We start from the raw sequence: 71,930 nt of genomic DNA, 5'->3' as shown, positions 1-71,930 counted from the left end.
ATTAAATGCCCAGACAAGCTACCGTAAGCATTTTGAATAAGGAGTATACTTTGCCTTAATGTAGGCTATCCATTTATGAATACATGTATAACATGCACGTAGAAAGTACTACATAGGCCTACTTTTAATGGCAACTAATTCTGTGGTTTCAGGTGTCTCTATATGGTTTAAATTAAAGGCCTATAGTTGCCTCTTACGCTTCCCGCAGTGGGCCTTTTTCTCCTCTCAGACTTCAATCTAAAATTTGTTTAGCTACTCCGTCTGTCATGAAAAACGAAACTTGTCAATAACATTCAGCTTTCAGTAAATAGGCTATGGGGCTAATTCTCTTTTGCAGAAAAAAACCAACGGGGAGGGGAAATACTACGAGGGATTTGGCATGAAAGAGGAACAGGAAAACTGAGGGAAAGCTGACCTAAGGCAAGCGCTTTAGTGCACATTTTATTTCACTGTTATACTTGTATTAGGCTACTTGATTATATATTGTGTATTGTTGATGTTCTATTTGTACTTTAGTCCTGTCCTTATTCACTGCTCTGCTGAGGTATCTTGTAGTAAGCATTGATGTTGGGCTATCCTGTGCACATGATGAATACATTTTGAATTTGATTTATTTTGAACAAAACATGGGCCTACACTTTGAATACATTTATGAAATATAAATTGTATAAACTACTACAGTTTTAAGTTGTGTCCTATAGGTTAATGTTGTCTCTTTCCCTCAGGTCTGCGGCATCTCAGGGCTCCTGTTCTGCTCCGGTGACTCCAAGTCCTGGTAGAGACTTTACAGTAGGTGGCAGTTTAACACCACCATGGACACATCTTACTGGTTTATAACACCACCATGGACACATCTTACTGGTTTATAACACCACCATGGACACATGTTACTGGTTTATAACACCACCATGGACACATCTTACTGGTTTATAACACCACCATGGACACATCTTACTGGTTTATAACACCACCATGGACACATCTTACTGGTTTAACACCACTATGGACACATCTTACTGGTTTAAAGCACCACAATGGACACATCTTACTGGTTTAAAGCACCACCATGGACACATCTTACTGGTTTATAACACCACCATGGACACATCTTACTAGTTTATAACACCACCATGGACACATCTTACTGGTTTAAAGCACCACCATGGACACATCTTACTGGTTTAAAGCACCACAATGGACACATTTTACTGGTATTGTAACGGTCCACTGAAATGTTCGTCCATAGCCTGCTGTCTTGACTATTTGTCAATAGAATGCAGTGAGAGCAGAAAATGGAAATACATTTAATCTATAGCTTCAAATAATGTTTTGAAAAAATAATGTTTGTCTCAGGAAATGTAATTCTTTGAGCATAACTGGTCATAATCTTATGATATTTGCTGGTTTTGTAAAGGTAGACTAGGATGGGCTGTTGTCTTAATATTATTATCATTTATTTTGTACAATACTTTTCTCAGTACTTAGACACCACATTCTATGCATTCCAAGAATAGCTAAGTAAAAAGTAAAACAAAAGCACAGACAGTAAAAACATCACATTTAAAAAGATGATAAAAAAGATCAGTAAGAGCTGAGAACATGTCAACAAATCACCCTGAGATAGTAATTGAACCTGTGTTCTGTTTCCAGGTCTTGAAATAATGACATGTGGTGGACATGAAGAGGACATCACCAGGTAGGAACATGGGTTTACATTAATTCATGTTGGATAGAAGCTTTGGCCCTAAAGCTGAGATTTGAGCTCACAAAGGAGGGCATGAAGAGCATCACCAGGTAGGAAAATGGGTTTACATTATTTCATGCTGGATGGAAGCTTTGGCCCTAAAGCTGAGATTTGAGCTCCAGAGATCATCACCGCACGCAAATATACCTCCAGCTTGCATAACCTGCACAGTAGATAGTAGGCATTTTTATTTACTGAAGACACGTTAGGTTGGCATTTATATCCACAGCAGACATGTTAGGTTGGCATTTAGATCCACAGCAGACATGTTAGGTTGGCATTTAGATCCAGTAGACATGTTAGGTTGGCATTTAGATCCAGTAGACATGTTAGGTTGGCATTTAGATCCACAGCAGACATGTTAGGTTGGCATTTAGATCCAGTAGACATGTTAGGTTGGCATTTGTATTTGTAATTACGGATCTGAACCGTAGGGTTCTGGATCTGGATCGCAAGGTGGGCAATCTTGCTGCTCCCCGAATTGGCGAATGACAGGAGACCCCAAATTTTCGAGAGGTTTGATTCTATGGAATGCTGTTTTTCCTCGCAGTGAACCCATTCACCTGATTATGGCTCAAAAGCTCCCCCATGCCCTGAAGCCTCCATGCAGCGTGCCAACCCCCCCCCCCCCCCCCCCCTCTGGTGAACTTTGTGCCGCCTTCTGGGGCAGTGCTCAAGGCCGTTGTCCATGGCGACACTGATTGCTGCTCTACGAAGACGGGTCGGACTGACCGGGTCGGACTGACCGAGTCGGACTGACCCAGAACATCCTACCTCCCCCCACCCATACCTACCAGTCCGACCCGGACTGACCGGGTCGGACTGACCCAGAACATCCTCCCTCCCCCCACCCATACCTACCCCCCCCACTCCCTCCCCCCGCCCATGCCACCCCGCCACCTTTTGGTAGGCATTTATATAAGACCCTTTTTGGTAGGCATTTATATAAGACCCGTTTTGGTAGGCATTTATATTTATATAAGACCATTTTGGTAAGCATTCATATAAGACTCGTTTTGGTAGACATTTATATCTATAGAAGATCCGTTTTGGTAGGCATTTATATTTACTGAAGACACGTTCGGTAGGCATTTATATTTACTGCAGACACGTTCGGAAGACATTTCAGCAGAACTTTCAGGCAACAGAACTTTATCGTCTTCGTCAATGTTGTTTTGTCTTTATTTTTCACATTTTGGATATTTCGCCCATCGGTCCGCATCCCTGGGGAAGACATGAAGACACCAAGATTTGATGTATTCGATTTCTGTCTCTGTCTGTCTGTCTCTGTATGTGTCTGTCTGTCTCTGTCTGTCTGTCTTTGTATGTGTCTGTCTGTATGTCTCTGTGTCTCTGTATGTATCTGTCTGTATGTCTGTCTGTATTTGTGTGTGTGTATGTGTTTCTGTCTGTATGTGTCTGTATGTCTCTGTGTGTCTGTATGTCACAACAGCAACGATGGCATAGGTGGCGATGGCGATGGCGTATGCAGACACACACACACACACACACACACACCTGCAAGCACAACTGTGTTTGCAATTATATTCACACACACACCTGCGAGCGCGACTTTGTTTGCAACGGTGTACACACACACACACCTAGAAAAGATAGGATGCATTTTTACATTTCAACCATTCAGCAGACTTTCAGTCTGTCTGTCTGTCTGTCTGTCTGTCTCTCTCTCTCTCACACACCTGCGAGCGCAACTGTGTTTGCAACGGTGTACACACCCCTAGAATAGATAGAATGCATTTGTACATTTCAACCATTTAGCAGACACACACACACACCTGCGAGCACAACTGTATTTGCAACCATATTCCCACACACACCTGCGAGCGCAACTGTGTTTGCAACCATGTTCACACACACACACCTACAAACACACTATCGTACACACACAGACACGCCTAGAATAGATAGGATGCATTTTTACATTTCAACCATTTAGCAGACACACACACACCTGCAAACACAACTGTGTTTCCAACAATGTTCACACACACACACACACCTACAAACAGACATCTCTGTGATGTCTACTACCACCACATCCTCCGTGATGTCTCTACCACCACCACCTCTGTGATGTCTCTGCCACCACCACCTCTGTGATGTCTCTACCACCACCACCACCTCTGTGATGTCTCTACCACCACCACCACCTCTGTGATGTCTCTACCACCACCACCTCCTCTGTGATGTCTCTACCACCACCACCTCTGTGATGTCTCTACCACCACCACCTCCTCTGTGATGTCTCTACCACCACCACCTCCTCTGTGATGTCTCTACCACCACCACCTCTGTGATGTCTCTACCACCACCACCTCCTCTGTGATGTCTCTACCACCACCACCTCTGTGATGTCTCTACCACCACCACCTCCTCTGTGATGTCTCTACCACCACCACCTCCTCTCTGTGATGTCTCTACCACCACCATCTCTGTGATGTCTCTACCACCACCACCTCTGTGATTGAAGCTAGATTTAGGCCGCTTCCAGACCTACATTTCGTTACGATTTAGGGCGTAGTTAGTTACAATAATGTTACAATGTTGCAATTAACCTCGTCGTTTGTGTTCGCACTGCAATCGAGACTGAATCGCTCTCAACAGGCGCGCGGCGCGAGGCAACGCACTTTCAAAACAGTTTTGTGATTGGTCCGAATTTAGCGGGACATTTGGATTTCTCTCTTCGCCCGTCGCCAGTCTCTTTAATCCCGTAAACGTATCCTAATCGAAAATGCAACATAATCAGCGACGACTGTGGGTTATTGCATTTACTGCTGTTCTCTGGTTCATGTTCTTATACTAGTGCTCAGTATAGAGTATTTTAAATGAACATTCGTAATGTATGTCTCTGATGTTCATGGTCAATTAAATCAGCCTATTTTGTGAAACAAATAATGTTCCCCTAATGGGTTAACCGAGCATTCTCGCACCTAACGTGCAAGCACCTAGCTTCGAACTATTCATAGCAATATGCGCGGGGCAAAAATAATCTATTGCCTCTAAAATCACCACGAACAGAACGGCGGAGGTACGGGTAAGCAGGGCTCATGTTGGTGTCCTCAAAGGTAAGAGTTGGTTTTCTTTAACTCAGCTGATGCATTACCTTGCTGTTGTTGTTTACCGAATGCTCCATCTGACTGTCACACTGTGATTTTACTTGTGTAAACAGTTAATGAGTAACGTTAGCCGGTTTGGTGCGTGTGTGACGGGGTGTATCTTTTCATGAATCACTCTCAGCTGGATGGCTCACGTTCATTTATTCTGCAGAACAACAGTGCATCAATTTCTGGACACGGGACTTGCAGGGTCATCGAGCTACATTCGTCTCAGTGGTTAAGAATGCACTGAGGGAGATCACGTTACGTCCCGTGCAATTGCACTGTCCAGCTGTATTTACACAGCATCCGGGTCACGGACACAGCATCCACGGACACAGCATCCGGGTCACGGACACAGCGTCCGGGTCACGGACACACCCCGGATATACCACGTCATTAAACCCCTAGAAGGCGCAGTTTATATATTTTATTTTTTATTTTATTTTTTTTCCAGATTTTATCCCTTTTTCACCCAATTTGGTAGCCAATTTAACCCAACTTAGCATCCAATTATCCCCTGCCTATTGCATAGGATCCGCCGCACGACCCCGTGGCCGGCAGTCCCAGAGGAGGGCGCCAGGCAGACTAGGCTGACTGGCTCCTCGAGCCCAGTACCGTTATTCCGGCACCCAGGGGGCGGTGTTGCGCGACGGATCCTAGTCCAGAAATACTCCTATACCCCCCTCGGAAGCGGCCGGCCAATATGCCGCTTCCCGTGTGCCTCGGCCATATCTGGATCTGGCGAGCCGGGATACGAACCCCGGCCCCGGTGGGCAGCATGCACTAGCGGCCAGTGCGTAGACCGCTACACCACCGCGGGGCACTTATTTTAGCTATAATTGAACTTGCCCTTTCTACTCCGTTACATACACCCCCCTTAAATTATACTAAAATGGGGCAACAGCATGAAAACCGGAGGGCAGTAAAAAAAAAAAACAGGAGCGAAAAAACAAACAAATGACAAAACAAAAAACAACGTGGATCTCGAGCACTGATGTACCAAAACTCAACATTATAAATTCTTCAATAAGAAGTGTGTAAGAACAGATCGGTACCAAAACCCGTACTTATTACAGAGGAGAAAGAGATGCCATCTACATCCCACAGTTGTACATAACTTTTACAAGAGGATCTCATGACTCTAGGTCACGACTCAGACCGGAAGCAAAATAAATAAAGAAAAAAACTGGATGCACTACGCCCCTACATAGACGCCGCAATGAAACTAAATGCAGAACTTATGAAAGGCTCAGTACTCCCTTTAAGCATCTGCCCTGACATCTCACAAATAAGCCTATTTGGGTTCCTAACACTCCTCCCACATCTCGTGACAACTGATGGAACTTGAGCACTCTGTGAACGTGTGCAAACTACCTGCTCCGGCTCAACCTCAACTAGAATTGGAAGGTCACCATGGGCATCACATCTAGCTTCAGGTGAGTGTACTGTGTCACATACTGTGTCAGGGGGATAATCAGTGTGGCAGTCAGGTACAGAGTCATCAGGAACACTATCCAGCAACTCATCTGGTCGGTCTTCCTTCGAGGCACTCGGCACGGGCATAGTCCCTCCGTTGACTTCTTCCTCATGGATGCTCTCTGCCCCCGCGTGCTCAGGCGACTCCAAGACCCAGTCCCTGGTGCGCAACCGAGAGGCCTCTTCAACATCAGAGGTGACAGAGCCCTGAACACTGGCACAGGAAGCTATAGACTGCGACTCCTCTAGGGATGCCGGGTTCCCATCTTGTTCCGGAACTGTCAAGAAGTCAACCGGAAGCAGCATGTTCCTGTGTACAACCTTCTCTCTATTCGTGACAACATCTCTGATCCTGTACACGTTGATGTCCGATCTTACAGACACCACATCGAAAGGAGTTGATTCCCACCGGTCTGCGATCTTCCTCTTCCCTCTCTCACCTCGATTGGCAAGTAGCACTTTGTCACCAACACCCAACGGCAGTCCTCTGACCTTCCGGTTGTACAGTTTGGCGTGACGATCTTGTTCCCTGATGGCATTCCTTTGAGCGATCTGTGCTGCTTCAGAAAGATCTCTCCTCAGATGTTGCACAAACTCATGACGACTGACAACGGCATCATCCTCCAGCACATGATGAAACATGACATCCACGGGCAGCCGTGGGACCCGTCCGAACATCAGGTAGAATGGCGCGAAGCCCGTGGTCTCATGCACAGTGGAGTTGTAGCAGAAGGTCAGTGTCTGGAGCATCTGTGGCCACCTGGACTTGCTCAGTGGAGGGAGAGCCCTTATCATGCCCCCGAGGGTCCTGTTGAACCTCTCTGTGACGCCGTTGCCCATGGGGTGGTATGGAGTCGTATGGGACTTATGCACACCTGCCATCTCTAGTAGATCTTTTAGAAGCCGACTCTCAAAGTTAGCTCCCTGATCCGAATGGATTCTTTTGGGGAACCCATATATGCAAAAAAACTTGTCCCATAGACAGCGGGCAACTTGTTTCGCAGTCTGGTTCCGACAGGGGAAGGCAAGAGCTACTTTAGAAAAATGGTCCGTAACAACAAGAACATCAATGGTCTTCTTGTCGCTCTGCTCTGCGGTCCAAAAATCGATGCACACTAAGTCCATAGGAGCTGAAGTGCGGATGCTCTCAAGAGGTGCTCGGGCGTGTGGTTCAGGAGTCTTCCCCAAAATACATCTCTGACAGTGCTTCACGTGATTCTCAACATCCCTCTGCATGCCTGTCCAGAAGAATCGTTCACTGGCCAGAGAGGATGATCTTGAGCGACCCTGGTGGCCAGCAGCATCGTGGACTCCATGCAAGACTTGTCGCTTCAGAGCTTCTGGAGTGACGAACTGAAAGATCCTCTTGTCCCTGATGCGGTCTCTCTTCACACGGTAGAGGAGTCCACTACGCACTCTTAACTTCTTCCAGTGTTTCAACAGCCTGAGCACACAGCTAGACTCAGCTGTTCTCTCGTGTGCATTTGGTTTCCTATGTCGCTGCATATAAAAGAGAACCCTGCTCACTACAGCATCTTGTTGCTGGAGATTGTGTAATTGACTCTGTGGGATGGCGATGGAAGGGTCTTCCTCGGGCAATTGCAAATACTCCGGATTAATGTAGGGCAGCTGAGAAACACCCCCAGTACGATGGACGTCCATGACAGCAGACACCTCCTCAGCACTAATGGCACCTCCAGAAGACTCAGGACTCAGGACCTCATCTGTGTCGACATTAGTGTGCTGAACACCTTGACAGTTGGTAGTCAGCCGGAAAGCGTCCTGCACCGTACCAGCCACTACTCCATTCACCTGATCCAGCAAGGACAGGTAAGGCTCCCTCACCAGACGATGGCTCACACAGGACTTAACAAATGGCTCACGGCTCAGCGCATCAGCGACTATGTTCCTAGGCCCTGGGATATAATTCAGATCGAAATCATATGCAGCAAGTTTGGCCACCCACCTCTGTTCGCATGCATCTAACTTGGGCTTCGTTAGGATGTAGGTCAAGGGGTTGTTATCCGACCACGCTGTGAAATGCACTCCCTTCAGCCAGTGGGAAAACTTCTCGCATACAGCCCACTTCAATGCCAGGAACTCAAGTCGGTGAGCTGGATAGTTCAACTGAGCATGTGACAGCGTCCTACTAGCGAAGGCAACTGGTCTTGCAACTTTATCACCAGGCTGGAGCTGAGAGATGACGGCACCAATCCCATCGAATGAAGCATCCACTGCTAGGATAAATGGCTTTGCAAAATCAGGATGGGCCAGGGTTACAGAATGCAGGAGATCGCGCTTCAATGTCTCGAAAGCATCCCTACACTCGGGCGTCCAGTCAGCTGGTTTGAGATTTACAAGATTGTGACATTTCTTCACTGGTTTTCTCCCTCTGCGTGCCTTTTCTCCAGCGTTCTGTCCAGAGAGAAGCTTGAATAGGGGTCTGGCCTTAGAGGAACAATCTTCAATGAAGTGCTGATAGTAAAGCATCATGCCCAAGAAGGACCTAATCTTCTTCTGTGAAGGAGACACCCCATCACTGTCCATCAGATCGGATACCTGTACTTGGCTAATGGCTTCAACCTTTCCAGGGTCCGTCTGCACTCCTGACTCATTGATGATATGGCCGAGAAACCGTACTGATTTCCGCAGAAGATAGCACTTCTTTGGAGCCAATTTGAGATTATTGTACTTCAAACGAGAGAAAACCATCTCTAGACGCTCGAGTGCCAGCTGTTCTGTAGGAGCGAAAACCATAACATCGTCTAGGTAGCACAATAGACTGGTGAAATTCTGATCCCCAAAGATCGAGAGCATCATCCGCATGAACGTAGCCGGGCTGTTGGACAACCCTTGAGGCATCCGGTTATATTCATGCAGGCCAAAGGGAGAGGAGAACGCAGTGTATTTCTTGTGGTCCTCATGTAAAGGCACGTTGTAGAAACCAGAGGTAAGGTCCATTGTGGAGAAGTAGGCATTACCACCTAGTGCAGCCAGCGCGTCAGCCTGATGAGGCAGCGGATGTGCGTCTTTCGTTGTCCTCGCATTAAGCCATCTGAAGTCCGTACAGATGCGCAATCCTCCATCCTTCTTCCACACAAGAACCAAGGGCGAGGCATATTCGCTGTTGGACTTACGAATTATGCCCTTCTCCTCCATGTCGTTGATGGCAGACCTCAGCTTCTCGTAGTGGTTCGGTGGCACTCTGCGGTAGGGCAGGCGAAATGGCCTCTCGTCCACCAGATGTATCTTGTGCACGAAGTCAGACGCCTCACCACAGTCCAACTTGTGGCGTGAAAAGATTGACTCGTATTTCACAACAAGCTGACAAAGCTTCTCTCTCCACAGGTCAGAGACTTCACACGCGTCCAAGTCTAGGTCGCGTAGACCAAGTTCCTCCAGTGCCTTTCTGATGTCTTCTTTGGGCCTTGCTACAGACTCACTAGTCACGGATTGTGGGGAAGACTGAATGTGGTCGGGCGGGGACAGATCTTCAGCGGCAATGCAGGGAAACACGTCCGCCAATTTGGTGTTTCGCTTCAGCACTACCGGCTCACTGGTGGGATTCACAACCTTCATTGGCAGCCATCGGTCGCCCCACATCGGCGTAACAACTCTGCCAACCAGAACTTTATTCGGTCTGCATCTGGACTGAGTTGGTTCCACAACCACCGTACTGCCCTCTGATATAGGTGCCGACACAGGGAGTCTGCCCCATACAAGATGCTCACTATTTGGCTGTAGCACCACACACTGTTGTAGCTTCAGTGTGCCAACCTTCTCAGGCACTGTCTCACCCCTCCATCTCTCTGTATTGGAAAGGAGAGAGAAGAAGTGATGACAGTCCCCATCACTGCCACCACCATGTTCAGATATCAGCCGCCAATAGCTGTCAGTCTTCCTCATCAACTCTAGGATTTTCTTGATGGCATTACTGCCTAGTATCATGTCATCGGTCTGTCCAGGCACCACAAGCATTGGGATGACCATCTTGCAGTCATACACCACCACATCGACATTGTATATTGCCTTAGGTACAACTCGGTGACCACCACATCCTATGATAATGACATCATCAGCGGGGCATCCTCTCAGATCAGGGTTACGCTGCAAGAGACGCGCCTCCGCAGCCTCGCTAAGCGTGCATGCCATAGAACCACTGTCTATCATCGCTCTAAGAGAGACATCTGCAGCGGAGACAGTGGTGTAGAATAAACTATCAGACCTTTGGACTCGGTGTAGACCTTGAAATACTACTGTTTTGTTCGAAGGCGCTCTGGAGATGAATGACTTGTATGTTGACTCACAATCAGCCATTTCATCATTGGGAGAGATATCAACAGGATCTGCACAGTCCTCCCTTGAATGCAGATCTATAAGTTTCCCTGCTGCGCCGACTGGGCACGCCCCTGCATCGGACACTTGGATCTGGGGTGTCCAGGCGAATGGCACTGGAAGCAGAGCCTCTGGTCACGGCAGTGAGTCCAAGCAGAGTGTCTAGCGTCGCCACACACAGCACACGGCAGGTTATTCAGACCCTCAATCCTGGGGGGGCTGGGTCTATACTGCTTGTTTGACATGTCCTTAGCAGGAGCAGACTTCTCCACTAGGACTTTCTCTAGCATTGAGATGATACGTTCAAAGGCCTCTGCCCCCTTGTCTGGGCGAGTATCCTGCTTTTCAGGTGAACACATATCAGTGCCTGACATCTCAACTCTGTTCACTAGCACACCCTCACTGGGCCTTTTACTCACGGCTGCGGCAACACCGTTCGAGCACACCTGAGTGTGGAACTCGTCAAGTACATCTTGGACCTCTACAGCAGTCCACTTATCGATCGTCTTTGATCTGAAAGTCATGGCAAGCTCTTTGGATGGACAGTTCCTGATGAACATACGTGTCACCTCCAGGAGAGGGCACTCAAGTGTTTTACCTTGTTCTTTGAGGCGATCAGTGGCAACATCTGCAGCTTGATTGAGGCGTAGCCAGTAGTCATACGCTTCCTCACCACTCTTCGGCAGCGTGGTGTAGAAGTCGGCTAGGGGGATAGGTGAACAGGGAACAGCAGCAAAATGCTTACGTAGAAGACCATAGATGGCCTCTGGGTTTTCAGCGACATTAATGCCACTGCTCCTCGTCCCATACTTCACTACATCCTTAGCCCTGCCCCTGAGATGGGTGAATATTTCTTCCGCCTGCTGATCTGCTCTGATGTTCGCCTTTTTCACATAACTCCTCATTATGTCTTCCCACTCACGCACATTCACTGCGTCCTTATCATCCCCTCTGAACGTTGGAGGCTCCTTCACCCTCCTGTGAGGTACCAACTGGACTTGGGACAGGTCTAGACTCTGGGTGGATGTATCAGTGGGCGTGGTCTGTGCATGCGCAGTGCTAAGAGGAGGTAGCGTTGAGTCAAGGCGTGCAAGTATGCTATCTGCCAGCTGTAGACCAACATCTCTAATTATGTCACTCATCTGGCTCACTACATTAGGTAACTGGAAAGCAGAGATTGGGGATGGGGCATCACTGACCCGTGTGCTCGGTGCATGATCAATGTCGTGGCTCTGAGAAGGAACTGTGTCCCCACTAACTGAAAGGGCCCCAGCAGCATCCTGACTACCCACAACATGAACATCACCCCCCTGAACAGGACTATCATAACTCAACACTGGAATCCCCCTACCTCCACTGAGGAGGATCGCTCTACCCCTCCCAATGCTACTGCTTAGTGGCGTACTGAAACATCCTGGTCTGTGGCTCATGTTGAATTACAATTCAAGAAAACAGTACTATACAGACTAATCAGATAAAAGACCAGTAAAGAAAAATGTCACCAAAACAGCAATAAAACTAAAATAAATCACAGATCACATTCATTAATTCAACAATCCATTTGTGCATAACATCACCGAATGAACTGAGTGAAACCATACGCCGCCCACCAGACAGCACGCAGGAGCGGTCCAGCAGAGTGATCCAGCAGAGTGTTCCCGGGTTAAGGTGAAGAGTTTACTTCAGGTCCACAGGTCACGGCACCAATGTGACGGGGTGTATCTTTTCATGAATCACTCTCAGCTGGATGGCTCACGTTCATTTATTCTGCAGAACAACAGTGCATCAATTTCTGGACACGGGACTTGCAGGGTCATCGAGCTACATTCGTCTCAGTGGTTAAGAATGCACTGAGGGAGATCACGTTACGTCCCGTGCAATTGCACTGTCCAGCTGTATTTACACAGCATCCGGGTCACGGACACAGCATCCGGGTCACGGACACAGCATCCGGGTCACGGACACAGCGTCCGGGTCACGGACACACCCCGGATATACCACGTCATTAAACCCCTAGAAGGCGCAGTTTATACCTATTTTAGCTATAATTGAACTTGCCCTTTCTACTCCGTTACACGTGTACTCTCATGTAGGCCTACTTCGTATTGATCTTTCTGTGTGTGTGTGTGTGTGTGTGTGTGTGTGTGTGTGTGTGTGTGTGTGTGTGTGTGTGTGTGTGTGTGCGCGTTCCGCATGTTCCGCTGCAGCTGTAGGATATATTGGTATTTGATCACCTTCTATATAAAATCACCTGCTCGGCTTTAATGACTTAACCGCTATTTAAGCGACTATTTAATGACTTAACCACTACCCCATGATGATGATGATGATGCTCTACTACTACCCCATGATGATGATGCTCTACTACTACCCCATGATGATGATGCTCTACTACTACCCAATGATGATGATGATGCTCTACTACTACCCCATGATGATGATGATGATGATGATGATGATGATGCCCTACTACTACCCCATGATGATGATGATGATGATGATGCTCTACCACTACCCCATGATGATGATGATGATGCCCTACTACTACCCCATGATGATGATGATGCTCTACTACTACCCAATGATGATGATGATGCTCTACCACTACCCCATGATGATGATGATGATGATGATGCTCTACTACTACCCCATGATGATGATGATGATGATGATGATGATGATGATGATGCTCTACTACTACCCCATGATGATGATGATGCCCTACCACTACCCCATGAGGATGATGATGCCCTACTACTACCCAATGATGATGATGATGCTCTACTACTACCCCATGATGATGATGATGCTCTACTACTACCCAATGATGATGATGATGCCCTATCACTACCCCATGATGAAGATTCTCCCATGTCATCCTTCTCTTTCGTACTGTTCACTGGCTCCTGGTACCAGCTCGCCTCAAATTCAAGACCCTGGTGCTCACCTACCGGGTGGCAAAGGGAACCGCCCATGCCTACCTGCAAGCAATGGTCACCCCTCAAACATTAGCCCATTCACTACGCTCTTTCACCTCTACTGGCCGACTGTCTCCACTATCTCTACGTGGATGCAGCAGTTGCACTACTCGGTCACGTCTCTTCACTATACTGGCTCCCCGCTGGTGGAAAGAGCTTCCTGCTGCTATCAGGACTGCAGAGTTTTTTTTGCCTCATCAGAACAGAATTCTCTGATCCCTGACAATGTTTATAAAATCAAATAGGTAATACATGACAATGAGGCCTTGTCCACGCCAAAACGTTTTTTTGATAAACGTTTTTCGTATATAAAAATATTACCGTCCACACGAGCATGTTTATAAAAAATATCTGTATCCACATACATACGCATGAATGCAATATAAACGCTGTCATTGAGCATTCCACACCAGTAGTCAGCAATATAATTTTAGCCCCGCTGGCCAATCAGACGGTCAGTGTGCAAGGTCTCTGTGCGTAACGTCTTTTCCGGATGAAGGATTAAAAAATACGCATACGAAGAAAACGCATCAGTGTGCAAACCTTTACTTGTTCAAGCAAGTCCCGCACTGGCATGTTCAAGCAAGTCCCGCGCTGTTGAATGTCCCACTTTCATCGAACATCAGAACGAACGTTGTTTACTTTAGAGGCGAGTTCTCTCTTGATGTGTTTACTTTAGAGGCGAGTTCTCTCTTGATGTGTTTACTTAATAGGCGAGTTCTCTCTTGATGTGTTTACTTTAGAGGCGAGTTCTCTCTTGATGTGTTTACTTTAGAGGCGAGTTCTCTCTTGATGTGTTTACTTTAGAGGCGAGTTCTCTTGACTTTGTCACCATCGCACTCGAAAGTTTTCTCAATATCGGAATCTGGGAACATGTTTTTAAAAAGCTCACCTATGCCATCGTTGCTGTTGTAGGATTGGTATTTAGTAGGGATGGGACGAAATATCGTATGGCGATATATCGCGATACAAAAACGTGACGATACCCGCGACAGTGTTGCAAAAAAATGTATCGCGAAATAAACTGTTTTATTTTCCATTAGTTACAGTTCTTGGGGAGGCGGGCGTTAAACGCACCCAACCCGAATCTGGCGAGTGGCAAGCCCATGGGCTCGTTTATAACGTTAGTCGTGAGTCCGCCAGTAGTCTCGCATAACCAGACCTATCTCCACACATCGCTTTGCACTATGCCAGTGCTGGAGAATAATACAACATATTGCGCAAGTGTGTGCGCGCAACGCGAGAGAGTTTACTATTGTGTGACTATAATTCCATAGTGTAAATAGTGTCAAAGAACTAGCTAGCTAGCTCAGAGGTGATGAGATGAGCTAGTCTGCTGCACACTTGCCAGCTAAAGAGCTAACTGGATGCACTTTATTATTTTACTTAAAGTAGATACAACAAGATTAGAATTGGGCTTTATGGTAATACCATAATGGCATATTTACAGTACATGGACAGTGGATTGAAGCATTGGAAATGTCTGATTTTTAAAAAAATGTACAAGTACATGTACGGCTTAATGTACAAGTACACCCCCTGGACACTGGTATGTCGAAGGGTCTTCACCCCCCCCCCCCCCCCGCAACAAACCTAGGGGAAACGCTGATCTTGTTGTATTTATGATATCGTATCGTGACTGTATTGTATCGTGAACCCCTGTATAGAGAGGTGCATCGTATTGTGAGTTGAGTGTATCGTCCCATCCCTAGTATTTAGCTACAGTATTTAGCGTCCGCAGCACCTCCACTGTAATGCTAGTGTTTATTGCCTAACATTTTGGTTATCAAATTTAGAACTTTTTAAGACCCTGCGGGAACCCTGTTTATTACGTCATTCTACTTTTTATTATTAATTACCTTATTTATTTTAATTTATTATATTATTGTTGATCTTGTATTCTGCTGAAATGCCAATGTCGAGGAACCTGAGCCTAAGAATTGTACTCTTGTGTACCCGTACATTGGATGTAATAAAAGCAATTCTGATTCTGATTCTGATGTGGGTAAATAGTAGTGTCATTAAGTCAGATGAGCACAGTAGCCTATGGGATCAGAGCAGAGTCTTTCGTAGTGTTACGGTACTACTGGTGTAAGGGAGTGTAAGGCAATAAAACCTTTTTAGCATGACAATTGTAATTCCGATGTTTTTTCAATACCACTTGCTAGCATAGTACAATGTCGACATTTAGGGAAGTTCCACTTCTTTTCTCCCATTCTCGTCCTCTGTGTTGATCGGAGATGCCTCCAAAGGCATCGGAAAACATAAAGTGAAGAAGAAGAATCTGTTCCCGGATTGTCCTCGTAAATGTGGACGCACCTTGGGATTTTCATCCCGCCTGCCATGCTTGCCTCAGCATTCAACATCCAAGGGATGCACTCTCATTGTCTGCATTTCGAGGTCAGGAATTTGCAGATCAGGTACATTTGCATGTTATTTTATCAGGTTTTCTGTATTATATGGGCTTTGGCAGTCACGGTGTTTTACAAATGTCCCATAGAGAGAGTCAACTAAAAGAGAACTTTGGGTTACGGTTTGTAACCCTGGTTCTCTGAAGGAGATGAGGCGTGAATGTATAGGGTTTCAGCAAATAGACAATAATACCAGCTCTAGCATGACAATGTTATTTCAATGTTTATTCAATTACATAAATTGTTACAAAACATAAAATAAAACATGCTGGAAATCTGCGCTAGTTTCCGAATAACCTGTCTGGGACTTCCTGGAACAACGCAAACAGTGCTAAATTAGTTTATCAGCTGCTCTCTTTTAGTTCACCCTCACTGGCTGTTCCTCAGTCGCACTCCCACACGGTAGGGCTTTGGAGCCTGTGTTATCCCGAAGATGAGATTATGGTCAGGAACGCGTCCGTCCTCAGGCACGACAAAATGACATTTCCGAAGCAACGTCACGAGAATCAGGAAGAGCTCCATACGTGCTAACCCCTCCCCCAGACACACACGAGAACCTGAGGAACACACACACACACACACACACACACACACACACACACGCACACACACACACACACACACACACACACACACACACACACACACACACACACACACACACACACACACACACACACACACACGCACACACGCACACACCATCACTATCCTCTGACACAGTGAGTAATTTACAGTAGTCTGTCTGGAGGTCTGGTGACAGAGAGGGAGTGGAGAGACAGTCTACAGATACACTGTTGGAGTTACTGTAACAGGGAGAGACAATTCTATATGGACACACTGATGTTCACTCTCTTTGCACCAACCATCTTCTGTTATATTCCAAATGATTGGGTTTCTTAATAGGACTGGTTGTTAAAATCCCTAAATATTCTGTATGAATATGGTTGGTTATTGAAGTGTAGTGAGTTGCAAACCTAACTAAGTCATTGGTAGATATTCCTATAAGGTTTGCATGAAAAATAAGTGTGTGTGAAGAAAGACCGCATTTTTCTGTTAATTAATCTCTCTCTCTGTGTGTGTGTGTGTGTGTATGTCTCTCTCTCTCTCTCTCTCTCTCTCTCTCTCTCGCTCGCACACACACACACACACACACACACACACACACACACACACACACACACACACACACACACACACACACACGCACACACACACACGTGTTTATTTTCTACCTACCAATTGAGAACGGCAGAAAGGCTTCTGGCCTCACAAACTCTCCATCCTTGTTGAGGAAGTTATCAGGGTTGAACTCGTGAGGGGACTTCCACTGGCCTTCTTCATGTAGCACAGAGGACAGGTTAGGAATCACCATCGTGCCCTGGAATAGTCAGAACAAAATTGTGAGGGAGTGAGAAGAAATACATGAAGAACAACTGACAGTAAAGGCAAAGGCAAAAGGCAAATGTATTTATATAGCACATATTCATACAATTAAATGCAAACTCATAGTGCTTTATATAACAACTGGTAACAATTCATTTAAATTTAATAACAATTAACAGATCAAATAGGTAATAATTTAAAATACAATAAATTAAAAACCGAACAAAAGAAGTGCAGTAAAATAACAATTTAAAAGGTTCAAGTTTAAAATCAATAAATACAAATAAATCAGTCAGTTAAAAACCTAGCCTAAACTGTCAGTATTTAAAATACAGTCAATTAAAAGCTGAACGGAGCATAACAGTCTCCATCTTATTTTTTAAAATGTAGATGGGGCTGAGCTAATGTTTTGTAAGTAAGTAAGTAACATTTATTTACAGCACACATTTTTCAACGACAAACACCCGCCCAAAGTGCTTAACAGATAAAAAGATCACTGGTAAAAGAGAAAAGCAAGATAAAATACAGATAGAATACAGATAAAATAGATAACTAGACTAGACTAGACACTAAAAACAAAGTGCAAAGCAAATAAAAGGGTTAAAAAGTGCAGTGTCGGGAGGCTCACCTCAGGTCAAAGGCCAGGGAGAAAAGATGTGTTTTAACTAGTTTCTTAAAAGCCTCGATGCTCTGGCTGGATCTGATGTGGAGGGGGAGACTATTTCAGAGCCTTCCAGTCCTTTGAGTTTGCACGCTCCTGAGAGCCAAGCATTTAGGGCTTTAAGTTGAAGTTACCTCTTGCCACCGAGGGGACGGGTCCGCTCATGAAGGTTTAAATCTGAAGCTTGCCAAGTCTATTGAACAGTTCTATAAAATCACGTCTCAGGTCTATTGAGCCACGTTTGTCATTTGTACCAACAGTGTTGAGGTGCTTTTTTCTGAGACAGTTATATTAGGAAGACAGTGGATATGTAATTCTTTAAATGGTAAATGGACTGACTTATATAGCGCCTTATTCCAAATCGCTTTACAATGGCCTCTCATTCACCCATTCACACATTCACACGCCCGCTCATTGGGAGCAATTTGGGGTTCAGTGTCTTGCCCAAGGACACTTCGACATGTGGCCAGTCGCGGCTCGAACCGCCGATCTGCCAACCTTGCGATCATTAGATGCCGGCTCTACCTCCTGCGCCACAGCCGGCCCAAAAATCTGTAGGTTTCTGATCACCGAGTCTCCAATCAACAAAGTATCTTTTGGAGGTGAAGGTGGGGGGGTTTCAGTCGCAGCATATCACACAGAGAAAGAGAAGAAGTAGTGGGTGTTGAGCTCATGTCTGCGGGCCGTGAAGGTGGGGGGGTCTGTTTCGGCTGCTGCATAGGAGAGATAGTGTGTGTCCTTGAGCTGTCTACGGGCCGGGGCCTCGCGGTCTTTGGTCTGGCTGTGAGCTCAGTATCTTAAGGCTTTGAAGCCATGCCAGATCGCTGCTGTACAGGCCTACCTGTTGCTAAATCTAATTAATATGTTTTTGTAGCTCTCAGGCTATGCTTCTAAAGTTGCAGAACTTTTCTAGGGGGGGGGGGGGTCATCTGTCCAATGAATTTTGCAGCTGACAGGTGCCTCGTTAATCTTGGGAAGTCTACGTCGTAATCCCAAACTTGCATGGGTGGAGACCATTAGCATAGCGATCCTCGAGGGCACAGAGCCTCGTCAGGAGTATTTTCCAATAAATCGACTCCCCGGGCAAGATCTACACAACGTACAGATGGTAGGCATAGTGATAGAAATAGCAGAGAAAGAATAAAAAGATAAAAAATAGTACTAAGCTTGAGAATTAAAGAAAGAAAGCAGTGTGAGGGGGAGCAAGCAAAAAGCATGTCTACCATCCTTCAACACCAAGGGCCGGTTGCATAAAGATAGACCCAGTCTTAGACTAATGCGGGGTACACACATAAGGAGTTTTTGGCCGGTTTTGGCACGATTTTCGGATGTCTGAAAACGACAGAAAACGCCCGGTTATCAGATGGATCTTAAGCGGGGTACACACATACGGATTTTCTGCGATTTCAGCGATTTTCGGATGTCTGAAAACAACAGAAAACGCCCGGTTATCAGATGGATCTTAACATTTTCCTATAACAGAATCCTGGGGTGTGAGGTGTGTTAAGAGTCAATCTCTCCCGCAAACCTGCTCGGAAAATGGGCGTGGCCGACAATCGTAAATGTGAAATGTGTTCAATACTTCCGACCAGAAATCATAGGGTTGCCAGATTGTTTGGTGGAATTAGCGGTTTTAGACTGTGGTTAGGGTGGAAAATATCATTCCCATCTGGCAACCCTGCTCGCCAATCAGGAAGGGAGCTGACTAGTCAGGGTACTACGTTAGATAATAATAACTTTATTTGTATAGCACTTTTCCTGCAAACGTTGCGGCTCAAAGTGCTTTAATCATTATATAATCTTAATTTAATTATTTTGTAATTTAAAGGCAATATTAAAAGGATGGGTTCACGCGAGATTTCTGGCTTGGGGAACGAGACTCTAGAGTCCGGAATCTGTCGTTCCCCACGCCCATTTTCCGAGCAGGTTGAGAGTTGAGAGTTGATTGCACAATTGAAGAGAATTGACTCTTAACACACCTCACACCCCAGGATTTTGTTATAGGAACATGTTAAGATCCATCTGATAACCGGGCGTTTTCTGTTGTTTTCAGACATCCGAAAATCGCTGAAATCGCAGAAAATCCGTATGTGTGTACCCGGCTCAAGGCTGTTCAATCCAAGATTTTGTTTCTTCATGTGTGGGGTCTGTCTCAGATAAGATTTCGGTTAAGATTTTGAAAATCCTTATGTGTGTAGCTGCCTTGAGATCTCACTTTAAGTCAGTCTTTCTATAGACTCTAAAATGTTCCTGTTGCATAAAGCTAGCCTATGAGTGACTAAAGCGGGGTACACACATAAGGATTTTCAGGACGATTTTCGGATGGCTGAAAACGACAGAAAACGCCCGATTATCAGATGGATCTTAACATTTTCCTATAACAAAATCCTGTGGTGTGAGGTGTGTTAAGAGTCAATTCTCTTCAATTGTGCAATCAACTCTCCCGACAACCTGCTCGGAAAATGGGCGTGGCCGGCAATCGTAAATGTCAAATGTGTTCAATACTTACGACCAGAAATCATAGGGTTGCCAGATTGTTTGGTGGAATTAGCGGTTTTAGACTGTGGTTAGGGTGGAAAATATCATTCCCATCTGGCAACCCTGCTCGCGAGTCCAACTATGAATGTAGCCAATCAAGAAGCGAGCTGACTTCTTCTTTTCGTTATTCGGCACTTTATTTGCCCTGTCGCACATGGTTGTCTCGTACAGGTCAGTCAGGGTACTACGTTAGATAATAATAATAATAATAATAATAACTTTATTTGTATAGCGCTTTTCCTGCAAACGTTGCGGCTCAAAGTGCTTTAATCATTATATAATCTTAATTTAATTATTTTGTAATTTAAAGGCAATATTAAAAGGATGGGTTCACGCGAGATTTCTGGCTTGGGGAATGAGACTCTAGAGAGTCTGGAGTCTGTCGTAACGAAAATCTTTATGTCTGTGGGGTGCTGAAATGGGGAAATCGGCACAAACCACACACAATACGATCAAGGCTGTTCAATCCAAGATTTTGTTTCTTCATGTGTGGGGTCTGTCTCAGATAAGATTTCAGTTAAGATTTTGAAAATCCTTATGTGTGTACCCCGCTTTAGGTAATGCGGGGTACACACATAAGGAGTTTTGGGCCGGTTTTGGCACGATTTTCGGATGTCTGAAAACGACAGAAAACGCCCGGTTATCAGATGGATCTTAACATTTTCCTATAACAAAATCCTGGGGTGTGAGGTGTGTTAAGAGTCAATTCTCTTCAATTGTCAATCAACTCTCAACCTGCTCGGAAAATGGGCGTGGGGAACGACAGATTCCAGACTCTCTAGTCTAGAGTCTCGTTCCCCAAGCCAGAAATCTCGCGTGAACCCATCCTTTTAACTCATTGACTGCCAAAGACGCCAATTGGCGTCTTATAGAATAGTAACGTTGACTGCCAAAGACGCCAATTGGCGTCTTATAGAATTTTTTTTTTTTTCGCGGGGATCGCGTTATTGACATGTTCTACACCTAGCGAGTGAATTTCAGACTTGGGTGTAATGTATTTCGGTCCCAGATGGGGGCAGTAGTTCGATAAAAGCCTGGAGAAGGAAGTGGCTTGCTGTGGGTTGTAGTAATGGCGAAACGGATCAGGGTATGTGCCAAACGCGGCGCGGAGCATTGCGGCGCGGAGCATTGCGGAGCATCGCGGAGCAGCGCGGTCAGCGCGACTCTTCAAACAGTTCAGAGTCGGATGATACAGAAAAAGTGCAGCAAAAAAAAAAAAAAAAAAAGTTCTGCAGAAAAAGCTCGTTTTCTCTGTTTATTGGTCAAAATCAGGTGTTTTTGCTGAAACCACCCTATGTTCTACGGCCGATTTCTAAACACTCAAAGAGGCTAGAAACAAACTTTCTTTTTCTGATGAAAGAAGAGAGTCTAAAGTTTTGGTAGATATGTTCAATGTTTATGTAGTCCGAAAAGTCAATATTTGGTGGGTCTTCAAAGTTCAGCGAAAATGCCCCAAAAGTCTGGCAGTGTGGAGCTCTCCGCTCTGATCATGGCTGGCAGTAATATTGCCTTTAAATTACAAAATAATTAAATTAAGATTATATAATGATTAAAGCACTTTGAGCCGCAACGTTTGCAGGAAAAGCGCTATACAAATAAAGTTATTATTATTAAGACGAAGTCAGCTCGCTTCTTGATTGGCGAGCAGGGTTGCCAGATGGGAATGACATTTTCCACCCTAACCACAGTCTAAAACCGCTAATTCCACCAAACAATCTGGCAACCCTATGATTTCTGGTCGGAAGTATTGAACACATTTCACATTTACGATTGCCGGCCACGCCCATTTTCCGAGCAGGTTGCCGGGAGAGATTGACTCTTAACACACCTCACACCCCAGGATTCTGTTATAGGAAAATGTTAAAATCCATCTGATAACCGGGCGTTTTCTGTTGTTTTCAGACATCCGAAAATCGCTGAAATCGCAGAAAATCCGTATGTGTGTACCCCGCTTAAGATTGACTTAAATAGCCTGTCACGCAATGCATTCTAGGTAAAATAACACTTGACAGAAAAAGAAACATGGCGGCCGAAACAGCTACACCTAGCGGCGGAAGATAATGAGAGATAAACTAAATTTTCTTCTGCTGAAAACGTATGTATATTGGAGGAATATAATGCAGAGAAAAGTATACTGCTTAGCAGTGTTAACCAGTGAAGTAGTTTACCGCGCTGGAGTTACAGTGTTAGCTAGCTACTAGCCCTGACTCGTTCCCATAGCAACACAGCTCTTAAATCAAGTTTAGCCAGGGGGGAAGGTGGCTAACTTTCTAACCTCAAAATAAGTCAGTCTTATTTTGTTATGCAACAGACAGACTAATGCGGGGTACACACATAAGGAGTTTTTGGCCGGTTTTGGCACGATTTTCGGATGTCTGAAAACGACAGAAAACGCCCGGTTATCAGATGGATCTTAAGCGGGGTACACACATACGGATTTTCTGCGATTTCAGCGATTTTCGGATGTCTGAAAACAACAGAAAACGCCCGGTTATCAGATGGATCTTAACATTTTCCTATAACAGAATCCTGGGGTGTGAGGTGTGTTAAGAGTCAATTCTCTTCAATTGTCAATCAACTCTCAACCTGCTCGGAAAATGGGCGTGGGGAACGACAGATTCCAGACTCTCTAGTCTAGAGTCTCGTTCCCCAAGCCAGAAATCTCGCGTGAACCCATCCTTTTAACTCATTGACTGCCAAAGACGCCAATTGGCGTCTTATAGAATAGTAACGTTGACTGCCAAAGACGCCAATTGGCGTCTTATAGATTTTTATTTTTTTTCGCGGGGATCGCGTTATTGACATGTTCTACACCTAGCGAGTGAATTTCAGACTTGGGTGTAATGTATTTCGGTCCCAGATGGGGGCAGTAGTTCGATAAAAGCCTGGAGAAGGAAGTGGCTTGCTGTGGGTTGTAGTAATGGCGAAACGGATCAGGGTATGTGCCAAACGCGGCGCGGAGCATTGCGGCGCGGAGCATTGCGGAGCATCGCGGAGCAGCGCGGTCATCGCGCGACTCTTCAAACAGTTCAGAGTCGGATGATACAGAAAAAGTGCAGCAAAAAAAAAAAAAAAAAAAGTTCTGCAGAAAAAGCTCGTTTTCTCTGTTTATTGGTCAAAATCAGGTGTTTTTGCTGAAACCACCCTATGTTCTACGGCCGATTTCTAAACACTCAAAGAGGCTAGAAACAAACTTTCTTTTTCTGATGAAAGAAGAGAGTCTAAAGTTTTGGTAGATATGTTCAATGTTTATGTAGTCCGAAAAGTCAATATTTGGTGGGTCTTCAAAGTTCAGCGAAAATGCCCCAAAAGTCTGGCAGTGTGGAGCTCTCCGCTCTGATCATGGCTGGCAGTAATATTGCCTTTAAATTACAAAATAATTAAATTAAGATTATATAATGATTAAAGCACTTTGAGCCGCAACGTTTGCAGGAAAAGCGCTATACAAATAAAGTTATTATTATTAAGACGAAGTCAGCTCGCTTCTTGATTGGCGAGCAGGGTTGCCAGATGGGAATGACATTTTCCACCCTAACCACAGTCTAAAACCGCTAATTCCACCAAACAATCTGGCAACCCTATGATTTCTGGTCGGAAGTATTGAACACATTTCACATTTACGATTGCCGGCCACGCCCATTTTCCGAGCAGGTTGCCGGGAGAGATTGACTCTTAACACACCTCACACCCCAGGATTCTGTTATAGGAAAATGTTAAAATCCATCTGATAACCGGGCGTTTTCTGTTGTTTTCAGACATCCGAAAATCGCTGAAATCGCAGAAAATCCGTATGTGTGTACCCCGCTTAAGACTGACTTAAATAGCCTGTCACGCAATGCATTCTAGGTAAAATAACACTTGACAGAAAAAGAAACATGGCGGCCGAAACAGCTACACCTAGCGGCGGAAGATAATGAGAGATAAACTAAATTTTCTTCTGCTGAAAACGTATGTATATTGGAGGAATATAATGCAGAGAAAAGTATACTGCTTAGCAGTGTTAACCAGTGAAGTAGTTTACCGCGCTGGAGTTACAGTGTTAGCTAGCTACTAGCCCTGACTCGTTCCCATAGCAACACAGCTCTTAAATCAAGTTTAGCCAGGGGGGAAGGTGGCTAACTTTCTAACCTCAAAATAAGTCAGTCTTATTTTGTTATGCAACAGACAGACTAATGCGGGGTACACACATAAGGAGTTTTTGGCCGGTTTTGGCACGATTTTCGGATGTCTGAAAACGACAGAAAACGCCCGGTTATCAGATGGATCTTAAGCGGGGTACACACATACGGATTTTCTGCGATTTCAGCGATTTTCGGATGTCTGAAAACAACAGAAAACGCCCGGTTATCAGATGGATCTTAACATTTTCCTATAACAGAATCCTGGGGTGTGAGGTGTGTTAAGAGTCAATCTCTCCCGGCAACCTGCTCGGAAAATGGGCGTGGCCGGCAATCGCAAATGTGAAATGTGTTCAATACTTCCGACCAGAAATCATAGGGTTGCCAGATTGTTTGGTGGAATTAGCGGTTTTAGACTGTGGTTAGGGTGGAAAATGTCATTCCCATCTGGCAACCCTGCTCGCCAATCAAGAAGCAAGCTGACTTCGTCTTAATAATAATAACTTTATTTGTATAGCGCTTTTCCTGCAAACGTTGCGGCTCAAAGTGCTTTAATCATTATATAATCTTAATTTAATTATTTGGTAATTTAAAGGCAATATTAAAAGGATGGGTTCACGCGAGATTTCTGGCTTGGGGAACGAGACTCTAGACTAGAGAGTCTGGAATCTGTCGTTCCCCACGCCCATTTTCCGAGCAGGTTGAGAGTTGATTGACAATTGAAGAGAATTTACTCTTAACACACCTCACACCCCAGGATTTTGTTATAGGAAAATGTTAAGCTCCATCTGATAACCGGGCGTTTTCTGTTGTTTTCAGACATCCGAAAATCGCTGAAATCGCAGAAAATCCGTATGTGTGTACCCCGCTCAAGGCTGTTCAATCCAAGATTTTGTTTCTTCATGTGTGGGGTCTGTCTCAGATAAGATTTCGGTTAAGATTTTGAAAATCCTTATGTGTGTACCCCGCTTTAATTAGCCAGGTCTAACCTGAGAATATAAAACTAGTCTAAGGCTTAGACCAGTCTTAATCTATCTTTATGCAACCGGCCTCAGAAACTATCATTTAGACTTACAGAGAGTATCCAGGGAGAGATTGTTAAGTCGTAACGTGTTTCCGGGTCCAACGTTGGCTGAGGCGCTGTCTTCGAAATGCCGAAATAATAATAATAATTAATTATATTTATATAGCGCTTTTCCGAGGCTCAAATACCCTGACAATATGGAGAAAATGGGAAAGTATTGTGTCCCTTGTTGTATGAATAGATCCGAGTCTAAAAAACGATTAAACTGTCATTCTACCGCTGTAGTTCACTGGTACTCTGGTGCAGAGAATTTCTGGTTAGGACCCGGAAATGGCTAAACGTCACTTTTGACGTCAGACTTAACAACGGTGTTGCCAGATTGGTCTGATGTTTACCAGCCCAATAAGTGCTCAAAATCCACCCAAATTGATAAAAACCAGCCCAAATGTTATAGCATATAATATATCGTAATCAGTGATGCCGGTAACTGCCGGTAACGCGTTACTAAGTAATGCGAGGTACACACATAAGGAGTTTTTGGCCGGTTTTGGCACGATTTTTGGATGTCTGAAAACGACAGAAAACGAGAGAAAACGCCCGATTGTCAGATGGATCTTAACATTTTCCTATAACAAAATCCTGTGGTGTGAGGTGTGTTAAGAGTCAATTCTCTTCAATTGTGCAATCAACTCTCAACTCTCAATCAACTCTCAACCTGCTCGGAAAATGGGCGTGGGGAACGACAGATTCCGTTCCCCAAGCCAGAAATCTCGCGTGAACCCATCCTTTTAATATTGCCTTTAAATTACAAAATAATTAAATTAAGATTATATAATGATTAAAGCACTTTGAGCCGCAACGTTTGCAGGAAAAGCGCTATACAAATAAAGTTATTATTATCTAACGTAGTACCCTGACTAGTCAGCTCGCTTCCTGATTGGCGAGCAGGGTTGCCAGATGGGAATGACATTTTCCACCCTAACCACAGTCTAAAACCGCTAATTCCACCAAACAATCTGGCAACCCTATGGTTTCTGGTCGGAAGTATTGAACACATTTCACATTTACGATTGCCGGCCACGCCCATTTTCCGAGCAGGTTGCCGGGAGAGATTGACTCTTAACACACCTCACACCCCAGGATTCTGTTATAGGAAAATGTTAAGATCCATCTGATAACCGGGCGTTTTCTGTTTTACATCCGAAAATCGCTGAAATCGCAGAAAATCCGTATGTGTGTACCCCGCTTAACGCGTTACTCTAATCTGAATACTTTTTTCAGTAACAAGTATTCTAACGCGATACTATTTCCAAATCAGTAATCAGATTAAAGTTACTTATTCAAGTGACTGTGCATTACTATTGCGTTACTACCTCATAACTTAGGCTAAATGCAGTATTTCTTTGTAATGTTCGATAGTAAACAAACATTTGTTTGCTTTTCTCGCGTCTTGGGGAGTGACGTCAGTGCTCACGTTTTCAACACGAGGTTGCTATGGAAAGCCCTCTCCGCTAAAATGGACTCGCGTATCATAGCCAATGAGGGACCTTGAATCAAGGCACTCATACATATTAATGAGGAGTGTCGCGTCATCGCTCACGTGTATCACCACGCTGATTGCACAGTGTAAACAGAAGCGTAGCCTACACAATGGAGCGAGAACAGAGATATGCGTTAAATAGCTGGAAATATAAGGATTATTTTGAGTTTGTGTCAGCAAAGGATGACAAGAACATAAATGTTCGTTGTACATATTGTAGTTCTCATATTGTAGTTCTCATATTGTAGTTCTCATACTGTAGTTCTCATATTGTAGTTATCATATTGTAGTTCTCATACTGTAGTTCTCATATTGTAGTTCTCATATTGTAGTTCTCCTACTGTAGTTATCATATTGTAGTTATCATATTGTAGTTATCATATTGTAGTTATCATATTGTAGTTATCATATTGTAGTTATCATATTGTAGTTCTCGCTAGACGCCTAGAAGGAACAGACTTTCTGACAAGAGGTTTGAGAAGCTTCTGTTAATGAGATACAACCACTGGTTTACTCGCCCCTCTCCACTGTTTCACTCATAGTGTGTTCATGGCCTCCATAGCGTGTTCATGGCCTCCTTCCAGTCTTGACAGCTGAGTTCACTCTTCATTGATAAACTCAGACTCACCCAGTTTAGGATTAGGATTATATTAGGATCATATCTGAATGGTCAGGGTAGGTTTTAGGTTTTGTGAAACCACTCCTTGCTAGTTACTGTTAAATAAAGATTATATTTATTTTATTGTTTAAAAACAAGTATTTATGTTGGGTGAGGCAAAGAAAGACTCTTTATTTTGTTGTTTTAAGTTATTGTTTAAAGTTTAATTATGTAATTTAAGTTACTGTTAAAATAAAGTGAGTTTTGGCAAAACCAGTTTTCATTTTTATGTTGCGGGGGTGGGGGGGGGGGGGGGTCGGGTGCCTAGGCAGCTGCCAATAGTAACTAAAAAAGTAACTAGTAATCTAACTTAGTTACTTTTAAAATCAAGTAATCAGTAAAGTTACTAGATTACTTTTTAAAGGAGTAATCAGTAATCAGTAATCAGAATACTTTTTCAAAGTAACTGTGGCAACACTGATCGTAATACATGTAAAAAAACGTTTTACCAAAAAAAGCCCTACTTCCGTAGGCGGACACATGCGTTCTACACATGCGCAGTAGATCACTATGATGGTCACCGTTGATATTTTGGACACCTCTGCTTGTTACTGGCACGGCAAAACCTCTCACACTAGGCAAGCAACAGGCCTTATGTTTGTTGGTCGCACAGTGCCCCTTCAAATCGTTGTATTGGGCCCTGATGTTGGTATTGCAAAATGTGCAGTGGGCCTTGGATTCATCCACACTTGTCGTTATCCAGGTGTTGAGAATGGGATCCTTTTCCCATTCCGTTCGGTAGGTTTTTTTGTATTTTCCCCACTTTGGCATGTTGAAAGCTTCAGCTAGTTAGCTACTAGGTTTGATCTCAGTCAGTACCAGTGCCAAGGCGCCAACTTTGCCAAGTTGACTCTAGCGCCCCCCAGTGGCTAGAGAATCCCACAACTCCAATGTGATAACAGGCTCTCTCCCGGGAACGCCAGCTATTGAGTGAGTGTGATTGTGGTAAAGTCAATTGAATGTAGTTCGCCTAGTATCCACTAGAGGGCTCTAACCTAAACTATACCTTGTGCCTAGTCTGTTTATACAGAGAGTGAATCACAGTTGTTCCTGACTGTAAACAGTGTTGTTCAAGGCTTCTGTGTAGACACTACGGAGTACTAAAGAGATCATTTTATTATACAAGCTGCGTGTTGTGAGTTATTACAGTGATACATGTTTCTGAACCAGCCCAACTCAGGGAAACCAGCCCTCTGTCCACCAGCCCAAGCCCAATTTTACCAGCCCAATGCAACCTAAACCAGCCCAATTGGGCTGGAGAACCGCCCATCTGGCAACACTGTCTAAAAGGTCAGTGACATTCTGCATCCATCATGACCACACCTTGTAGATCAGGGCATGTGATGCTAAATGAAGGGACAAAACATTAGTTGTTATGGCAACTCTCACCTTGGGCAGCTGGTAACCACGGAGTTGCGTGCTGCGGTTGACAGTGTGGAACACGCTAAGGGGCACAATGTCAGAGATACGCTGCGTCTCGTGGATCACGGCTTGAATGTACGGCATGGCGTGTCTGTCCTCATATGAGGCGTGTGCACGTCCCTCAAGCACCGCATCAATCTCCTTGTGACACCGCTCTGTGGAAAGGAATTATGTCCTATAAGCACCACCAACACAGTGTGTGTGTGTGTACGTGTGTGTGTGTGTGTGTGTGTGTGTGTACTCACCCTGGAGGTGTTGGTCAGTCATTAAGGTCAGTAAGGCACAGCGAAGGGTGTTTGAGGTGGTGTCTGTCCCGGCGATGAACAGATCAAGCAACATTATCACCATCTGAGTCTCATTAAATGAGCCTCCATCAGCACTCTGATAACACACACACACAATGCAAGTTATTTCTACATCTCACTCTGCCCTTCTCCCCCCAGCTGGGTTGTTCCATGTTCATTGAGGAGCACCACTCTCTTGTCTGATTGGTTACCTTATCCATCTGGTCCAAGTAGCAGTCAAGGAGGTCCCTGGGCTCTCCTGCGACCCTTGACTTTTTGTGTTCGATCACAACTTTCTGGAAATGTTCTTTCATCTGATTGTAGTTGTGAAAGGCTTTCTTGAATGGCAAGGGGAGGACCCTCAGGACCGGCATGACTTCATAGAGCTAAAACAAATACATCAGTGGGTCCAAACTCCATAGAAATTTGAAAATGTGCAGCAGAAACCAATCTAGATGATGATAACTATCATAAATCGTGTTATTAATGCTATCTATCATAACTTAAAGTAGTGATAGTGGTGATAATATAGTACTGGAAGCAGCAGTCAAAGCAGTAGAGGTAATGATAAGTTGTTCAAATTGTACTGTACCATGGCCCAAGGTCCAATGGCAAGATTAGTGAGCTCCTGGATTCCATTGAGTAGGGTCTGGAAGAATGGGTCCTCATACTCAAATCTGTCCCCAAAAATCACCGAGCAGATGATGTTAGATGAAGCCTGATGGAACAGGATCTGAGGATCCATAGACCTGCCTGCCAGGACAAACCAACAACCCCAGCACCATTCAACACACACAGGCAAGACTAACAAAGAGCTGAATACACAGACAGGACAGAGCAACAATCACCACACTAACATTGTACTTATTCCAAATGTGAATACTTACATAACTAGTGTTAATGTCACATTGAAAGTATGGAGATAATAACATCAACAGAATAGATGTTGGAACTATAGGGTATCTGTAACACCAGTTTGTTGTTTTTTTACCAGCACTGGTCTCCAGCTGAGAGCAGATGTTGGAGACCTCCTCTAGGATGCGATCTTCCATGGAGCGTTTACCCATACCAAAGTTCCTCAGTGTGGACAGAGCAAAGCGCCGGTGATCCTTCCAGCTGGGGCCATAATCCGCCAGAATGATCCCTGATGAACACACACACACACACACTTGTCTTCTTCTTCTTTTAAAGTTGGGCCCAAAGGATTTCCTTGTCCCCTAACAATGCTATAATACCATACTGTAAATATGTGTGTGTTTGTGTGTGTGTTTGTGCTCAGCACTTGATAACTGATGTAAGACTACTCCTGTCTGGACCAGTCCTATAGTGTTTACCAATATAAAACTCATGGATGAGTTCCAGTTCTGAGTACCTTTGCCCTCAGTAATGTGGCTGAGCATGATGTGGTTAGGTCGTCCTGAAAACTCGGTGGCGTGAGTGACCAGCGCCTCACGAATCACCTCCAAGCTGTTCAGCACCACAACGGGCCGCCAACCGATGTATATGCTGAACACGTTTCCATAGTGCTTTGACAGCTGAGAGAGAGAGAGGCACATTTACAGACATGTTGACAAAAGTGCATTGTCCCTGTAAAGTAAATAAAGTATAGTTTATTTAAAGTTAAGGAGAGTAAAAGTAAAAAGAGAGAAGTATCTGTTGTTGCTGAAAAAGCCCATAAATCAATTGGGATTCTGTAAATAAATGATATCTGAAAATAGTGGACTTTGTTTCCAGGGGTAATGGAATTCAACTCAGTCCCTGGAACCTGGCCTATTCTGGAAAATGTCACAGTGGCTACTGCTGCTCATGTGATGAAAACCTCTCAGTTCATCTTGATGAAACATGTAAATTGTGTTAAATAGGCCAGAAAGGAATACTCTAGGAAAAATCACTTAGATAGAAAACCCAATGTAACCCAACCTTCCAGTCACTGAGGTTACTGATGTTCTCTTACCCTGTCCAGGTCCTTCAGGGGGTCAGTGGGGTTCAGCTGCAGCAGGTTGCCAAAGAGGGGCCAGGGACGGGGTCCTGGAGGGAAGCCGCTGGGCCGGCGGACCCAGAGGAAGAAGAAGAGGAGCACGGAAAAGAGCACCAACACCACCGACCAAAACATTGTGACTGCACTTTGCTCTTACTGGTGAGCTATTTATTTTATTGCAATCACATACACATGCACATGTAGGCAATCATACACACACACACACACACACACACACACACACACACACACACACACACACACAGAAGAGGTGGGAGGAGGCTCAGGAGCACTGCAGACAGCAGTACACTGACCTTACCTGATCTGTGATTCAGCAGAAATCATTCTGGGCCAAATGTGAGCTCTTGTGTTGAAATATATCAGGGCTGGATTTGTCATGTCAGGCAAGACTTTCACCTCTGCTTGGCCAGGGAGAACATTGCCTGTGATGTTGACGAGGATCTTGTGGCCATTGTGTAGAGTATATGTAGAAGGCTTATTTGCTTTTTTCTATTGTTTGTTCTGTATGAAGAACACTTTACAAATGAATGAATGAATGAATGAATGAATGAATGAATGAATGAATGAATGAATGGTCTTTATTGTCATTGCTATAGTACAGGTACCAAACAACGAAATTTGGGAGGGGGGGCTCCCCTGGTGCTAGGAAAGAAAAAAAAACTAAAAAAACAAGAAGGGAAAGGAGCTGGTTTACATAAATAAAGACTATGTACACTATCCACTATACTATACTGTACAGATAAAACACTGTGCTGTACTCTATGCTATGCTATACCTATTCTAACATTTCCTATTTCTCTGCAACCTTATGTACCCTAGGGTCATATTGCACATAGTGTTATTGCACATTCATTTAAAGTGTCGCAGTTTGCAGGCTTTGCAAATCCAACTGTCAACTGTAATTTGCAGGCTTTGCAAATCCAACTGTCATTGCTGAGATGTGTACAGTATTTCAGAATAATATATATATTTTTCTATTCTTGTATTTGTGTGTTTTATATTTGAGTTTGAAAACATACTGTACTACTACTGTACATATGTAGTGTAACACTGTGTAACAAATGCAAAAAGCCTACTGATAATCTTATTATAGTAGTGTTTTCCGCTGATCATACTGCTTTCCATTGTGCACACCAGTGTTCAATTGGTTCTTACAAGTGTCTATTCATTTGATGGTGTGTGTGTGTCATTTGACGACAACATTTCATTTTGAGAAGACATAACATTATTTTGCATGCAGTGTTTCCTTTTGCAAGAGATTTGTGGAGGGTTTTGAACTTTTTTCTGTTTTTTTATTTTATTTTATTGCTATCCTACCTTTTTGCCCCATGGATATGATTTTGTTTGTAGTTTCTTTTATCTTACTTACATGTATTAAGTGTTCTTTGTGTTATATTAAAACCTAGCTATTGATGGGAGTGGAACTATGTACAAGCCTTCATTCCCTCCTTGCACCGTTTCATGTGTGCTAAAAAACAAACAAAATCAGCCACATTACTGAGGGCAAAGGTACTCAGAACTGCAACTCATCCTGACAGAGTTTTGTAGTGGTAAACACTATAGGACTGGTCCAGACAGGAGTAATCTTACATCAGTTAGTATTGAGCACAAACACTCACACATATTGACAGTATGATATTATAGCATTGTTAGGGGGCAAGGAAGGGGGCAAGGAAATCCTTTGGGTTCTCTAGGCTTAGGAACTTGTGTTTTGCCAGGATGTTACAGTGATGAAAGGATTGAGGGTTTTTGTCTTTCAGGGCTTTCTTGTACAGAGACTCTGTGATTTTGTCAGATTATTTCAGATGTGCCTGAAATTCTGAAGGTTAAATTTGATTGAGTTTGACATCTTTTTTATTTGACTCTTGAAGGTCAAAGTGGAGTACCCAAGGTATTTGAACTCGGTCAAGATATCAAGCTCTTCACCATTTAAAAAAACACTGGAATGTGTTACATTTTGGGGACGTTTGCTCATACAACGTTTTTTTGGGCATTCAAAAGGAGACAAGATTCAGTCAGCCAGTCCTGAATGTCTGACATTGCAGATGTGAGGACATGGGAGACCTCCCTGAGGTTTTTGGCCTCAGTGAAGATCACCGCATCATCCGCATACATCTGGGTGTAGATGTTCTGACAGATGTTGGGAAGACTGTTGATAAACAGGGAGAATAGAATTCTGTGGGACACCGACATTACAAGGAAGATTGAGAGATTTTACACTTTCGACAGTGACATGTTGTCTCCTATTGAACCCTGTCCAAGGAGGAGGAGGTCTTGTAACCTGGGACTGTCAGGAGAGGCTGAGAGGTGTTCTGTGTGGAGGCTCTGTGGTAACTTAAACCTACTGTATGTAGGCTCAGTGTATATTATTGCCATGTAACATATGTGTTTGCCATTAACTGTACCTGTGTGCTCTATATATTCCATTGAGTGTTGGATCCATACTGTCTTCTTTACCTTGTATGTAACTGTACCTTCAGAATCAGAATCAGAAGACTTTATTGCCATGACATATAAACATGTTAGGAATTTGGTTTGGTACAGTGGAGCACAGTTTACAACAGGACAGGTGCAAGACAGGACAAGACAGTGCAAACCAACATCATAGTGCAAAAAGTAATAAATAAATATAAATATAAGAAGTGCAAAAGTGCCAAGAGATCAAGTGTTCAGGTCAAGACAGTCCCTCTGAGTGGGGGTGGAGGGAGGGTAGATAGGGGCTCAATGTGTTTTTTACCTGTATAAATAAAGGTTAAATAAAAAAAAAGATGGGGTGGGGGGGGGGGGGGGGGGAGCCGGATGGCCGTGGGGAAAAAGCTGTGTGAGTGTCGGGCCTTCACAGTTTTTAGTGACCGCAACCTCCTGCCTGAGGGGAGCGGGACGAAGAGACCGTGGCCTGGGTGTGCGGGGTCAGCCATGATCTTCCTGGCCCTCCCCAAAGCCCTACTTTTAAACAGGGCCTCAAGGGGGGGCAAAGGGCAGCCAATCACTCTCCCTGCTGAGCGTATCCCCCGCTGCAGCTTGAATAGTTTAATGACCACACGACCTAGGTCGGTGGAATTATGAATAAACACAAAAACACTTGCACCTGTAGTGTAGATGGTTGTAATGTATTTTACTGTGTTTTGTGTGTTCATTAATGATCACAGATGAAGTTTGTTTGATTGTAAAAAAAAATGAAATGCTTTGTACTGCCATCCCGTTTTTATTATCATGGGTTTGCTGCCCCATAGTGGTGATGGAATTCCTTCCCTCTGCACTCACTTTGCTTGCAACTTGAGTGTCCAATGACCTGGGACCTGTTCAAATACTTCTTCCTTGCTTAGAGTGACTCATCGGTCTCTGGATCGGTGACACTGTATCACTGGATCTATGTTATTGATAAATTGTAGATGATTTTCTGTAGGCTATGTTGTGCAATACATCATGTTATTGAAGTAATGTTTGATTAGACATGGGTCGTAAATCCAGATGTTTTTGTGTTTTATTGTGTTTCCTTATTTATTGATTGTATTTTATATATATATATATATATATATATATATATATATATATATATATATATATATAGTCCGTTGGACTGTTTGCTAGGTCGTAATTCTGCTTTCAGTTTATCTGGGTGAGAAAATATATTCAAGGAATTGACCATTTCTCCGGCACAGATATTGTGTTTGGAAACGTTTCAAAGAAGTAGCGATGGCATTAAAACAGCCGTGCCTATTTTACCTACTATTAGAGCCTTCTCTGGGGTCAAATAGACCCCCTCTTTACAATGTAAAACTGCTACTTACACACAAAGATCACTAGAGGCCGCTTCTTGTAAATTAGCCTGCCTCCTACACCGAAAAACAGCAAAATAGCTCCATATTAGCTTATCCTGATGTGATTTTGAAAATGTAAGGATACTGGGTGGTAGAGCACACATATCTTTTATTTTGTATTTAATTTAACCTTTATTTAACCAGGCAGGCCAATAAGGACTAATTCTTAAGGGGAGGCTGATAAGGGGCTGAGTTGAGTGACTGAGGCAGCTGAGTGGGGGGTTTATTTTCAAGCTCTCTCACGGTTTTCCAGAATCTTTTTGGGTCAGAACCAGAGAGGGAATTTTCCTTTGAAATATCTAGGGAAAGTCATGAAAGGACGGTCCTGAAATGTGTGCAAAGGTATACATATTTTTTTTACTCCACCGTGGCTCTTCTAGTGTTAACGCTAATCACAGAGCAGAACTGTGACACTTCTCTCATACATGTTATGAAGAGTATGTTTATCATGTAGAGTTGAATATGCTGATCATAATCATACCACATCTCTTTGTAATAACGGAATGAAGGCACACGCATGCACACACACACACACACACACACACACACACACACACAGACACACACACACAGGTGCACCCCTGCATTTGTGGTTGAGTTCTATGATCTAATCTAGGATGATGAATCTACTTTATTCTGAGTAAGTAACGTAACTGAGTAAGGTAATTAAAAGTAACAGTCATTAGAGACTCATATGATATCAGTGTCAATAAGAGAATAACATAAGACAAAACACATGTTAATGCAATAAACACATTTTATTGAAGTAGAAATATAAATTTGGTTTGACAGGTGGGGCAGGGTAAGGAAGAAGCACAAAGGAGAAACAGGGGTCAATCTGCAACCATGAACGGCTTGCAGTATTCAGGAGAGATGCAGCTCTGCCCCTGGACTATGTCCTGAGGAGTTGCTCTCAAGGCTCTGGCTGTCCTGTAGAAACGAGTTCAGCCTTAGAAAAAGAAAAACTGGTTATTCCAGCTACTTAATACAACAACTATACACATTCTTCACATCACATTTCAATATGCATAGTTTGTTCACATTGATGATGACGGTGTCAACCGACTTTGACTTTGATACATACAGTATATACATGACCAAACAAGATGATGAGATTAAACAGTACAACAGTACAACAAACAAAAACAGTGTTACAAGATAATAACAAACAACATGAACAAAACCAAAAACTGCTTACAGGTTTGTCTTTTCCCGACCCCTTGTAATGGCTCTCCAAAGGCCACTGAAGCATGAATGAATTGTTTAATGACCACACGACCTAGGTCGGTGGAATTTGTTTTCGGTACAGGTGGAAAGCTCAATACAGCAGTGTCAAAAAAACATACACACATTGCACATAACTATCACATGGACATGTACACACATAACCACAAGACAAGAACATATTTACAATTTATAAAGTGCAGTACGTGGGTAGTACAGGGTTAGTGCAGTGAGTCAGGTGTTGAGAGTCCTTATAGCAGAGGGGAAAAAACTGTTTTCACAGGTGGTGAGCAGGGTGGGAGGGGTCAGAGATAATTTTATGTGCTCTATTTGTGGTGCGTTTGAGATATAGTGATTCAACTGATGGGAGGGGGGTGCCGATGATCTTGGATGATTTTCGCTGTAGTTTACTTTTTGATTTACTGTCCGAGCTGCCGTACCAAACTGTGATGGATGAGGTGAGTATGCTCTCAATGATGGCGGTTCATCCACCTCCTTTCTTCCTCCCTTTCACCTGAGTATGTTTTACTAGGCTGGTGTCAGTCACTGCTGGCTTCAGGTCCTGGCTACGCTGAAGCAGGCTGGCTGCACTGGACTTGAGGTCTTCACTTGCCTGGAGAAGGCTGGTGTCAATCATTGTAAGCTTTAGGGCGGCCATGACCTTAGAAAGAAAATGCAGGAAAAAAAACTTTACAGAACAGCTATGAACTGGATATTCAAGCAATTAGTTAGTTAAAATAATTTAATCATGTGTTAATAAAGATAATAAAGATCTATAATGACAATAAACAGTACAACAGTGTAACAGAGAAGGACGGTAGGAGTACTGCTTACAGGTTTGTCAGGCTTGAGGGCCTGGTTAGAGGTGACCAGGCTGATGTCAGTCACTGCTGGCTTCAGGTCCTGGCTAGGCTGAAGCAGGCTGGCTTCAGAAGACTTGACCTCCTCACCAGACAAGCAGGCTGGCTGCACTGGACATGAGGTCCTCACCAGGGTGAACCAGGCTGGTGTCAACCACTGCAGCAGGCTTGAGGTCCTCACCAGGGTGAACTGGGCTGGTAACAGAACCGCTCTGCTCATGTTCCTCTTCCAACTCCAGCAGGGGTTGAATGGTAGCTGAGTCTATTTTCACCATGGGCTCCCACACCATGTCGTCAAGACCTGCCACACCTGAGCCTCCGGGCTGGAGGATGGTGCCCAGAGTGGGGGGTGAGGATGGGGAGCGTTCATCCACCCTGAGCAGAGAGCTGTCGCAGGCTGCTGGAGCATATAAGTATTCCTCACCCAGTTGGTGCTGGAGGGACTGGGACATGGATTTGGCCTGGGGGAGCAGGCTGGTACCACTGACTGCTGCTGATGTCAACCGCTGACACTGGCTTGAGGTGCTCACCAGAAGGCAGCAGGCTGGTAGCAGAACAGAACTGTTCATACTCCTCTCCCGTCGCTAGGAGGAGTTGGAACTCAGCAGAATCCACGGTCATCTTCGTCTTCCACTCCATGCTGTCAAGTTGGGCTGCCTGGCCAGCAGCGCGTAGGTTGGCCTCCAGAGTGGGGGGCTGGGGAACAGTCATCCAGAGTGGGGGGTGAGGCTGGGGAACAGTCATCTACCCAGAGTAGGAAGTCCTCATAGACTGCTGGGACATAGAAATACTTCTTCTCTCCCAGTATTTCAGCATAGCACTGGGCGATGTAATCTCTGTCAGGCCCATTGAGGGCAATGAGTAAATTCACCCTCTCATCTGAGAAGTCTGAAAGAAATACCATGGAAACATAGGGAAAAAAGTGACAACAAATATATCATTTTCTAATCTCAACTCAAGAAATGTAACAGTATTTGTTTCTTGTATTACTTGAGCCAATTTCACCTACATTTCAATGATATTATTTGCACCTGAGAACTTTTTGTATAGAGCATGACAAAATAAAGATTTTTCTTTTTCTAAATCTCTGTCTAAAGAGTTTATGCAGAGCGCGAGTTTCCCTGCTTTTATCTAAGAATAACATATACTATGTATATTACGTATTTCGTTTGATGCTCTGTTCACTTACACTATCAGCCCTCACAAACAAATCAGGGGTGCCCCCACAGTTTAACATGAGTACGATCTTCTCACAGTTACTACTTTGCCAGTAGAAATCTCCTCGACTTCCCCCTCAAGCTGTCAGCCCTGAGGAAGGCATTTTCCGTGAGTAATTAATAATCACTATTTCCACACAGATTCATCTATGTGCAGTACTCTAACCTCCAGCTTGGTGCATTCTCTTATCTCTACTGATGTTCTTCTCAAGGCTTCTGTGGACATCAGAACAGTTTAACATGATATCTTGTTCCATTTATGTCCACATAGACTCTCCTGAGGAAAGAAGGTGTCAGGAGAATCATCACTGAGGCTGGGAGGGTCCTGCTCAGAGACCTGGTCAATGTTGGTCATAAGGTAGACAATATTCTGTAGAGTTAGTGGTCTCAGTGACATTGAAGAGTAACAACCCGAGGCCACAGAGACATCTAGAATCCAAACACTACGTCATTAATGGCTGAACAGAATGTTCAAAGGTAGTAACATCTCATCCAGTGTCATCCAAGTTGACATCCAAACTCTCTAAATGATTCTGGTAAAAACATAAGAGCATAGCATACTGTGTATTAATGTTGGCTCTTGTACTGTGTATTAATGCTGGCTCTTGTACTGTGTATTAATGCTGGCTCATGTATTAATGCTGGCTCTTGTTTCCTCTGACAGGATCAGGAATTATTCTTTTTTAACGGATATTATGACCAGCTGACTGAATGATTTATTGGCAAGGCTAATAAAGAAGCTGTTGCCAGGGAGCTAGCGGAGGAAGGGGTAGGCTCCTTGCATTTTACATTCAAGTTTGTTTACACGGTGTGTACATCTAAACACCTGAGTTGCACAATCTTCCAAAACAAACATCTATAAATTCTCCAAACTCCTTTCAGATCCAGCATGTCAATTTCATTGACATCATCTATGAATTGGTCCTTTTGGGAATGCTGGGGGAGGACAAGAGAGAACCAGCAATCAATGTAAGTCACATTTTCAACATACTGTAGAGTACAGGTGCTAGGATTACACCATGGCATAACTGGATATAGTATACGTACCACAGCTGGATGACTACAGGACTCTCATCTTGTTTTACCAGGTGACTGATGGGGTGTTTGCTCCAGCTCCACTCCCTCCTCCAGGTTGTCCTGCCAGTCGGCCAATGGCAGGCCCTGGCCCAGCACTACCTGGATAAGCTCAAGGTGAAGGTCCCTGTATGTGTGTCCACTAGAGAAGAGATTCACTTGATGAACACACACCCAACACACACCCCAGCCTTAAAGGTTTCATTCAATATTTTTCAACTTATAGTGAGAGGGTTCCTTACATTGAAAGTAGTCTTTGTGCCAGTAGAAATCCATGCTTCAGAGTTGTGTACATAGCCACTACTAACTTCAGCCACCACTACAAAAAAACTATGAGAGTGAAAATGAAATCTCTGACTTGTTTGGAGGCTACTTTGAGGTGATTTGGCCACATAAGTTTAACTTTCTTTTTTTTCTGTCTTCAGACGATGCTGCTGGCATTTCTCGATGCCATTTTTACTCTTCCCCTGGAAGAGGATTAGAGGATATTATAGAGGATATTATAGCCAGAAGACACTTAACTGCAGGCAGAGCTGCTGCAGCAGCTAAACCAACACCTGCATGGCATGTTTATCAGCCTACAGTCCAGACAGAAATGGACGAGAGACAGGAGGAGGCTAACCGTGAGCAGAATGAGGAGACCATCTGCAGCACCCAGATGGCGCTTCGCAACGTCCGTGACTTGACAGTAGTTGTACACAAAGTGTAGTGCAGGTTTATTAATAAGTAATTCATATTATTACACTGACCTACAGTCTTCTTTGGTACTACAAATCTTTTTTTCTTAATTATGGTGAGCATTATTTGGTCATTCACTGTAGAAGTCTAAGGTTTGGTTTCTGATTTATTTTTCTGATATTTCAGCCTCATAATGGCTTCCTTTCATTGACGTCTCTTTAGTCTTCATGTTGACAGACACCAAGAGCAGACTCCAAAGGCAAATGCAAAGCCTAGAATCAATACTTGGCATTAACAGCTCTCTTATGCATGCACAAATTATATGACAGAACACACCAGCTGTGTTCACTCCCTTTTGGTGCCCTGCAACAGATATGCAGTATAATGTTATTATGTCTGCAATGACACCTTGTGGTCAACAGATACATGACATGTAACTACATTACCCCCCCACACACTCACACACACACACACACACACACACACACACACACACACACACACACACACACACACACACACTTCAGTAAAAAAAAAAAAAAAAAACGTGTGCATAAACTATGCATACCCACAACCCTCATACACAAGAAAAATATATTAGACTGTCCATAGTGAATACATGGGCGAAAAGAATGAAATGAAAAGTTACCATACATAGAGAATAAATGGAAAGGTTAAGAGAAAGTTAAGCTTTTACCTTCCACGACTCCCGCCCTGGTTCGAAACTGTTCGATGTTGTTCATCTCTTCAGTCAAAGTTCAGATGTGTGTTCATCCCTTCAGTCAAAGGAAACAACGGAACACTTCACAGTCTCGCGCGATGTTAACCACTATTACCATGACGACACATTGTTGTTGTTAGGTTATGATATGGCTGTGTTGACCAGCATGCTAGCTTGTCCTCTCTTTCAAACTTAGCTTGACGTTTTTGTTTTAAAGATATCACCGATATTTGTGCATAGTAGCAATTCTCAGAATGGTAAGCACGCGTATTTCCCATGCACGTTATGGTTAGCAACACAGTTCAGTTCAGATTAGTTGATGATAGTCAGCTAGTGAAAAGCTAGTGGTTTTGCTAGCAAGCCCCCAGTGCCACATACCGGTCTTTTCATCAAACTTGGCGATTAAACTCACTGACTATGTAGTAGTTGGCAATGTCGTGTGCTAATGCAATGGCTATTTTCTTTTGTCTGTTACTGTAGTGTACTGTATTTTAAAGCTAGGTGTTCAAACTATGTAAGCTCGCTCAAAAATAATAGCAGATTTCCTTTATAAATCCATTGCATTCTAGCCACCCAAAAAGGCTGCAGCCAAGTCTGCCAAAGGTAAGACCCCCACAGTGGTAGATGGCCTTTCCACGGAGGAGATGTCAAAGGAGCAGGTATGTTAGCATGATGTTCTACACTGTTTACCACAGTATGTTCTGACTAAGATAATAGTGTGGATGCTGATGATGGTGTGAGTGTGTGAAATGACAGTTAAGCGTAATGTATACTACTGTGGTTTGTGGTAGCTGGAGGAGCACATTGTGCGCCTCAGGGAGGAGCTGGACAGGGAGAGGGAGGAGAGGAACTACTTCCAGCTGGAGAGGGACAAGATCCATACGTTCTGGGAGATCACCAAGAGACACCTGGAGGAGAAGAACTCTCACCTGAGGAACAGGGACAGGGAGATGGAGGAGGCAGAGGAGCGCCACCAAGTAGAGATCAAGGTATATATAGGACTCACTCACTCACTCACTCACTCACTCACTCACTCACTCACTCACTCACTCACTCACTCACTCACTCACACACACACACACACACACACACACACACCTCTTGCACCCCTATGTTCTGTCTTCAGGACACACAAGCATTTACAACAATATGGCTCATCACCCAATTTAAACAACGGTTTCGTCTCTAAGGTTTACAAGCAAAAGGTGAAGCATCTCCTGTATGAGCACCAGAACAGCATCTCAGAGCTGAAGGCGGAGGGCGTCGTCTGCACCAAGCTGATGCAGAAGGACCAGGCTGAACTGGAGAACGACCTGCGCAAGGGCATGCGCGTCCTCAAGGTGGACTTCAAGGAGCAAGAGCTCTCCAACGAGAACCTCGTCATGGGCCTCAAACTGGTGTGTGGTGCCGTCCAGCTCTCTTAGTACACAGCTGTAGAGAAGCGTACAACACACAGACAATGTGAGCTTTTCACTACGTTGTCTGACGAGTGCCCTCTATTTAGTTTAGTTTAGTTTATTACTTTATAGTTTTGTGGACAGTCCCCATTAATTAGCAGCAGTAAAGCAGTAAATGGAGCAGCTTTAGTCTACATGGCTAATTTCCAGCTGTAGTCCCCGGAAAGTTGTTAATATGCACCCTAAAATACATTAGTTAAAAGAAAAAGAATGACATTATATTTACAATTAGAGCAAGCATAAGCAAAATGAAGAAAGACATACAAACATATCGCACACAATTGGAGCAGGCACAAACAAGCAAGCACAGATGATGGCAGCAATCAAAGCGGTTCATGTAATAAAAACAATACAAGGGAAAATAAAATAGTCACAGCAACCACATTGAAAGCACATACAAGACATACATGCAGGCGGGCAGCAGAGATGGAGGGGCAGCATCGATGATTATGTCACATATAACACACGTCACATAAAAAAAACAAAAAACATTATTATTATCAGACAGAGATTAATGTGTGCAGTTATAGTTATCAGACAGCCATGTTTTCAGGTGTGTTGTAAAATTGAAGTATCTTTGATAACAGATAACAGAAAATGATAGTTTGCTTTGATATGTCTTCCCCTTCAATGTCTATGATGCCAGAGCATGTTTGTTTATTTATTTGATTTTTTAATTTATATTCTTTTTCATTTGAACAGAAACATCTCGAGGAAATAACCAAAACCAGAAATGACTTTGAGAGACAAGTGAGAGGTGAATATAATAAATTAGATTAGATTAGATTCAACTTTATTGTCATTGCAGAGTACAAGTACCAGACAGCGAAATGCAGTTCAGCATCTAACCAGAAGTGCAAATAGTGATATAAAACATGATAGTGATGATAAGGGATAGGTACGGATAGTATGGCAAGTACTGTAGTTAGATACAGGAGAGGATAGCAGTAAGCTATGTACAGTTATGGTAGCTATGTACAGTATGGTGTACAGATGTATAAGTCGAGGCTATATCCTAGATGGCATTCGAACTGCAGGAATCAAACATACACAAACTCAAATGAACTCTTAAGGAACTCTGTCACTGTTTGACTGAGTAGAAATCGAGGCGAAGTTCGAGAAGAAGATGCAGGTGCTGCGTCTGGAGCAGGACCTGAGGAGGAAGATGGAGATCCACGAGATCGAGGAGAGGAAGAACAGCCAGATCAACACACTGATGAAGAACCACGAGAAGGCCTTCAGTGACATCAAGAACTATTACAATGACATCACGCTCAACAACCTGGCCCTCATCAACTCGCTGAAGGTAAGCGATCCACCCACAACCACGTTAGTTTCTTCATCATAGTCGTGCTACCAGTTGCTGATCATGACGCCTGTCTTTCTCAGGAACAAGTGGAGGACATGAAGAGGAAGGAGGAGCGACTGGAGAAGGAGATGGCGGAGGTGCTGCTGCAGAACAAGCGTCTGACGGAGCCCCTGCAGAGGGCCAAGGAGGAGGTGTCCGACCTCCAGAAACAACTGGCCAACTACGAGAAGGACAAGGCCTCACTGGCGGTGGGTTACAGTCCAAACAAGATACTATTATACATATGAGTTAGATAATATGGATACTACTACCAATCAATAAAATGGGGGAAATATTCCTACTTAAAATAAGCAAAATAATCTGCCAACAGAACAGGAGAATGTACCAAGATATTCTTAAAACAAGTGAAATATATAGTAAAACTAGAGAAAAGAGAGAAAAAATTAGCATATTGCCGTGATTTAAGATATTTCATCTTACACTGCAAAAAGTAAATCTAAGTATGTGATTAAAAGGGTCCTGTTTATAATTCAGGAATATGTGACGTGATGGTGGTGGTGGTGGTGGTGGTGGTGGTGGTGGTGGTGGTGGTGGTGGTAGTGGTAGTGGTAGTAGTGGTGGTGGTGGTGGTGATGGTGGTGATGATGATGATTAGGATGATCCTGCTTCTTATGACAGGGGGCCAAAGCACGTCTGAAGGTGGCAGACAAAGAGATGAAGGACCTGAAATGGGAACATGAAGTGCTGGAGCAAAGATTTAGTAAGGTGAGAGGCTGCCATTTAAAACATCACAACAAACACAAACCGTGCCAGTGCATTCCAGCTAACTGAAGAAGCCCCATACGCAGGAAGTAGCGTTCATCCATAATACTCTAATAAAACACTGGGGAGTATTCTTGCTATTGATGCCCATGGTGTGATTTCATGGAAGTGCAATGCTTAGTGCTTCTTGTTTTGTGAAAATGTGTTTGTGTTTGAGAGCGCAGCTCCAATGAACTCGGTGAAACTCCCAGAAGGAGTAATTTACTTGGAACAAGTCATCCAAAATACACTGCATCCATAATATTTATATATATATATACACTGCATCCACAAACTATTGTCGTATAGACTTGGTCTCCCCTGCATCCAAGTATACACATCCAAATAAGTTTAAAGTTTTTTTAATTCATAGTGCATTTTACCCAAAGTTCACAACACACTGTGATGACAAAAAACAAAACAGCAGATATTTGAATCAAAATGTAAGTCCATCAAACGGATCTGAGCTAAGCACAGCCCTCTCTGTGGTGCAGGTCCAGGTGGAGAGGGATGACCTGTATAAGAAGTTCACCCAGGCCATCCAGGAGGTGCAGCAAAAGAGTGGCTTCAAGAACCTCCTGCTGGAGAGGAAGCTGGGGGCCTTGAATGACACCCTGGAGAAGAAGGAAGCCCAGCTCCACGAGGTGCTGTCTGCCTCCAACCTGGACCACACCGCCCTCAGCGTGATCACACGCAAAATGGAGGTACTGTACCCACCATTCTCACACACACACACACACACACACACACACACACACAGACACACACACACACACACACACACATGCACACACAATATACTACTACTACCACTACTAAACCCCACATACTACAGTGCCAAATCATCTGCAACCTCCAGTAGAAGAGGACTTAATGTACGAGCTCTGCAGGACACAATTAAAGATAAACAATTGGCACATAAATTGTGTCTCCACATCCACCACGTCTTCAACTGCACCGTTCGTTTATTGTTTCTGCAGGAAGTTTTGGACTCCAAGAACTTTGCAATCAAAGACCTGCAGTATGAGCTTGCTCGAGTTTGTAAGGTGAGTTCATCAGTCCAAGACTGTTTTGTTTTTTTATGCATAGTGCAAAAGTGCATAACTCTTGTTGAGGAAATGTTACCCTCGAAGTCTAGAGATTGTCTTCAGGAGAAGCATTATTCAAGTAATTGCAGGGCAGATCACATGCATCATAAAGACAGAAGTGAACTCAAGGACACTATCATAGAACACACAATTTATAGGTAGAAATGGAAGTAACCAGCCCAGCAACAACAGTTTGTTGACACATAGAAACGTGTAGAGAAACTATCATGGTCCCCTCCATGGTATCAAGGGTGCCTACAACATTCTGAAAAGATGTTTACGCCATTAGGACCATAGAGTGGAAGGACTCATGTAATGCTAGAGGTGTGATAACTGTTGTTAGCCATTTTAACATGGGTGTTTCTGTCTGATCACCAGGCCCACAATGACCTGCTCAGGACCTACGAGGCCAAACTGCGGGCTTTTGGCATCCCGGTGGAGGAGGTGGGCTTCAAGCCCCTAGAGAGCAGTGTGGCTGGGCACTCCCTGGGCCAGGGGCCTGCAGGCCTCGTCTCTGCTCCCACATGAGAGGCACCCGGCCTGGGCTCAGAGACACAGACACTTCCTTGACCCCCACTCAGACTGAATCACTACAATCTCTTAACTGCACCGAATGACTCCTCTCTCTACCTCTTTATTCTATATAGTCATATAGAAGATGTCAATAGTTACACCTGATATATCATGCTTTGCTGTTTCTCTCTACAGTGAGTATTTCCAAGTAAAATGTCAAACACAGATGCTGAGTTTGTGCTTATGGAGGAAGAAAAGTAGTGTAAAAGCAAAAGGTGTACTTCCTCTTAATAAACAATACAGTTCAGTTCATTGATATATAGTTCTGTTGGGGGCAAGAATCCATCATTCATCTGAAGCTGGGGAGGAATGGCATCATAATAAGCAGTCAGTTCCATGCAAAATGCTCCAACAGATAAGGTTGCGATAGGCTATCCACACAGATACTGTATGCCAAAACAAAGGCTTCAAATGTTCTCACAAGGAACTCCCTCACTAACAGTTGAGAGTTGTAAAGCCTGCTAGTACAACTGCATGAGAATAGAGCATTGGCAACAACAGATAAACCAGGTTAGAGACTCTTTATCTGTTCAAAAGGCGTGCAGTAATAGGCGCTCGTCCTTCCCTTTACCTTTTTTGGTATTGAGTCAGAGCGGTTTGGCAGTTAAGATGCTGTATTTTTAATGGGCAGCACAATGCAGAAATAATTGCCTCCACCTTACCTCCACGATGACAGCCTTTGGGAGCAGGAACTAAGATGACAAGTTTTACACAGCTGAGAGACATGAGATAAAACATTGCAATTCCACTATAAATGAACGGCGAAATCAATGTTCGTTTTGAAGAAATTGATGCTCTAAGCAGGTATCGAACTCACAACCTTCTGCTTACTAACAGGCCGTGCTAGTTTCAACACCAATAGAGTTAAACAGAGAGGAATGTAGACTTTGCCATGAGTTAGTCCTCTCCAGAACCATTTATTAGTCTTTCAATCAACTGTGATAGATTCATATTCATTAAACCTTGGTTGACCTAGTAAATGAGCAACTCGTTGTTGATGAACACTGAACATGGCATAAATGTAAAAGAGCAGAGGACATCCAGGAGCTCACTGAGCATTCATTCATCATTGGAAATGAACCCAAGACAAACAAGTTGGTTTGGTAGCATGACAATGTGTGATTTGCCATTGCATGTCCTGGCAGCTTGCAGATTAAAATGAATCAGGATGTTCTTTCAGAAGAGTACTCCCCCCCCCTTTCAAGCTGGTGTTTGACATTCGATCGTGCCAAACTGAATCAACTCCACTAGCTTTTTAGAAAATCCATAACAGGTTGAATTGGAGTTCAGATGCACTTATGTTGCCAGCCTGCAATATAAAGAGCAGCTCAGTCCTCAGTCTCCCACAGATCTCCTAAATGCATAACTGAATTGAGCTCCATACGGTTCACATTCCTGCAGCCGGAGGCCATGCTTTTCTCTCCGATATATATTGATATTTGGTTACCCACTACATATGGATGCAATTTGCATTCATGTATACTTTATGTAAATTGTGAATAGTGAAATAGATATTCATGTGGTTTGGTATTCTACAGATGTGCATTGATAATCTCTCAGGCACCGCTATGACGGGTCAGGGCAGAAGAGTCTCTCTCACATGGATACATCTGAGCCTGCTGTATGAAGGTATAGGTGAAGGTGAGAGTGTACAGTACATGTTATTGAATGGGTTTGCTTCAAACAACACGACAAACAATCAAGAGCTTTTTTTTCCGCTTTCTTTTAAGATTCCTTTATATCCTATCATGGGAAATACAATTGGTGTAGCTGGAAACTTGACTGGGACTTGACTTCAGGGAGCAAGAAGCTGTATTTTTTTTCTGTGCTTTCCTAGGCTCATGAATGTATGATGCCCTTTCTCTAATATCCTAATCTTTTTCAGGGGATGATGAGAGCCTCAGGCTCCATACCAAGCATGGTCCTCTGAAGGGCAGGCTGGTCAGAGTGAAGGAGATCTAGCGGACAGTTTCTGCCTACCTGGGTGTCCCCTTCACTAAGCCCCCAATGGGGCCCCTGAGATTCCAGGCGCCAGCCTCCGCGAGCGTGGCAGGGACTGAGAGACGCCAAGACCTACCCCCCTCTGTATGAGCACTTAAAGACCAGAGAGAGAGAAAGAGACAGGCAGAAAGGCTAACAGATAAACAGACAGGCGGAACGGCTGACAGATAAACAGACAGGCAGAAAGGCTGACAGACAAACAGACAGACAGAAAGGCTGACAGACAAACAGACAGACAGAAAGGCTGACAGACAAACAGACAGACAGAAAGGCTGACAGATAAACAGACAGACAGACAGACAGGCTGACAGATAAACAGACAGACAGAAAGGCTGACAGACAAACAGACAGACAGAAAGGCTGACAGATAAATGGTCAGGCGGGCAGGTAGGTAGGCTTTTCGAATGTGAACGTATGAATAAGTTGTAATTAAGTGATACTCACATCAGAATCAGAATCAGCATCGCTTTTATTACATCTTACTGTACAAGTACACAAAAGTAAAAATGATTTGGCTTTGGTTACTCAACATTGACATTGCATCATCATAATCATATTGATTAGCTATTGATCATTTCCACCATCATATCTAACACAGTACACACACACACACACTCCATCATATCTAACACACACACACACACACACACACACACACACACCATCATATCTAACACAGTACACACACACACACACACCATCATATCTAACAAAGTACACACACACACACACCTTCATATTTAACACAGTACACACACATACACACACACACCATAATATTTAACACAGTACACACACACACACCATCATATCTAACACAGTACACACACACCATCATATTTAACACAGTACACACACACACCATCATATTTAACACAGTACACACACCATCATATTTAACACAGTACACACACACACACCATCATATCTAACACACACACACACACACACCATCATATCTAACATAGTACACACACACACCATCATATCTAACATAGTACACACACCATAATATCTAACACAGTACACACACACCATCATATCTAACATAGTACACACACACCATCATATCTAACATAGTACACACACACCATCATATCTAACATAGTACACACACACACCATCATATCTAACATAGTACACACACACCATCATATCTAACATAGTACACACACACACCATCATATCTAACATAGTACACACACACCATCATATCTAACATAGTACACACACACACACACACCATCATATCTAACACAGTACACACACACCATCATATCTAACATAGTACACACACACACACCATCAAATTTAACACAGTACACACACACACACCATCATATCTAACACAGTACCCACACACCATCATATGTAACACAGTACACACACATACACACACACACCATCATATCCAACACAGTACACACACACCATCATATGTAACACAGTACACACACACACACACACACCATCATATCCAACACAGTACACACACACACACACCATCATATCCAACACAGTACACACACACACACCATCATATCTAACACAGTACACACACACCATCATATGTAACACAGTACACACACATACACACACACACCATCATATCCAACACAGTACACACACACACACACACACCATCATATCCAACACAGTACACAGTACACACACACACACCATCATATCTAACACAGTACACACACAAAAAAAAAGGTTAGATCCCCGTCTCAGTAGGAAGCTGCATGTGCCCTTGAGCGATGCACTTAACCCCTAATTGCTTCAGGGGCACCAACTATGGCTGACCCTGTGCCCAGAGCAACAAATTCCAACAATTGACTGACAAATTGATTGCATGCCAATAAACAATAATATATACTGTATATATATTTTAAAAAAATAAGGATCTGTCACCATCTTCAGAGTGTTCTGGTGGTGTCAGCATTTTTTTTTATTACATGTCTGTTTATGACCTATGACCTCCAGCCAGGAAAACTGATGCATACGTAGATGGATGAACATGGATTGGCTGCATGTCCATCTGTAATGGGGCCAGTAGTGGACTGGTCCTCTGGAGCACCGGAAGAATTCTGTGGATCTGTGGGCCGAGGGCCGGGGGCCAGTGGATGGGCCGGTAGATGTGTGGGGCTGGTCAGCAGCGTGATCTGTGGGCTTCACACAGACCTGCCCGCCCCCCCATATTATATAATGTCATCAGATACAGCACTTTTAGAAGAATCTGACTTTTACTGGGAATAGAATATTCAGTGAATTGTTCAGTGAGTAACTTGATAAATGTTTTCACCAGTTTATGCTATTTCCTCGGTGGGATCTTGGAATGTCTGGTGACCTGACCATGACGATGATACTGGCATGTACGCTTCAGAAAGAGGTTGGTTACGTTGGTTGGTTGGTTGGTTGGTTTCATTGGTTCCTGTTTTTTTCACATTGCTATCACACAAGTGTTTTTTATGCACAGCAAAGACAGACTGACTAATCAGTCATATCTGCTTTCAGTGGCCTGCTTGTGGGGGCTCAGGGGTATCTCTAAAACATGTATCTCTCTGGCAGCATCTCCCTGAATTGGCCCTGGGTATCATTGTGTGAGTACTTAAGTGACACAGAGGATCCTGTCCAGAGCAGAGACCCCCAGATCTGATGGGATTCTGATTCTGGTGATTCCAGCTGTCCAGGGGGCCAGAGGGTGTAGAGGTGAGATATCCAGTGTGATCTGCACCATAACGATGCCATTTTTAATTCAGAATAACTGGTCAGTTTCATCATTCTGTAAAATATTACAATATTTGGTTTGAATTCATTTCTGAATAAATGTGTAACGTTATGACAAGTGGTGCGACTTTTCACACGTGTGTGTCTCCTTTATGTCTCTCTACGATTCTGGTTTCTCAGCCTACTGCTTTGAGTCCCAGCAGCGCCCCTCCATGTTCAAACCAGAACAGACTTTGTGAAAGCAGATCACCTTGATGAGATTGGCTTTGTGTTTGGTGCCCCCTTCTGGATAGATGACATAGTAACATTAGGAACAGATCTAATTGTACTATTCAATGCAGGCCGACCTTACAGTGGGGTGCAAAAAAAAAATGTGGGCACCCCTGGTTTAAATGTGTGTTACAATTAATCTCCAAGTGATTGAAAGCAAACCTGAACACTAAATGCTACAAAGTTAAACATGACACCTTTCTGCAAAATGTATTTTCATTTTTCAGAGTTTTTAAATTATAAAAAAGGAAAAGGGCCCTGTGCAAAATGTTGGGAACCCTTTTGGATTATTCTTTGTTACCTTTTGAGAAGATGATTACTATGGCCCAGACCAATGTGATTTACTCGTTAGGGCTTCAATGAGTCAGGTGAATATAATTCCAGGGTGGAACTATATATTCTGAAGTAACTCCATGCCTTCTAAAGTATCAGATGTGGTGAGATGATGGTGTTAAAAACCATTCCTCCAAACAGTTGTCCAAGGATGTCACAACCAAGATATTTCACTTCCACCATCAAGGAGAAGGCTACAAAAAACTCTCGCAATGTTTCAAACTACCCGTTTCTACTGTCAGAAACATCATCAGAAAATGGAAAATAAATGGAACAATTGAAGTGAAGGCAAGATCTGGAAGACCAAGAAATTTTTCATATAGAATGGCCTGAGATCTGGTGAGAAATGCTCAGAAGAAACCACACATCACTGCAAAAGAGCTGCAAAAAAGAGTAGCAGACACTGGTCTAGTTGTTCACAGGACAACAATACAGCATACCTTAAACAACAAAGACCTACATGGCAGAGTTACCGTACCAGAAAGAAGCCTTTCCTATGACCTCAACACAAAATTAAGCGTCTGAAGTATGCAAAAGAAAACCTTGAGAAACCTGAAGCCTATTGGAACAATGTGCTTTAGACTGACGAAACCAAAATGTTTTGGGCCACAACCAAAGAAGGTATGTTTGGAGCAAGGATGTGGATCCATTATGCTTTGGGGTTGTGTAGCAACTTGGGGCACAGGCAATATTGTGCGGGTGGAAGGAAGAATGGATTCCACCAAATATCAAGACATTCTAGACTAGAGGCTAATGTTCGAACGTCAGTACAGAAATTGAAGTTGAAGAGAGGTTGGGTCATCAAGACAATGACCCAAAACATGCCTCAAAATCTACCATGAAGTACCTCCAGGAAAGACGGATGAAGGTTTTGGAATGGCCATCACAGTCCCCAGACTTGAATATTATTGAAAATCTGTGGAGAGATCTAAAACATGCCGTGCATGCAAGAAGACAGAAGAATATTTCTGAGCTAGACGTGTTCTGCCAGGAAGAATGGGGGAAGAAAACAGGAAGTGTTTGCAAGCTGTTAGTTGCCCGAGGAGGAGTTACAAAGTACTAGCTGACAGGGTTCCCAAACTTTTGCACATGGCCTTTTTCCTTGTTTTATTATTTTGAAACTGTAAAAAGTAAAATAAAAAAATAAAAAATCTTGCTTTAAAATGAGATGAAATATGTCATCTTTAACTTTATACCATTTAAAGGTTAGGTTTGCTTCTTTTCACTTAGATATTAATTGTAAAAGGCATTTTGACTAGGGGTGCCCACATTTTTGCACCCGACTGTATGTTCTTGGGGGATCGAGGTAGGGCGTAAATGTGTCAGGGTTGTAATATTGTCAGTATATTGGCTATGTTACATGGATTAGTTGGTCATTTGCATTTTTGGTTTCACTTGGAAACAGCAGCAAAATAAACCTTTTTTTCTATTTTCTACAGAGGAGGAGGAACAGCTTATCAGGACCATGATGAAATACTGGACAAACTTTGCCAGAAGTGAGAGAGTCTTTTTAATTCTCTAGAACCTTCCCTCCCTCTTCCTGGGGTATATTCTGTTGGGGTTTCAATACAGACATGACAAGATAACAAGAACCAGATTTCTGGCATGATGTAACCAAGTTCTCATACAGCCAGAGGTTCTCTATTTTTAACTGTGATTTAAAAGAGTTCAGAGAAAAAAAACATTAGCCCAAGTTTATTCAGGAAAATGTATTAATGTACCATTTTGTAAGGTTCATTTGGAGTCATTGCAGCTTAGCTATACATGTCTAACAGCGTATTTCTAAACATTTATAAACATGAATAGCTTTATAAACAGCTCCCATGATGTTTATGTACTGTACTGTTGGTGGCACAATGTCTCTTCCTCTCCCCCTGTAGGAATGCTAATGGAGAGCCTTTATTTGATTGGCCGGCCTTCACCACAGAAGAAGAGTGTCTTCAGCTGCGCATCAACCCAATCAACCTGGGGTTGGACAGAGTGTCAGGGAGGAGTCCAGTTCTGATGACTTACCAAGGAGACAATGAACTGTAGATGAGAGCTGAAAGGTTCTGTCTGTAAAAAAAAGAAAAGGAATAAAAGATAATATCACTCCACAATAATTTGTTCTTTCAGTCCTTTCTCTCTCCCTGACCCTTCACTCTATCAACCGGTTATTTAGATGCCAAACAGTCTTTGACTCCTTTTATGCAATAGGTTGTCCTTAAACTAATACTATGTATTTAGCAATCATGTTGTTGTTGTTGTTGTTGTTGTTGTTGCTGCTGGTATTGGTGGTGGTGGTGGTGGTGCTGATGGTGTTGTTGTTGTTGTTGTAACTGCAACTGAAATACCTTTCAATAATAAATCATTTCCTTTTGCCTCTTTATTAATTGACCTTCTTTCTGCTCATTGTTTTATAATGTTACGTCCTTTAACTGATCAATGAATGTGATAGTGTTATGTAGTGTATAATATAATATTAATATATAATATAATTAATTAGAATAATTAATATATTTAAGAATAAAAAAGTGCCATGATGACTATTGCCATATTTCAAAGAATAATTTATTATCGCCTTCTTTGAACATTTATTTTTCATTGGACGATCAACGTTGTTAAAATGTTTGCGTTCCAATGTGTAGGATGAAGATGTGTCCTCCCAAGCCACCATACAGCAGAAACAGCTCGACTGACAGCAGCTGTTGATACAATGTTACAGAACTCCCACGTGCGCAAATCAGTCTCTCCTTCAGTTTGGTTCTTTTCTCTTAGTTTGACTTGTTATTAGTGGTTTGTAAGATCGTTGTTCATATCATCAAGAGGATTATGGAACCCGATATTAAGATTAATCCCGGTAAATGATTACGACATTTAATGTAGCTAACGGTACTTATGCTACGGCATGCCAATGAATCGTATCAGTTGCCATGCCGAAGTTGCATTTAACGTTACTCTTTCTTTATTACTGTAATGTAGTCACGCATGGTATTTGTTTACTGTCCAGGTGCCACAAAGTGGGACATCCGGGAGAAAGTTTGGGACTACATCGAAGACAAGAATCTTGCAAACTTTCCAAGGCCTGTGCATAACAGGATCCCAAATTTCAAGGTAGGACATTGTCATTATGGTCAGCACTGTATATGTCTGTCTTTTAAGCAAGCTTCATCAACCTTTATGTATCTATGAAGGCCATGTCACATTCCTCCGCTATTGCATTTTGTCATGTGCTATTGTGCTAACTGTGCTACTGCTACATGTGCTATTGGTCATAACAAAAGTGTTATGGTCATTTAGAAAATTATATCAAGCATGATATATTGATATTCACATATATCGTATATGAAAGATTGGATTATAATGCAATGTTACAGTTTAATAATTTCTTTCTCTTTAGTAGTGTCCTCGAAACCATGAAACCTCTATTTCAGGCTAATCTATTTTCGACCATGTAGCGATTGGCTACAAACGCTTTTTTAACCCCCTGTTGTAATGGTTGTGTGTGTGGTTCTGTCTGTATGTGGTTGCCCTGTGTGTGTGTGTGGTTAGGGTGCGGTCCCAGCGTGTGACAGACTCACAGCCCTGCAGGAGTTCAAATCCAGCCAGACGGTCAAAGTGAACCCGGACAGACCGCAGCAGCAGGCGCGCCTTAGCACTCTGCACGTAAGTGCCCCTCTCTTGCCCCTCTCTTCACCCCTTGTCCCCCTCTGCTTTGCCTCCAGGGTGCCCACACAGCCTGTGCCAAGGTCTCTGAGCTGCAGGTGTTCACCCAGACATTGGAGGTGAAGGTGGACCCTGATAAGCCGCTGGAGGGGGCGCGGCTGGCTGTCCTGCAGGTAGTCCTGACCTGGGTGAAACACTGCCATGATCCAACAATCCAGGGTCTCACTCCCCCCCTCTCTCACTCCATCACCACCTGATAGTAGCTTAAAAGAAACTCTCCACATCGTTGCCCTACTGCTTGAATCAGGTCTTTCCAGTCTAACAACCCTAGCCTGGGTTAGTGTGTTATTAATGTCACTTCCAACTGAGCTAACTCTCTTTGGAACGTGGGGAAGGGTGCTCGCCTTGGGGGTGTCGGACGTCTGGAGTTTGAGTCTCCGAGATGAGATGGGATTCCAGACCTAGTTTCCAGTCGCTGCAATATGTTTTGATTCAAGTTGATTCTAGTACGAGTGTGTTTTTTCCCCCCATTTGTACTCCTCACAATATCACGATGAAAACCAAGTTTTCTTCTCTTTATCGTCTTACCAAAGTCATTATTTTTGATAAAGGCGGTCATGGTTCGATTCTCTTGGCTTGTAATGATCTCTGGCCTCTTGCTTCCAGGCCAGGAAAACCCTACTTGTCCCGACCCCGCGCCTTCGCACAGGCCTCTTCAACAAGATCGTCCCTCCAGAGGCAGCCAGCAAGGAGGAACTACGGGTGTGCTCCACCTCCCAGGTAAGGCCCGCACCCCCCTCACCCCTGGGCCCTGTCAATCCCTCTCTGCACGATTCAAATGTTAGGATGTTTACAAATCAATCTTCCCGATCCCTCCCTCTCGCTCTCTCTTTCAATCTCTCTCTTTCTTTCTCTCTCTCTCTCTTTCTTTCTCTCTCTCTATCACTTTCTCTTTCTTTCTCTCTCTCTCTCCTCCTCCCTCTCTCTCCCCCTCCCTCTCCCCAGGGCGTGAAGGAGTTCAGTGTGCCCGTAGGCTTGGATGCTCCGGTCCACGTGGACCTGCTGGTGGTCGGCTCTGTGGCCGTGTCTGAGAAAGGTGAGAGGCTGGCAAGACAGACTAGACTCTCTTAGAAGGCTGCGGCTACCCAACCTGGTCCTGAAGCGGTTGTATGTAAAGCTTCCGTCCTAGTCCACTAAATGCACCTTCTCCAACTCATCACGGTCTGTTGTGGGGAGTTGAGTTGGGTGTGTCGGTGCAGGGCCAGGCCATAGATCTGCCTTAATAGATGTCTCATCTGTGTTCCTTCCTTCTCCTCAGGTTACCGGATAGGGAAAGGAGAGGGCTTTGCCGACATGGAGTACGCCATGATGGTCTGCATGGGGGCTGTGAAAGAGTCCACGGTGGTGGTTACCATCGTCCATGATTGCCAGGTCAGTCCCTTCATTCTATTAGGATTCACACTGTGTGTTACTTCTCTCCAGACAGCTGTGAATCAAGTCTCTGCCTATTAAGAAGTAATTTGAAGAAAGAAAAAAAAAAGAAAGATGGGTAGATATTCTAGTGCTATACGCTTCTATTCCATGGTGTCCGGGTCTTTGTTGGCACAGGTGGTGGACATCCCAGAGGAGCTGATGGAGAGCCACGACCTGAGTGTGGACTACATCCTCACTCCCACCAGAGTCATCAAGACCGATTGCCAACGCCCCAAACCGCAGGGCATCATCTGGTCTAAGGTACACCCACCCACACCCCACACCCCTGTCGACTGTGTTTTTACAGAAGACACACACGGTCAAGCCGCCTCTGCGGTCGTCCTCACCGCCCCCTCCTTCTGTAGTCACTGGTTCTACTGATGAGTCGTAACCGGGTGCTCATTGTATTTCCTGGTGAGGTCAGAATTACTTTACTTTGGGCCCTTAAGGTCGGGACTTTGATGCCCTTAGCTCGCACGGGGGGGAGGTTTGATTTGTGCGCACGGATTGTCGAGTTGTGCAAACCTAACAACGTGTGCGCGTGCACTTTTTGAAAAGGTTGTGCGACAACAACGCAATGACGTGAAAGCAGAAACATTGAAAATATCTGTGCCGCCTTTTTCGTGCACATAAGTAAGTAGTAAGTAAGCCTTGAGAACCGATGGTTCCCGAGCCTAATGGCCCTTAGGGGGCAGGAGTCCATCTCCTGTTTCCGTAGCGTGAGGCGGCAGTACACCCCCTGGACATGACGCTGGTAAGTCGCAGGGTCTTAACTCCACCTAATCCAACCCTTAATACTGAGTGCCAAGCAGGGAGGCATCGGGTACCATTTTTATAGTCTTTGGTGTGACTCGGCCGGGGATCGAACTCACAACCTCCCGATCTCAGGGCGGACACTCTAACCGCACAGCCATTGAGCTGCTTTTTTTTTCGTGCACATGCTCAACATATTTCCACGCAATTAGGCTCCTCTGTGTGTGTGTGTGCACAAAACATCCACCTTGCACACAACAACTTAGTCACACACACATTATTTTTGAGGCTGTTCAATAGCGCCAAACCCCCACCAATGTGGTGAAGGTACGGGCAAGTGACATGTGATTGGTTGTCACTCGGCCAGTTGGGATGTCCATTTACAGAGCACGCGACATGGTTGTTAAAACATTTCCTGATAGATTAAATCAGGGAGGGACTGATTCAGTTACATCATTACGTGCACTAAAATTCACTTAAGAACCCTGGTAGGTCCAGGGGTAAACTGAGCTGATATTGGGTATAAACCAGGATTGTTCATCAGCTTTTCTCTGCTTTTACCTAGTAGGAGACCGGCTCGACCAAAGCAACAATTTAATTGGTGGAGTAAGCTAGGCGTAGCCAGCTAGACTGCTCTGCTAGGGCTTGTGTGCCACGCACAAAGTAAACAATTTGTGCGTGTGCAGGTGAATTCACAACTTCGGCGTCTGTGCGTACGAAACGTAACGCTGGCGTGTCACCTACAAGTGACACCGTCGGGGCCCCCCCCCTACCCCATAAACACATAGACCCCCACCTCACCTCGGGGTCCCTAGAGACCTGCCAGTGCCAGTCTTGAAGCCCGGTAACCCCACAGACAGGAAGGGCATGTCTGATCATCAAAGGCCTCTGCGTCTGGCCGGCCTGGCTGTGCGCCACACGGCCCCAGTGGAACTACGGGATGGGGGCGGGGGGGCGGGGGCTAGGTAACAACAATAGCCCTGTATATCCTGTACCGCACCGGCTGCCATCAAAGCGCCTCTCAGAGACGCGCTGCTCTGGGAAATCAAGAGAGCTGTCTTAATTTAGCCATGGGGGGGGTGGCGGGGGTGGGTGGATGTGAAATGTCCCTCAGGGTAAAAAATGATCCGGTCAGGGAGGTTATCGGCATTCCTGAGTACAGCGTCAGTCCGTTTCCTGTACGACCACGGACGCCGTATGCAGGGGATGTCCTGTTCATCGGCCGCGAGGCTGTTGTATCACCTACGCTCTTTCATGTCTGACATGATCTATTTTTATGCCCGTAAATGATACGCGGCGGTAGTTTATGTGCAGAGTGTGATGCACTGAGGCTGTCCGTAACCTCCAGTCTGCGTGAGCTCACGTGGAGGGCTCAACGCTTAGACGTAACAGACTGTGACAGACCCTTTCTTTCCTTAAGCCCCTAACTCTTGCATGACCCAGGGCTGGGCTTGATCCCACCCCCACACACCCCTACCCCCGTGTGACCGTACATCAGCCGCCCTGAGCCTCTCCTGTCTGTCTGTCTCTCTGTCTTCAGCTCAACACAGACATGCTGGAGAAGATCCCCATCCTGAAGAAGCTGAGGGACCTGGAGGAGGAACGAGGCAAGGACGTCACCCTGGGGGAGGCGCCCCCAGCGGGGGCCAGGAGGGACCCCAGGAGAGACCCCCGGAGGGAGCCCAGGAGGGAGCCCAGACAGCAGTCTGACCAGAGACCCAAACGGGAGCCCAGACGCAGGCCCAGACGGAACACGCAGGAGGACGGAGGAGAGGGGGAGCCCAGGAGGGAGTCTGAGGGAGAGTACGAGCAGAAGCCCAGACGCCGCCCGGCAAGGGTGAGGAGAGAGGGCAGGGAGGACGGCCGGGAGGAGGGCCGTGAGGGAGGCAGGGGGGAGGGCCGTGAGGGAGGCAGGGGGGACGGCGGTAGAGAGGGCGGTCGAGAGGGTGGTCGGGGAAGGGGTAGGGAGGGCGGCAGGGGCAGAGGTAGAGGCAGAGATGGAGGCAGAGACGGGGGCAGAGACGGAGGCAGAGACGGGGGCAGAGAGAGGGCCAGGGACGACGAGGGCAACGGCGTGGTGTCGGAGCGCCGCCCTCCCCTGAGCGTGACCACGGTGTACCTGGGGGGCATCCCCGCGGGGCTGCGCGTCAGCGAGCTAAAGGTGGCGCTCCGGGAGAGGGAGGCGGCGCCGCTGAGGCTCACCTGGCAGGGGGCCCAGCACAGGGCCTTCCTGGACTACAACGACCCCCAGGCGGCCGACCGGGCACTGGAGTCCCTGCAGGGGCTCTCCCTGAACGGCAGCAGCCTCCAGGCGGAGCTGGCCAAGAGCCAGAGGGGAGGCCGGAGGCCCGGACCGGCCAACAGGAGACCCAGGCCCACGACAGGGCCGAAGACCTCGGGAAGTAAGAGCCCCCCGCCGGGCAGCACCAGCGACCACGGCGAGATGGAGGAGCCCGTCTCCGCCTAGAGAACCACCTAGCCTCCCTCCCCAAGTCTACCACCTTTAGTAACAGATGCAAAAACAACACTGCCCGTAAAGTTAAAAAGGGTGCGTGTTTTCATGAAAAGAGATGGCCTTCACTGTACTGGAGTGAAGTATGAAATGTGAAAAAAAAAACATGTTTAATAATGCCTTAAGCAAGAGTATTTTCTTCTTTTTTTGTTCTTTTTTTTTGATTTGTTGTTGTTATTTTTAGTGTTGGTATTGTTTAATATACCCGTATGTAACTCCGTTCCTTTTCTTATACATAACTTACATCCCTATTGGCAAGCCTGTATGCTCGTATGTCATAGAGGAAGGATAGGTTTAGACAGCATTGTATTACTGGATCCTTCCATGACAGTTTAATTTCCTTACTGGGGCAGTGTTAAAGACCCTACAGTACCATATAATGCTATCAGAAAATTACAGGATATTTTGTGTACTAAATAAACTGTATTTATGGAGTTTTAAGCATGCGTCATGTGTCTCAAACCTGGACAGCTCAAGATATTACTATCATACACTACAGACCAACACACAACTCTTTTGCCTTCGCTACATTAAGTAAAGAATTATAATAAGAAGAACAATCTTCCTTCTTTTAGCAAGACGACTGCCAATGGCTCCAGGCCTGAGCATAAATTACTTTTTCCTGCTATGACTGGTGGATAGATGATTCACTTACTTAGTTAAATGTATTTGTTGTAAGTCGCTATGGATAAAGCCGTCTGCTAAATGCCAAAAATGTCAAATGTAGCCTAAGTAAATCTGTGCATCAATCTAAGAGGGTTATCAATCCTACAGCCTACATGGGTGGAGTATTGGATGCTATTCAAACTCTCCCCTCACTGGTGGCAAGGCTACTTTCATAACCCGTGGTTGCATATCAGAGGCTCTGACAAGCCTAATTAGTTGGCCTGAGCTTGGTATGTGTGGAGCAAGAGATAAGGTGTGTGTGTGTGTGTGTGTGGCGCGCACACTCGCCCGCCTACTACCATGTTATGGTCAACAGGAACTAGAGCTCAGCGTGGTCAGGGTACACCTGGGGTTAGAGATGACTGAGCGATGTGTTGTAGTAGTACCAACTGTCTCCCCCCACCCCACCGTAAAAAGACCAGGGAGGGGGTGGGGTGCCAAGTATCATATCACATCATGCACAAACACACACACTGCCCTCATGAACGGGTAGGTGCGTAATGGCTGCCTGGTTACGATATCTGTGCTACCAGCAGCCCCCACCCACAACTCAACTATGACATCCTCTCCCCCCCCTACCTCTGAGAGAGCGTCTCCCCTGTTCCCCTGTGTGTTCCTCTGCCAGGCCTAGCACCTGGCACCGTTTCCCATTGACTTATCTGGTGTGCTACTGTTCAGCTCCGTCCGGCTCGGCCAGGGACGTGTCCAGTGTAGCTCAGTGTCGTTCAGTGGGCCTCAGGCTGAGGGATGAGCACACTGCGTGTGTGTTTCTCTAGACCCGGGCCCCAAGGCTTTTTATGGAGCTGTCATCCAGCCCAGCCCAGGGAACAGCTGAGGCAGGAATCTCACCCCCCTGAGCCCCGCCTACGGCACCGTGCCCCCCCCCCCCCCCCCAGGACACTAATGTGCGGTCCCTCTCCGCTGCTGAGCTGAGCGCCGAGGCCTGTTGCCCCCATGTGCTGTGTGTGTTCATACAAGGGAATTTCTCTGGGGTTCAGAGAGTGGTCACCTCGTGAGATAAAACAGCTACATACATACAACAACACAGCGCTACTTATAGCCACACACAGCCTCACACAGACACGTCCACACAGCACAGAGCCTGTAGCAAGCCCTGCTGTAAGTCGGTATGGTTGTGGGAGAGCCCTTGACATTGAGAATAACTCAATAATACTTTTCTGTATGGAGAAGAGACTTATAATGCTTTTTATTGGTATTTCTGCTTTGTTGTTTCATGTGGTAATTCTGTTAGAGAGATATATATTATTTGTTTTTATTACAGTGAAGTGTATTCCTATAGCCCGAGGCAATTATTTTGTGAAAAGGAAACTCAATGGAACTAAACAATAACGTGCAACTTTGTGTTTGTGTGTGTGTGTGTGTTTGTTTTTTTAAACTGCGACAACTTAAGGAAAACCGTTTGTGAATTCAAATCATTGAGTCTACTCTGTGCGCCTAATTCTCAAGCCTGCACTTCGTCCGGTACGCTTCGTCGCGAATGAAAATAATACCGCCAACATAGCCTATTACTTATTAGGATCGAAAAATACTTAGGCGTAGGCTACATTTTGATAACTATAAATTGGCCGAGAAGGCCATATTGCGACCAGTGAGAGTCAGACTAATCAAAACTAACTTAACATATAAAATAATTCAACCTCCTTCAATAGCTATTGGCAATAATATAATTCACTAAAAGCAACCCCGTGTCCAGAGTGCCATGTGTTTGAGAAAAGGCAGTCTGTGTGCCCGTTAGAGGAGAAATGTTTGTCGGTGGTGGCCAAGCGTAAACTCCCTCTCTCTGAAACCAAACCCGAGGCGAATTCGCCCTCTCCGTGTCACTGCTGGTTTTGATTTGTTACGGGTTAATTGCAACATACACTCCGATTACACAGTTACACATTCGACAGAAGTTCTGTCGACCTCCTACAGATATTTGTTTTACTTTATATCCAATGCAATTTTGCGTCATTTATTTAGCATAGCCTAATCGACAAAGTGCTTAATAGATTCATTATAATGCGTAAAGCCTACTAAGATATTTGTTGACTGTTTTTGCCTACCATGGGAATATATGGATGCGAGGTCCGATATTAATATTAGGCATGAAACCTGTTTTATGATGACCTAGTTTAAAGACAATAAGCTTAGAAAATATGTCTTGTTTTTGCCCCACACATGTGGAATGTTTAGCTTTCCAATGATTGTCCGTATGCAATGTAGCCTAAACACGTCGAAAGTAAAACATTTGTAGTGTAAAATAATAGAAACAGAACGTTTAGGTGTGTCAGCCAGAACTCAAACTGCATGCCAAATACGTTTAATTTTAAACAAATCGTGTGTAGTAATATACAGACTAACCTATAAAGACACTCGTATGCCAATACTCAGCGTAACATCATGTACAATTTATACAGTGCTGAAAAATAACACGGGTGTCTACTGGGATATATACACCTACAGACAACAGTGCTTACATTTACTTCAATTTCCGTTTTACAACAAATAAGAAAGCGTCGTGGCAAATATTGCCAGTAAAGCATACACCAATATTGTGGATATAATTATACAATTGAAATATGCACAGAATAAATAAGAAGTTGCGCTTTGTTATTCAAAAAGTGCCTTCATCTTTCCTTAATTTATATCATGCCCAATTGTTATCAACGCATGGTGCATGTGATAGTCCAAAAGCTCTTGGACCTAACTCGTTTTAGAACAAAAAGATTGATAATTTCAATGGAGCTGAGTAGCCAAGACCAAGGATCAATTAAAATGTCCCTGTTAGCCTATATGTCTTTTGAATGAAAAACAAAAATGAAACGTATTATTGTACATTATAAAAGTAACACAGATTCTCAAGTGGTAGTCGTCCGCCTGCAGATCTCGTACCAAGCGGCAGCTGGAGTTGAGATGCGCGGAGAGTGTGTGTCAACCAGCCGCTGCTTTACCTCTCAGTGTGGCACGCAGAAATGTCTCGAAATGATAGCCCAACATCTCAAGGCTTTTTGTGATATGTCTGTTCCTTTCTCAGTCTCTGAGAGAGATAAACGTTGAATAAAAAATAAATCTGCATTTGGCACGCATGGCCCGTCTCTGTACCAAATCCTTTGTGTGTGAAACGGTGTTTAGTGTCAGGGTTCCCTGGCGTTCTTGTTGCTCTCTCGGCGCGTTGGACCGCTGCGTTGGACATGCCTTCTCTAGACCTCCAAAGGTTGTTCCAAGCTCCCACATCTCGGCCCTGCAGCCGCTTATGATTTTAGTGGCTCAAGTCAGTGATGCGGTGTCCATTAGGCTATTCACTGTAAGGGTCGTCACATCACGCAGGGCTTGATGTCCTGGTAGGCGACCTGTTGGTGATGGTAGTAGGACCCGCTACTTGGAGAATGCATCGACGAGGACGTCATCGCGTTGAAGGAGAAGATGAACTCCTTCCGGTCACACATGCTGGGAGACTGGGAATGGTACCGTGGAATACCTAAACCGGACGCAGAAGAATTCGTGTTAATGCATTTCATAAAACAAATTCGGGAAATTACCTGGCAAGAGTGGATGAACTAAATATGATGCTGTCATTGTAGACAACATAATACATTTATATTTGGCTGCAATTGATTCTCGTGACCAAACTGAACATTTTAGTAGAAACATGTAGGCTAACGGTATGAAGATAAATATAGGCCTATACTTAAAACTGAAATCCAAGGGGAAAAGCAGTTTTTATTATTATAAGACTATCAGTGGTTTCATTGAAGCTGATTTATACACGAATCCTGGGCCCAGTAAAACATAATAATAATAAAAGTGTAATAATAATGTTTAACACATTTCACACGACGCCCACCTATTTATCCTATTTATCTGAGCTGAAAGTGTTTGTATTCGAGAGCCTATAACCTATAAGATAATTACTGGCACATCATAGCCTATCTATCTATCTATCTATTTTTCAGGCTATAGCTGTAACACAACAATTGGTAAACCATCAGATAATTAGCCTATGTTTTGCCTATTCTAAAAATGTTGATATCTTCTCAAATCTAATCTGTCTTGATGTAGCATATTGCCTTAATAGGTTCAGAATATTAAACAAATACATTGTTTTAGAAGCGAAATGCCGTCTTTCATTGGTGGTCAGATAATTATAAGTTGGGTAGACAAATTTAGAGAGGAAACCCCCGGCCCTGTCCTCTCTCTGATTGGGACTGTCGAAACGAATAGCTGAGAACGTCTGGAGGCCTGGAGGGTGGGAGAGCTGTAATTGACAGTGGCCTGCTCGCACGCGAATCCCGGAGGACTCCTCGGTGCCCCGGGGCCGGGCTGGCTGGCCCTAGATTGGCACCGTTCTAAACACGTGTCCCAGCAGACACGGCCTCCTCTAACCACCTCCAGGAATTTATTAGGAAAACAGAGTGAGGGTTAAACCCGCTGTTTGTTATTTGGCCCACTCCTAGCCCAGTTAAATGAGGACAGGAAGCAGAAGTACTTAACTTCCTTGCTAGAAGCTAATTAGATGCCCTATTTTCTTGCATCAATTTCCTTATGTCAAAGATAACAGCATCATACTTCAATTTCTCTACCCCGTATCATTCGAACAATGACATTATCGAGTTGCTGATGTAAACACATGCACTGCGACCCCTCATATTGTTGCATATCATATACGCATGTATTTCAGCTTTTATAGAAAATTGTAGGCCATTGAATTAATGCTAAAGCCATGTAACATCGTCGTTTTATTTCTTGTTCTTTTTGCAAAACACCAATGATCCAGGCTAAATTAGTGAACATTTTTACTGAGAAATAAGATACTTTAATACTACGTTTTCCCAAACATTCTGGTTTTGATTAAAATAAATTATGATTGTATAGTTATAACCCATATGATTACATTTGTAATAGTAATCACAAATAAAATATTCGTATATCACGGTTTGTAATATTCACCTTGCAGGTCTGTGGTATTGTGTCCGTTCTGATGCAGATAAGATTGGTCCAGAGAGTGCGACGGTAAGCTCGGCTGCAGCGAATTCGCTCCGGGGTTGCATGGAGACAGCGGCTGCTGCTTGATGTAAGAAGCTCCGTTATTCAAGGAGGTCGAGTGGGTGGGAGCCCAGGCCGAGGCTGAGCTCGAGTAGACGGGATGAGGTTCCATCACTCCCCCGCTGGTGAGAAGTGGGGAGGCGGAATTGTCGTGGTGGGGGTACTCGCTCCCTGTGGATCCTGCGCAACTCCCCATGTAGGAATGTCCACTGTTGGCCGACAAGTGGGACATGGAGTGCCCGGTCAGACCCATCCCCTCCATGTTGCCTGCCAAGTGTCCGTTCATCATCCCAATCCCACTGTCCAGAGACAACCCGTTCGGCTGACATGATAGGCCCCCGCCGCTCCCCTGGAAGTTATAGGACTCGGGGATGTGGTTGAATCCCAGGCCGTTCATCATGCTGTACATTGGCTTCAGCGCCTGACATTTACGCCTGAAGCCACGGGGCCTCCTTCGGAAGGATCCCTCCTCGAACATGAACTCGCTGGCCGGGTCGATAGTCCAGTAGTGGCCCTTCCCGGGCCGACCGAGACCCTTGGGTAGCTTTATAAAACACTCGTTCAGCGACAAGTTGTGACGCACGGAATTCTTCCATCCTTGGTATGAGCCTCTGAAGAACGGAAAACGGCTCTGTAGGAACTGGTAAATCTCGCTCAGCGTGAGGCGTTTCGTGGGAGAGCTCTGGATAGCCATGACTATCAGCGCTATGTAGGAATAGGGAGGTTTCTCTGGACGGCGGATCCCAGCGTTGGTCTTCTTGGTTTTGGTGGTGGAGGAGGCGGTCTCCATCACTGTGGTCTGTCCGTGCGGCTTCTCCGGAGCAGACATCGGGCTGCTCTGGGCTGGAGTCTGCGCTGGGGGCTGCTGGACCTCTGCCGTCATTAGTTATCTGCGCAATGGCAAACTTTGAACAAAACTTCCACGTCCTCGTCCTTGTAGAAAATTAGTAGAAATAGTCAAAGTAATGTTTGGAAATAAGGTTACCAATAGTTTTGATATGAAAGAACTTTACGCACAAAAAAAGCGAGGCTAACTTGTTGTAAACCGTGCGTTACTTCCTTTTGAAGTCTAAATTCCTTAACCAGTTCGAAGCCTCCTTAGCCAGTGTGGAGCTTCCTTAGCTAGTGTCCACAGTGAAACGTTGGATGTAGAACTTCAGTTGGTGTGTTCTTATGCGTCCGGGGAACTTCGCCTTTTACTTATCTGTTGCCATCAGCGCCTTCCTAGCTCGGGCTCTTGACCATCAGAACGTCATAGGCCCGCCCAGTACCCTCCCACTCCGCTGTGATGGGCTGCAGTGTGTGCACATCTGCCTTCCTTTGCTTTCACTGGGATCCGGCTTTTCCTCCAACACTGAATCTGTGCAAATTTGTCTTTAAAAATATATTTCATTGGTTAGAAAATGCTTCTTTTGAATATAAGGACATTAAATATGAATGATGTCCAGAAATGTATACTCGAATGCTTGAATATCTATCCAACGGTATGGATACTACTAGGCTAAACCGTAATTGGTTATATAGAAAAACAACATTGCCTGTTTCTCTGAAAAAGTTATTGAATATTTTTTTAGTACGGTTGATGTTAACGCCTACCTTGATATTCTAAAAATGTTTCCCCAATACCAAACAGGCAGACAGACTACAACCTCAACACAGTAATGCCCCTGCATTGACTATAAGGCTAGTCCAAATTGTGAAATATATTCAAAATGTTGCTTAAGAGACGCTATTTTAATAGAAAATGCCTCTCTTATTCACAACCACGCTCCTGATTTCTTTAAAAGATAGACAGGAACATGGGCAGGATGTTTATACAGCAAAATGTAAACATTTTCCCTGGCCTTCTTTAAATAAAAAATCAAGCAAAAGCCCCGCTAGATCAGCTAATACTCAATCTGATGCATTATGTCCGTTTAAGACAGCGCCTTGTGGATGGATATGACTTTTCAACAAAACTGTCATGTATAATAAGTGATTATATTCACACAGGAGAACCAGGGGGAGAACTCCTTAAGCATAACCGAACTCAGAGCAAAGAAACTCGGGTGAGGACTGCAGATCGACGCCCACAAAACTCTCTCCTCAGAAACATCCTAGAATCAAGGTAAGCTACTTTCAACGTGTGTCAGTTAAAACAAGACGGGCAAACTAGTGATTTGGCCGCGGGCCGTCTTTTTAGGTTAGTTCCATTCGAGATTTTCCAGACCATGGTGTGCGTTTCAGAGCTGAGAATTAGATAGGACGCGCGTTCTAGGAAGGTGCAATTAGGCATTTGATTGTAATGTGTGCAGAAGCTTAACAACTGTCACAGAAGCATATTCTAACTATTGATTATTAATATATACAGCGAAATGGCACAACAATATATTTGGTGTTGATGTGGCTTAATTTCAGGTAATTCTTTATTAAAATAGAACCAACCAATGATATCAGGAAACTCATAAAAAAGTAGAACATGCTTGTCATTCAATTATAATTCGCGATAGAACGAGAAGCGATAATGTATAGCCAATCTTATTCCATTCCAAGAATGACTTGCATTTTACGCCGCGCTTTTACTCTGTCTCCAATGATCTCATTATGAGGTAACTCAACTCATCCAATTTTAGTCCGTTTCTAGTCATTTCTCCCAGCCTTATGCCGGTGTGTCTGTGTGTATGGTGGACGGCCATCGGTCCATAGCCTGAATCTGTTGACAGTAAGGCTGTTCATCGTTCCCCGGAGAGCGACGAGCTCCCAGCCCCTCAAACCATCATTCAGGCGCTCCTGTGAGAGGGTTGTTTTGTTCTTAATCTTAGACATATTCAGTGTGACTGCTCTATTAGAAGTGTAATAATTAGTTTACAGACACTGTGACAATAGACAATAGTTTATTTAGATGTTAAACATTGGTATAGGCTTATGCAAAACATTTTAAAAAGCCATTAGCTTGAAGTTTATGCAATTGTACTTCGACTATAATTTCAACTACATATTGATTTACATATTCTAGAATCATACTTTAGAGGTTCAAGTAGGAGAGAGTGTATGTGTTGGCCTGTAGGAAAACGTCAGGACAACATCGATGTTCAGATTGTATGACGGACAGCCACGGTGCTCTTGTAAGAAAGCCCTTACATTTCGCTATTGGCTTTACTCCTTCTTGACGTTCTACCACATGGGGAAAGCAAATAAGAAAATATACAAATCTCCGTTGTCAACTACAGAGAACTGCAAGGGGGACAAGGGTGGGATTTGCTGTTGCGGCAGTTTGAAACCCAAGTAAAGAAATTGTATATAGGTAGTATTGTTTTAACCGGTCCCTACACCGGGCGCTTGCTTGGAATGAGGCCCACGCATTTATCAGGGGAACGGACCACCCAGCGCGCAGAGAGGGGGCAGGCGCGCTCCCGTCCTCTCTTTCCCCCCTGCGTTTAATTACCGTTGATGACTTCATTCCGAGAAGCACGCCCTTGTTTCAACACGCCGTGCCCGTTTCTATCGAATGGCCCTCTCACACGCTTTAACCCCACGCTTGTCTTAGACATATAGGCTGCCCTCAAAACAAGAACAAAACGAATGTCCATGGCTAATTGATGTCTAATGTTTACACAAACCAGTGGGACGCGAGTTGCTCCATTGATCAGTAGAAGAGACGCGCAGATGACTGGCGCGTAGTAAAACCCCTCTGAACGGCGTTGACAGGCATGCGTAATTTTAACAGTCCCTATGGACTCCAACTTAATATTACTAGCTATTTCCGTCAGTCAAATCATTGTTACTGTGATTCTAAAATAGGTTATGATGTTGAATTATATATAGGCCTTTTATTTATTGTTTTGGTCATGGAACGTCTATAGCCTATTGTTGATATTAGGCTATAGAGAAAACATTTGCTGAAGTCTATATTGATACATGTTGGAGGGTCTCGTTTGTCGTCGTTATTGAGTAATTTTACTGCCTTCCGAGGTCACAGCTTCCCAGTTGCCCCATCGCACTTGAATTCACGCACTTTTTCCATGACGTCCTACGATGAAATATTTGACAGCGTTGCATCCTCAGGAATGCACAACCACTTAGGTGGAGGAATTCCACATCAGTCGGCCAACAGTATCAGACTTAACAGAGGCTCTTCAAATGGTGTGCTATCCAATAAACGAAATTATTATTAGACGTTTTGAAATAAAGGTGATGCTGCATATGTGCATATATGGGAGGGAGGTTATTTAACCCACAGTAAATCTCAATCTCACTCACAAACAGTAGGTTATTATTTTAGAAATGTTATAGATCTGAGAACTGTTGAAGAGGCAACAGTGATATTACCGGATCATATAAGTAAATTTGATTAGAAAATGATGGACAGCCAATTGAATTCACTATGAGGGAGATTGTTAGCACATTCCTATTAACCTGCTCTATTTCATACATTGTATGTCATACATATTTCACTGCTCCTTTCTTTAATTATTTGGAGGGAGCCATGCTCCATGTCGTTCTCTGTTATGTCTGCATTATTGAGATTTAATATTAATACACTATACACGCATAAAGTGATGCAAACCTCAATATGCTTTTTTATTCAATTTAAATATCATAGTCATTATATATGGTAAGTATAAGTATCAACACTGTTGCCATGGCCACCTGATGATACACCGCCCACATTGGTGGTAAGTAAACGAGGTTCCAGAAGGAGGAATAGTTTCAGAACGATGCACATATTTTTGGTTCCATTAGAACTGTATAGGCTACTGGACATTTAACAAACTACTGTTATAATCGCTCCTATAGGCACGCAAGTCGCCATTTGTGAATATAATTGATGCATAGAATTAGGCCTCGATTTGTTTAGAAACTGAAATGACGGTCTTGACACTGAGAAATCAGTCTTTTACCGGCTCCGGTGGTGAGCGGAGCACGAGAAGGTCACCAAAAGGCTGCAGCGGAGTTGTTTGGAGAGCCTTGTGACAGATTGATCGATCAAATGGATAACTGCACCTTGGGCCGCAAGTTCATTGGACCTGCACTTAAAATCGCTCCTCAGGATTTTGTAATATAATTTAAGGACAATTATTTGATTAATAATAATTTGGTTTTAACTGTAGAAATAATGGTTGGTCAATTCAGAAAAGTATTGCATATATTTATTTTATGTTGCGAAATATAGGTTGCACGAAAATGTGTATCATACATATTCTTCCATTATCCGTTGTTGCACACTATTTGTAGGCCTATTGATAATTGGCCTATTTTCCAGTTGACCCATCTGTGGAACAAAGGACTGTTGACATTGTCTTATCATATTGTTATATGGTTTTTATTTATCATTCTTTTTGCAGTCAAACATTGACCGTTTTGGTGCGTGGGAGGGACAGAGAGGGAAAAGCAAGAGTCGCCAAAACAATATTCTTAGGAGAAAAAAAATATGTGAGAGATGTGAAAATAGATGTGAAGGTTGCAACTCGATTGTTACTCTATGCTGTTTATTAAGTTATTGCCAGCATAAAAACATCTCCAGCATCCTTTCTTTTCCTTGTGAAATATTGCAGAGCTGAAACATGCATAAAGCTCTTCCATCTGTAGGCCGACTTGTAATGCACTGTTGGAACTACAAAATATACAAGATTTAGAAATCACTTACATTGTTGTCCTTATTGCATTGCTCAATGGTTCAATTATATATCCTGTAGAAGAACATTGTAATATCAATAACAATGTGGACATTCGATAATATTCAAATCTGCTTTTCCATTCATAGAAAACAATAGTAATTAATATATAATTAATTTAGTTGACATTCACCTGCAATGGAAATGTTCTCATTGTCTCAGTGTCTTAACTTCACTGTCTGTATCGAATGCAACATCAGTGAATACATTACAACAGTATTTCAATTTCAAACGGTCTGAAACTAAATCTGTCTGTTTGTCCCGTGCGTCGCTTAGGCCATCCAGCGTTGTCGTTTTAATTGAAAACAGTATAATGTAGAAGTGGGTACCCCCT

At 44.1% G+C, this 71,930-nt stretch overlaps 5 protein-coding genes and 1 long non-coding RNA gene across 6 annotated transcripts; 4 read left to right on the top strand and 2 right to left on the bottom strand.

The window, feature by feature from the left end:
* Positions 1 to 16,262: 16,262 nt before the first annotated feature.
* Positions 16,263 to 31,831, bottom strand: LOC308168099 (cytochrome P450 2F2-like). The gene is made up of 9 exons (XM_080542574.1): positions 31,649 to 31,831; positions 31,067 to 31,229; positions 30,686 to 30,838; positions 30,287 to 30,447; positions 29,907 to 30,080; positions 29,656 to 29,791; positions 29,378 to 29,565; positions 17,303 to 17,444; positions 16,263 to 16,620 (listed from the first exon to the last, which is right to left on the bottom strand). The coding sequence occupies exons 1-9, from the start codon at positions 31,805 to 31,807 to the stop codon at positions 16,433 to 16,435; spliced, it is 1,464 nt and encodes a 487-aa protein (XP_080398700.1). The 5' UTR covers positions 31,808 to 31,831; the 3' UTR covers positions 16,263 to 16,432.
* On the top strand, positions 31,660 to 34,131 carry LOC308168108. The gene is made up of 2 exons (XR_013937722.1): positions 31,660 to 31,831; positions 33,565 to 34,131. It is a non-coding gene; the product is annotated as an uncharacterized lncRNA (long non-coding RNA).
* Positions 34,132 to 41,917: 7,786 nt separating this feature from the next.
* On the top strand, positions 41,918 to 46,625 carry drc4 (dynein regulatory complex subunit 4). The gene is made up of 10 exons (XM_080542625.1): positions 41,918 to 41,947; positions 42,080 to 42,277; positions 42,479 to 42,685; positions 43,448 to 43,502; positions 43,846 to 44,051; positions 44,135 to 44,302; positions 44,733 to 44,819; positions 45,350 to 45,559; positions 45,836 to 45,901; positions 46,322 to 46,625. Exons 1-10 carry the CDS (start codon positions 41,933 to 41,935, stop codon positions 46,469 to 46,471), a joined length of 1,362 nt encoding a protein of 453 aa, XP_080398751.1. The 5' UTR covers positions 41,918 to 41,932; the 3' UTR covers positions 46,472 to 46,625.
* Positions 46,626 to 48,054: 1,429 nt separating this feature from the next.
* Positions 48,055 to 53,372, top strand: LOC308152936 (putative inactive carboxylesterase 4; the record flags this gene model as incomplete). Its single annotated transcript, XM_080526008.1, is given in 8 exon segments — positions 48,055 to 48,157; positions 48,402 to 48,475; positions 48,479 to 48,549; positions 48,551 to 48,601; positions 51,156 to 51,229; positions 51,428 to 51,465; positions 51,468 to 51,572; positions 53,292 to 53,372. Coding segments are annotated over 8 exon segments (597 nt in total).
* A 1,165-nt stretch (positions 53,373 to 54,537) lies between these two features.
* On the top strand, positions 54,538 to 60,674 carry mthfsd (methenyltetrahydrofolate synthetase domain containing). The gene is made up of 8 exons (XM_080535371.1): positions 54,538 to 54,689; positions 54,840 to 54,943; positions 55,555 to 55,668; positions 56,162 to 56,275; positions 56,501 to 56,591; positions 56,814 to 56,926; positions 57,104 to 57,229; positions 59,262 to 60,674. Exons 1-8 carry the CDS (start codon positions 54,662 to 54,664, stop codon positions 60,186 to 60,188), a joined length of 1,617 nt encoding a protein of 538 aa, XP_080391497.1. The 5' UTR covers positions 54,538 to 54,661; the 3' UTR covers positions 60,189 to 60,674.
* A 3,539-nt stretch (positions 60,675 to 64,213) lies between these two features.
* foxf1 (forkhead box F1) lies at positions 64,214 to 66,991 on the bottom strand (the record flags this gene model as incomplete). Its single annotated transcript, XM_080549595.1, has 2 exons — positions 65,847 to 66,991; positions 64,214 to 64,377 (listed from the first exon to the last, which is right to left on the bottom strand). Exons 1-2 carry the CDS (start codon positions 66,823 to 66,825, stop codon positions 64,214 to 64,216), a joined length of 1,143 nt encoding a protein of 380 aa, XP_080405721.1. The 5' UTR covers positions 66,826 to 66,991.
* Positions 66,992 to 71,930: the final 4,939 nt, after the last annotated feature.

Source organism: Nansenia antarctica, assembly GCF_963989245.1.
Source record: "Nansenia antarctica genome assembly, chromosome: 1".
NCBI classification, from domain to species: domain Eukaryota; kingdom Metazoa; phylum Chordata; class Actinopteri; order Argentiniformes; family Microstomatidae; genus Nansenia; species Nansenia antarctica.
This window is presented reverse-complemented; position numbering and strand designations above follow the sequence as displayed.

What these genes read in the sequence shown, in the direction of transcription:
- LOC308168099 (XM_080542574.1), bottom strand. Translation starts at nt 31,807, where the DNA reads ATGTTTTGGTCGGTGGTGTTGGTGCTCTTTTCCGTGCTCCTCTTCTTC. An exon ending in GACTGACCAACACCTCCAGG is followed by an intron (nt 29,566 to 29,655) that starts GTGAGTACACAC and finishes TCCTTTCCACAG; the next exon opens with AGCGGTGTCACAAGGAGATT. An exon ending in CTTTCTGCCGTTCTCAATTG is followed by an intron (nt 16,621 to 17,302) that starts GTAGGTAGAAAA and finishes TGTGTTCCTCAG; the next exon opens with GTTCTCGTGTGTGTCTGGGG.
- drc4 (XM_080542625.1), top strand. An exon ending in TCGTCATGGGCCTCAAACTG is followed by an intron (nt 42,686 to 43,447) that starts GTGTGTGGTGCC and finishes TCATTTGAACAG; the next exon opens with AAACATCTCGAGGAAATAAC. An exon ending in CTTTGAGAGACAAGTGAGAG is followed by an intron (nt 43,503 to 43,845) that starts GTGAATATAATA and finishes TTGACTGAGTAG; the next exon opens with AAATCGAGGCGAAGTTCGAG.
- mthfsd (XM_080535371.1), top strand. Translation starts at nt 54,662, where the DNA reads ATGGAACCCGATATTAAGATTAATCCCG. An exon ending in ACAGGATCCCAAATTTCAAG is followed by an intron (nt 54,944 to 55,554) that starts GTAGGACATTGT and finishes CTTTGCCTCCAG; the next exon opens with GGTGCCCACACAGCCTGTGC. An exon ending in CCATCGTCCATGATTGCCAG is followed by an intron (nt 56,927 to 57,103) that starts GTCAGTCCCTTC and finishes TTGTTGGCACAG; the next exon opens with GTGGTGGACATCCCAGAGGA.